Genomic DNA, 72,089 nt, shown 5'->3' with positions numbered 1-72,089 from the left:
TTCCTGGAAAAAGCACCACAGCCCATCAGTCACTCGCATCAAGACTCAGGAAATCTGGACAGTGATTGAGTGGCAGGGCTCCCCGCTGACTTGCTAATGCTTATGAATTATTTGTGCTGTTAATGTGAGCTCAAGAGGGGTTCCAGAACAGAGAAGGACGGGTAAGTGGTACTGATGGAGCTCGGGAAAAAGAATAAGCAGTCAAGCCTTGTGCATAGGATGGTCTCCACGGAGAACAAAATCACTGGGTTGAACCATAGAAGGTTGCCATTCTGTGGGTCAGAATGAACACAGGAAGCTTCGTGTGTTTCAACTCAGTGAGTGCACAGAGGGAAGCTAATGAGCAGCATAAATCTGTGAAGGGTGGCCGGGTCTCACTCTTGCCTTTAGGAACAGAGAAGCAGCCACAGACGGCATCTTACATGTGTGAAAATGTCCTTAGCATTCACAGGCTCTCATTTTACAACAAGTCTGGTTTCTTTTATTGTCAGGGGAAAAAAATGAAGCAAATGTTAAAGCTTTCAAGAGAAAAAATGCGGAAAGAGAGGGAAAAGTGTTACTTGGAGATTATAAAAAGTGAAAAGAAACTTTTCATGGAGGGTCAAGCAAGCCTCTCCCCATGTGGTGGCAGGTCCCTGGCCCAAGAATAAGAGAGAGGAGGAAGAGGTCAGTTATAAATTAAGAAGTATAAGTCCAGGACCCCTCAAACCTATAGCATTATTTCAACTATTTATTAGGCACCTACTGTGTGCTGGGCATTGCTCTACATGCTTAGGAAACACCAGTGGCAGTGGACAAAGCAAAAAACCCAACCTTGTCAGCGTTGTGGGTAATGAATCTGGATGCAGGGAGTTCAGAGGAATAATTGGCAACTCTTGGGGATGTGGCTCAGTTGATAGAGGGCTTGCTTAGCATGCATGAGCTCCGCAACAAAGTAGGCATGGTGACACCTAACATTGGCCTGTGATCCCAGCACTTGAAGATAGAGGTAGGAGGTTCAAAAGTCAAGGTTGCCTTGCATAGCAGATCCCTTTAATCCCCACACCCAGAAGGCAGAAGTATGTGAATATATGTGAGCTCAAAGTCATCCTGGTCTACATAGTGAGTTCCAGGCCAACCAGGAAAAACACAGTGGGACTCTGTCTCAAAAGACAAAACAAAAAACAAAAACCCCACAAAACAAAACAAAAACAAAAAGCCAAGCAAACAAAAAACCCACTAAAGTCATCCTCAGCTGCATAGGGTGTTTAAGGCCTTCACAGGCTACGGGATACAACCATCTTATATAAAACTAAGAAAATTATTTAAACAGACCTGAAGGAGAGGAGGGAGTTATTCGCACAGGGTCTGGGAAAAGAATCTTCTAACAGCCGAAGCAGCCACTCCTAATATCCTTGAGGGGGCAGATGTACAAGAAGGAAGCCCGAGGCCTTGAAGAAAGCAGCAGAGAACAAGGTGGAGAGCATTGAGGACAGAGACAAGGGCCTTTGCCACCAGCACGAGGAAGGACTCGGCCCTCCTGAGGTAGCCATTTTCCTGGCAGCTAAATGCACCTGCCAACACATCCCAGGTAAATGTTGTTCCTGGTCTACTTGACAGTGACCTCAGATTCAAATAAGGGGTTGAGAATCAGCTAACAGCTGTCCCTGATGAGGTCAGCCAGGTGTGAAGACTGTTCATACAGGGAAAGACAGCATTAACCATTTCTCTTAGGATGCTTGGACCTTCCAGTACCCCCCCCCCCGTGCAGGCCCCTAGGCATGTACCTGACAGAACCAGACCATAATAGACCCTATGAATTATCTGCTATTTGGGAAAACAAAAACATAAGTGGAAGGACTTGTGGGGTCCAGATGTGGAAACCCAATGCATTGAGGCTTTAGAAACAAAGACAATGAATAATCCAAGGACGGATGCTGTCATCCTGAGCTACAGCTGCCATTTCTAAGCACTGACCTAGAATGAAATGGGTACTATCACTTTCCAGAACCTAGAAGGGTTTCTCAAATGTCCCAGCCATGCTCTAATGTTCCTATCCTCACCAAACCAAAGAGCAGAAGAGAAAGGAAGAAGAGATGGAGAGAGGGCACGCCTTCCAGATGTCAGGCTCTGCCCGTGACCTTGGCTCCCTCTCCTGAGGCCAATAGCAGCTAATCATGTGACAGGAGAGGAGGGAGTGATCACAGCCGTGATGTTTGTTAAGGGGAATAGACCTTAAAATAAACATATTAGAGTACTTGAGTACGCAGGATACACAGAAAACTGAACCCAGAGAGGTCATCACATCCCAGGAGGAACCGAGTGAGTCAGTGAGAGGAGCGGTGCACATTTACCTTGTACCCTAAACATTTTGGTGTCTTCTGAATTTTTGTACCATGGGATATATCTAGCCAATTTAACAATAAAGGCGTTATATCTCAAGGGAAAAGAATCAAGAATTCATAATTTTTTATTTATTTATTTATTTTTGCTAAATATTTTGTTTTTTGTTTCTACTGCCCAAGAGCAAAGCCCTGGTTGTTTGACACATTGAGGCTCTGGCCACATCAGGACACAGTAATATAGAGGTTGCTGGAAGGCTGCCCTGCCTCAAGCACTCTTAACTCCCCTTGGAAATTCACATGATTGAAGGGTGGAACAGGAAACAGAACTTTGGATGAGGATAAAAGAGAAAGAAAAATGGCCACAGTCACCTTGGGGTCAGGAACGATGCTTTCCTGACATAGCTGTTCCAGCACTGTGGGGGGAGAAGCCAGTAAGAGAACGCTAATGCCCACGCCTCTGTGGGAACTCAAGTCCAGTCAAAGGCATCACCTGAGAACTCAGCTTGCTTGGCTCTCTAGTTCATCCCCGAGACACCAGAAACTTGATCTGTGCCCAGAACACTACACCCCACCTCCTGGTGACATTTCGAGAACAGAGTTGCTGCTGGGCCGCCCAGTGCTCTGGTGACCTTCTAGCATCACACAGATGACACATCACAGGATTTCCTCAACTGCGCCCTGGCGTCCTGCTGGGGTGACTTTTTCATTTTTTCCATGGGACACACATCCATTGCATCACGGTACAAACAGGCTGTCCGGCAATGCCTCTGTAAACATGAGTCACATGCGAAGTTAAAGGGCTTCGTGTTCAGTGGGGACAGCCAGGCTCCCAAGGCACATCATCTTCATGTGAGGGATGTGGCTTGATGGGAGGGTCCCAGAATCCTGCCAAGATGCCCAAGCGGAGCTCTATGGCGGAAGTCACGGAGGCCTGCCTGCACACACGTCGGTTTTCTTCATTCCTAACTTTGCCTCCTGTTGACACAGCTCTCCGGAAGTCACATCAGAAAATGCTGCCTTCCCATTTCTTCACCTTTGTCTTCCATCACTGTGACAGAACATTTGAGTCTGAATAATTTATAGAGGTTTATTTTGGCTCATGGTTGTCAAGGCTGGGAAAGCCTGGACTGGGCAGCCCCATCTGGCCATCTTGGGAAGGTGTTCTATTGCTCTGTGATGGGGTGAAAGTGAGAAGTGGAAAGAAATGAGCTAGCCTCACTCCATCACCGTCTACTGCTTTTGTTGTTGTTGTCTCCTTTGGTTTTTCCAGAGAAGTCTCAAACTAACCTGGCGCTGACTTTGTAGCCTAGGCTGATCTTGAATTTCTACATCAGCTTTCTGGGTGCCCTATTGATTACAGGCAGACAGTTCTACTGTGTAATCTCTTCTTGGTGGTGAGGGGGAACTAATCCAGTCTTTTGAGAAAGTGCCCGTCTTTAGACCCCATCACTTCTCAGCATCACTACACAGTGAGTCAAAGCTCAACACAGCTTTTGGAGGGAACAAACCAAACTCAAACCGTAGTAACCTTTTGAACTTCCCTCAGGTCCTTGGTGCCACCTTGGCCATCCCAACCCAAGCATCTTGCTTGCTTCCCCTTGAAGAATGAAAATCACCCATATCATCCTTCTAAAAGGACTCAGACCACCAAGTCTGCCCGCTGACATCCACACTGTGTTTAAACTTGTCTCCCTGTGGCTTCCCTCCCAGATGTCTCCACTTGCCAGGGTTCTGCCAACCTCCTGTCCCATAGGGTGCCTGGGCTGCTCTTTCCTGCTTCACATCACAATTTGATCTTCATTTTACTATTAGTGTGCATTTGCCCTTTGGGAGACTTCTGGAAATCCCCTAAAAGTTCTTCCCAATGCCAGGGACTGCAGCTGTTCTTCCCAAGCAGAGCCTGGGAAAGACTGCGCATCAGTCGCTTTTCTCATTGCTGGTTGTGAGCTGCCATGTGGGTGCTGGGAACTAAACCTCTGCAAAAGCAGTAAGTGCTCTTAACCACAAATCTATCTCTCCAGGCCCAAGGAAGGGAGGGTTTATTTTGGTACAGGCCATCACAGCAGTGAAGGCATGAAGGCACAGGCACAGCAAGGCGGCAGGAATATGGAGCTCACTTTGCATCCACAGTCAGGAAGCAGAGAGTGATGAATACTGGCTCAGCTTGCTTCCTCCTTTTGTTTCAATCTGAAACCTCAGACCATTGGATTGTGATGCCCACATTCAGGGCAAGTCTTCCTACTTAATTAATCCAGTCTAGAAATTCTCCTATAACATAGCCAAGGTTTGTTCCCTCAGTGACTACACAATCAAGATTAACTATCACAAAATATGAACCCTTTCTGGAAAAAAAACAGTTTGCCTGTCCCCTGTGAACAAAGAGTCAGTTGTGTCTAGTAGTTGTTGGTCAGAAATCTTTCTGGAACTTGGCTTGTTAGCTTGATAATTGATTGAAGAGATGTAGAGAGATGTGGTGAAATATATCTGATAGTGTCTTTTTTTTTTTCCGAGACAGGGTTTCTCTTTGTAGCTTTGGAGCCTATCCTGGCACTCGCTCTGTAGACCACGCTGGCCTCGAACTCACAGAGATCCGCCTGACACTACCAGGCTGGGCGTGCGCCACCATTGCCCGGCCTGGTAGTGTCTTGAATGGTAGAATAAATTTGGGATTGGGTGTCCTGACCACTCTCAATGTCTTGCCTATGTGAAGCAGCCAAAACAGTTAGGGCTTTACTGTCCCCCACCCCCTTCTCCACGAAAGAGTCACCTGCCTTCCTCCCCACTTCTGCACAACCAAGAGTCACCTGCAGGTGAAGACCACACCCTTTCATTGTCTCCCTGTACTGCTGAGTGAGCTGTTTCCAAACCAGCTCTGGGGCCAGTAATGTCCACATTTAGGCAGAAGGACAGACAATAGCACAGCCAGTAAAATCCCTCATTGAAATTACCAGGTAATAATGAGAGGGTGAAAATCCTTCTGTGTTTCATGGTTTCAATTTCACTGCAATCTAAAATCAAGTATAGTCTCAACCACAGGAAGCTGCCCCTGTGACAATGTTTCATCTTCACATTATTGGATAAACACACTCCGGTGGCCTTTAGGTCTCTTAGTGTTGTACAGTTTATTGTAACCAGCATAGGCAGGTGGAGGGACCCCTCCTCCTGCATTTATATTTCCTCAGGTTCACACATTAACAGATTATATTCATTTGTACAAATCTGCCATCCCAACTGTGAACTCTCTCACTTCTTTTCTTTTTATACTTGAGGCCAAGATAGAATCTGTTACTGAGAGTGACAAGTGAATGAATATGTTGAAATTGGTTGACCTTATTTTTCTAGGGATTTATTTTAAATGTGTGTGTGTGTGCGTGTGTGTGTGTGTGTGTGTGCGCGTACGTGCGTACATGTACATGTACATGTACATGAGTGCAGGCACACTTGAAGGCCAGAAGTATGGAGTTACTGTGGTTGTGAGCTACCTGACATGGGTGTTAGGAACCAAACTTGGTTTCTCTGAAAGAGCAGTCCTTGCTTTTAACCACTGAGCCATCTCTTCAACCCTCCTCGGTTACTTTATTTTTATTTACTTATTTTGTTTGATGCTGAAGATTGAACCCTTGATCTTGGCATGCTAAACAAGTTCTCTACCACTGAACTATGCTCACAGCCACCGAACTATGCCCACAGCCACTGAGCTATGCTCAAAGTCACTGAACTATGCCCACAGCCACTGAACTATGCTCAAAGTTACTGAACTATGCCCACAGCCACTGAGCTATGCTCAAAGTCACTAAACTATGCTCACAGTCAATGAACTATACCCACAGCTCCAGAGTACCTTATTAACACAGTCAAGTCAAACGGTGTGTGTGTGTGTGTGTGTGTGTGTGTGTGTGTGTGTGTGTGCGTGTTTGAGATAGAGCCTCATATCTTTCAGGCTGCCCTCAAACATATGATTTAGCCAAGAATGAACTTGGACTTCTGATCCTCCCACCTCCACTTTCCACATTCTGAGATCACAGGTATGAAACACCATGCTTGGTTTATGCAGTGTTAGGGAGCAAACCCGGAATCTGTATAAGCTAGGTCATTACTCTATCAACCGAGCTATATCCCCAGCCCTAAGCTAAGTCTGTTGGCTTATGAAAGCTAATGAAGTTTTTTTTTTTTCCCATCACACTAGCTCGAGTGCTCTAAAAAAATATACGCAAAACCAGTACATATTTCAAACGCCAGTTCATGCGAGGGAACAATTTCCTAACAGTGTTATCTAGATGTTTCTCAAGTTCCCTGGGTTGAGGTCACTCTTTGTAGTTTGTGTTGGGCTCCTGACCCAAACATAGCTCATGCCAGTTATGAGGAAAAGAAAAGGCTAGTTTTCCATAGTTTGGACAAAGGGGCGGCCGTGGGAACATGTACAGCTTTCTCCAGTTTGGTAAAATTAGGGAAAAGCCAACCCAGCCAGGCTAGACTGTGTACCGTGTGGGAAACAGGGACAGATGAGGACTGTCAACTGAGAGGAAACCAAACAAGAGGAAACGGACCCATTCTGAAAGGCTTGGCTCTGCAAAGCCAGCTTTTGCTCATGGAGCAGAGGGAGGCAGGCATGCGTCTCATGTGGGAGAAAACTGTCTCTTCAGCTATTTGCTGGGAAACACTGAAGCAATCTTGAACACCTCAGTGAGTAAGTTGAAAAAAGCACGGACTCAATCAATTCAAGGGGGGAAAAAAAAACCCAAGTGAAAACCAAGAGTACTTCTCTGAAATGAGCCATGATAGAATGGCTGGTAACAGAGATACAAACCAAGTGTCTAAAGGAAGATTAAAATAGCATGTCTCCTTGCTTATTGTGTAACTCGGTTATTGGCAGGGGTTGTAATGGCATGGGACGTTTCTAGTGGTACAGTTTAGGTCATGATACAACAAAGCTGTACTCACAACACTGCATAGTCAACAAAGATACTGTGCACGTACAAATGTGTAGAAGAGGATCAGCAAGGTGGCTCAGCAGGTAAAGGTGCGTCTTGTGGAGTCTGACTCCTGAGTTCCAGCCCCAGAACCCGCAGCACAAAGAGATCTCCATGAGGGCACCAGCATAGTTCCTATCCCTCCCCATCTCAGCAAAACAAACAAAAAAATTTTTTTAAAGAAAATCCCCCCATGAAACTTCAACTTTGTTCCCAGAAACAAACACACAAAAGATACAGGAGTATACCTTTAACTCAGGCTGACAATAGCACTGGCCCAGGACTTCCTGATGGTCCTTTGGGAGACTCAGTGACTCCTTGACAACAGCCCAGTGAGGATTCTTATATCCCTTGAGTGAGAAAGAATCCCCAGGACTCTAGGGTAAATCTTAGCATATCAACTGGATTCCTTCCTGTGGAATTTATACTGGATCCCAAAGAAAAGAGAGAGGACACACGAGAGAATCCATAGGTCAGGAGCCTGCCAGACTGATAACATGGCAGTGACACATGCAAAGAAGTGGCCCTCTGGTGTCCACACCACTGTGACTTCCCTGCCGTGTTGGGCCCAGCGTAGCTCCATCCTGATTTGACCAGTGTAGCTAGATGGATATCTGCTTGTTTGTGCTGGCCTGGCAGAACCCAAAGACCATTAACCAGACAAGAAGCCTAGGATGGGGCTAACAGGGCCTGCTTGACAGAGCATGTGCTTAGCATGTAGGAGGCCCTGGGCTCCATCCCCAGTACCAAGATTAACTTCTCTGTGGGGAGAGGTCTGGCCATGCCAGGTTTTAGCTGAACTTGAGGCAGATTACTAGAGCTGCCTGCCCCACATGCTGAATCATAAGAAAAGACATAAAAAAAGAAACCATTGCATCTTCCAGGCACTGTATTTGTTACCAGCCACATAGCTAAGGCAGTCAGAGAAAGGGACCCCTGTGGCTTTGCCTATTCCTTGAGTTCACCTAGCCTCAGCTCAACATTGTCTCCTATAGCCCTACAACATCCCCTTGTTGTTATTTTGATTTTTAAAATAGGCATACAGTGTCTTGGATACCATTATAAATTTTCAAACAAACTGGGTTTTGTGGTTCTCTTTTCTGTCAACTCCCCCATCCCTGCCACCCTTCTCCCATTCTGGTGACACCCCCCTCCCTTATTATTTTAAGTCAGTGGTTCTCAAACCCTACCTAAAAGAGCTGAGACAAAAACACGTTTCTTTAAGGGAGCTCCGTTATTGGTCTTACTCGCTAGTATATCCCCCAGCCTGGAATAGTATCCATCATGTAGCCAGGCCCAAATTAATGTTTGTGAATATATGAGCAAATGGACCTTGGAGGTTTGTTTAAAATATGGATCACAGAGTGTCTCTGGATACTCGTTTGGAAGGTTTAAGTGGGCCCAGGTAAGTGAGTCAGAGTGAAGACAGCTGAGTGATGCAGAGACAGACAGTGGAAGGACCATACCAAACCAATTTTCCATTAACTCTGCTTTTGAGCCGCCTAGAAAATCACTTCGAAGTAGCTCCTGGTCTTCACAAAGGGCAGAGAATCACAGACTAGATTATTAAGGAGATCCTGGTGAAACTGGTCCATCAGTTAGGACATCTGGAAACCACAGGCTCAGCCACCACAAACCTCTGAAAGGCATGTGGCAATCAGCCCTGCTCATCTTACTCCTGAGAGCAGAGTGCACACACCTGCTTAGTTAAACACCACCACACCAAACTCCCAGACTGTGGAAAATACTCTCTGTGCATCTTAATGGCTCGTTTGTCAAACAGATGTGAATAGTATCTGCCTCCGGTATGCTGTGAGGATGGAATACCTAAGGTATATGATCCTGTGTTAGAACTTCAAACACCATGCACAGAATTAGGAAGGCTTTCACTACATGAATGTTATGGAAGAGGGTTAAAACAGTTCGTCTAAATTATTTATTTACTTTTCATTATGTGGATGCATATGGATCTATGTGGGGTATATGATTGTGAACGCAATTGCCCTCAGAGGGTGGCAGATCCACTGGAACTGAGTTACAGGTAGGTGGTTATGAGCTACCCGAAGTGGGGTGCTGGAACTGAACTCAGGTCCTCTACAAGATCAGTACAAGCTCTTAACCTATTGAGCCATCTGTCCAGCCCCATTTTACCTAATTTAAGAAAACCAATTAGGATTCATTACAAGAGGCAAATCTTTGAGATCCCTGCCAAAAAATGCCTCAAGGAAGGGTATCCTTGAACACTTGTATGTTTTTGTTTGGTTGACTTTTGTTTTATTTTTTTTGAGATAGGGTTTCTCTGTGTAGCCCTGACTGTCCTAGAACTCACTATGTAGACCAGGCTGATCTTGAACTCCAAAAAGATCTACCTGCCTCTGCCTCCCAAGTGCTGGGATTAGAGATGTGTGAGACTACACCCGGTTCTGGACATGTCTGGATTGTTCCCGTGGTGAAAGTCACTTGGTGTCTCCTTTCCTTCAACATCTTTGCCCCGTCTTTGTGTCTTTGTGGGCCAGTCCTTCCCATATATCAGCATAATGTGTATTCACCTCTTCCCTTAGTCCTGGATCAGGCCAGGTACCATATCCAGAATGTTCTTTATTGCCACTCTACACACTCTTGGGTCTTGAACCTTTAGTACCTGCTAGTGTTAGCATACTCTGTCCACATTGTTTTCACCCCACACTGGATGTTTACCCGGGGTTCCTGAGCTTGGCTGTTCTTGGGGAAATTCTTTTTTCTTAAAAAAAATTTACTTAAATTTATTTTATGTGCATTGGTGTGAAGGTATCAGATCCCCAGGAACTGGAGTTACAGACAGTTGTAAGCTGCCATATGGGTGCTGAGAGTTGAACCCAGGCCCTCTGGAAGAGCAGCCAGTGCTCTTAACCACGGAGCCATCTTTCCAGCCCATCTTGGGGAAATTCTTAAAGTTCACTCCCTTCCCCACTGAGACCTAGCTGCTTGAGGGCAAGATCCCTTTCTTGTTTTCTTCCAAGTTTCTAACCCAAGCACACTGCCACTCAGAGCCAGAATTTACACACATTTGTTGGTTGAGCGTGGAGAAGCCAGGAGGCTGCATTTGGCCAGTGCAGATGTCTATAGACAGGACAGAAGCTCTCTCCTGAAGAAGTGGCAACTCATTTTGATTGTGTATGTGTGTGTGTGTGCTTCTTTTTAAATTTTATTTATTTTTAAATTTCATGTGCATTGATGTTTTGCCTGCATGTATGTCTGTGTCTGTGTGAGGATGTCAGATCCCCTGGGGCTGGAGTTACAATTATAAGCTGCCATGTGGGTGCTGGGAATCGAACCAGGGCCCTCTTATTTAATTCTTTTTTATATTTATTTATTTATTTATTTTGGTTTTTCGAGATAGAGCTTCTCTGTATATCCTTGGCTGTCCTGGAACTCTCTCTGGAGACCAGGCTGGCCTCAAACTCACCTGAGATCCTCCTGCCTCTGCCTCCCGAAAGCTGGGATTAAAGGCGTGCACCACCACCTCCTGGGAAATGGGGGTCCTCTTGAAGAGAAGTCAGTGTTCTTAATCACTGAGCCATCTCTCCAGTCCCAATTTTGTGCTTCTTGCACCCACAAGCTACTTGCCTGAGAGTTGACTGGTGGGGCCATCTAGCGACTGTAGGAGAGTTTGCCTACATGGGAATTATATGCCAGTGTCATGGAAACGAATGACTGAATTGACATATTAATGAAGAATTGTTTCTGAAGGACACTTCTGAAGTTTTGGTGTCTACTAGACCCTTTGGCTGAATGTGCCACGAACACCTCAAACTCAACAAGCCTCAAACTGACAGATAAGCTCTGTCCCACAAAAATGATTCCTTATCTGTTGGCTGTTTTCCCAGTCGCCCAGACTCCAAGCACCACATGCTAATACTCCACACCAGAAAATGACATGCTCTCTCCATTCAACTCACACAATTCTTTCCACTCCTTCCTAGGCCCTACTTCTGCTCCTAGGCCAACGTATCTCTTCCTTGTCCTTTTGAAAACAAACTCCCAGTTCATCTACCAGTCTCTACCCCCACTCCTCTTCAGATACAGGCAATGTGTTAAAGCACGCTTTTGAAATGGTGATACTTCTGCATGACACTGTGCAGTGGCCTCGCCACTGGACAGGGCCCAGACTGTCATATTTCACAGTCACAGAGCCACCTAATTTAAGATGTCATCTTTGGTAAGTGAGAACTTGAGGAAGAGGCAGCAAAAGATATTTCCTCATTTATTCATTCAATAATTACTGATTAACAATAACAATATGCCATGTGCTGTTCTGGGCCCCAGGGATCCATGGAAGACCTTGGTTTCTTGGAGTCTATAGAGGAGGAGAGGAGAAGAATGAAGTCATTGATATCTGCTCCCTGAGAAACGAGGGAGGTGGTCAGTTGTGTATGTCCTTGGCTCCTCTGTAACCATGCTTTTTGCAATGAGGCTTTGTAGTTTCTTCCATGAAAAGTAGAGGGACTTCCCTCTGCTAGATTTTGGAGTTGCATGGGCATGTTAGAAGACGGGATGTGATGGGGACTTGAGATGGGCTTGTGTGGTTGTGCTCACCCTGTGTACTTCCCCTTCTGCTGCAGAAAGATTGTCCCAGAGGAAGGAGGAAAATGTGCAAGCAAATGGTTGTTTCATGGTGTTGAATTCTGGGAGTGGCTTCTTATTCAGCATTGACATAAGAGGTGACCCATACAGAGGATATTAATTCCCTTCTCTGAGAGATCTACGCGATAGCCCTGTGTTGTGGAAATTACTTTAACTACATAAAGATGTGTTACATTTATTTATACTGCATTTGTTTAATGATGTAAGGATGCATGTTTAATTATGCAAAGGTGTGTTGCATCTGTTTCACCTTGCCTGCCTAAGGCACCTGATTGGTCTAATAAAAAGTTGAATGGACAATAGCTAGACAGAAGAGGGATAGGTGAGGCTGGTGGGCAGATAGAATAAACAGGTGAGATCTAAGCTCTGAAGAAGGAAGAATGAGAGAAGGAGGAGAGAACAAAGGAAATGCCCAGGTCCAGATGCCAGAGAGCAACCAGCCAGCAAACACCGAGTAAGACATACAGAAAGAAGGTAAAAAGCCTTGAGGCAAAAGGTTGATAAAGAGAATCAGGTTAAGTTAAAAGAGCTAGCCAAAAATGTACCTAAGTTGGGCTGAAAATGTCTCAAAACTATGTCTCTGTGTCATGATTTGGGAACTGGTTGATGAGCTAAAAGAAAAAGCCTGGTACAGCCCTGAATTGGAAGTACTGGTCCAGAGGGACTGACCTACACCAGGATGGTTCTCATAGTTCTTCTATATGAGAAAAAAATTCCATATAGCTTCATATAGCTGTTTCACTAGCACCTCAGAAATCAGAGACTCTTTGCCCTATAGTCTGAAAGAGGCCATTGGCATTAGAACTCCTGCAGCTGGAGGGGTTGCTCCATGGATGGATGGGAACTGAACTCTGGTCCTCTGCAAGAGAGTACTCATTCAACCATTGGCTCCTCTCTCCAGCCTCTAACACTGTTCTTGATTGATGTGTGGGCACAGAGGGGATGATCTGGTATACTGTTCTAGTGGTCAAATCTGACTTAACTCCTATTAAATTAGTGAGTCTAATGAGACAGTTTGCCCCACATCTTCTCCTGGATGATCCCTCCCCATACAAAAAACTACTACGACTAATTTGGTTTATCTGCCCTCTTGCCCACCTACTCTACCCATCGTGGCTAGAAGATGCTCTGTTTGCATCAGGATGTGGAGGCAAATTTGACATTGAGGGATCAGGGACTAACAGAAGGGGTGTGTCTTAGTTCTTTGTTGCTGTGATAAAATACCCTGACAAAATTAGCTTAAGGTATTTTTGGTTCATAGTTCCGGGGTGTAGTGCATTGAGATCATCACCTCATGCCTGCAATCAGGAATAGAGAGCAATGAATGCCTGCTGATGCTCGGCTCCCTTTATCTACCGATACAATCTAGGGTCCCAGCCAGGGAACTGTACCACCCACAGTGGGCAGATCTTCCTATCTCAACTAACATAGTCAAGATGATCCCTGTAGGTATGTCCAGAGGCCCATCTCCTAGGTGAAGTCTAGATTCTATTGCATTGACAGCACCAACTACCACAGGACCATAGACTATGATAAGGTGGCAGGGCATGGTGGTGCACTCCTTAACCCCAGCACTCAGTGGGCAGAGGCAGGTAAATCTCTGTGAGTTGGAGGCCAGTCCAACGACAACCAGGGCTCCATAGATAGACCCTGTTTCAAAACAAAACAAACAAAAAAATAGAAAAAGAGAAATTAACTTCTGAAGCAGTCTCAGGCCAATGCAAAGTGGAAGGTGTTTGGGGGAAAGCCACTTACTAGTGTTGGGCATCCCTCATTCACCTGTCCAGATGTGTTTTTGATTTTCATCGTTTTTTGCTTTGAGACCAGAGAAGTTGCCTTTGATGGCTTGTACCCTGGGCTACTTAGGCTTCTATGTGGATCCAACCACTGAGAGACAACATCAGCAGGGAAGGGAGAAGGTGGAATGGATCTTTACTTCACCCTGCCCACTAGTTGCCTTTTGGCAGGTGGCTGCATCCTGGCCTTAGCTGCTCTCAAAGTCTGCAGTCTGCCAAGTTCTTCCCAAGCTCTTCTTTTCCCCTCTAAATCTGGGAGAGGTACCGCTTTCCCTGCCTGCAGCTGCCCGCACACTTTCTCATCTTCGTTTTCTTTAACCTGTTTAGTCCTCTCTCAGGAATCTCTCACTGACACATTCTCCAATTACCTTTTTGAGTGTGCCGTGTGCTTCCTGCAAAGCTAGGAAAACAAAAACATTGCCTGGAAAGGTCAATAATTCTGGGCTCAGTGCAGCTCAGTTCAATTCAATTTAGCAAACATTGACTGAGTGAGGTCCTCTCCATCAGGCTTTGTGCCAGGATCTGGGGACAGAGAAAACACAGACACAGAACAGAGGACCATGTGGGTTGAGACTGCCAATAGGAATATTGCTTGATGGAATACCTGCTCCAAGCCAGGGACCGTTTGGAATAAGTTTACACTGATTTTCTCAACCTTGCTGCTGGCCTTGGAGGTATAGATGTGAACAGCTCCTGGTTTTACAGTCAGGTCCAAAGGCTTGAAGAAATGAGTCTATGACCATATCAAGAAGAGGAAGGGCTTCCATGCAAACTGAGACACCATGCTTTGAGTCACCAACTTCATTCATGGGCAGGAAGAAAGGGAAGATACCAGTTGTATTTTATTTGTAAGACATTTATACTTAAGTAAACACCCTGGCTCATTTTCCCTTCACCATCTCAAAGAAACAGAGAAAAGGAAATTTTAAAAGAGATGCATGAAATATCTGGATTTTAAGAATTGAGTTTTGCCAGGAGTTGGTGGCGCACGGCTTTAATCCCAGCACTCGGGAGGCAGAGGCAGGCAGATGTCTGTGAGTTCGAGGTCAGCCTGGTCTCCCGAGTGAGTGCCAGGACAGGCTTCAAAGCTACACAGAGAAACAGTCTCGAAAAACAAAAAAAAAAACCAAACAAACAAACAAAAAATTGAAAGTGGACCAGGCTCCCCCTGCTATTGAGATGTGCGACTCTGACCATACCCTGGGCTTCATCTGCTTCCTTATCTCTTTTCAGAGAACTTTCATGAAATGGCTGAGGGGGTGGAGAGAGGCGCTAGTGTTTGTATGGGGGTGTGCATAATTTTAGCACCAAGCACAAGTCTTTGGTGCCCTCTACTGTTCAGCTGAAGCATTGTTGTCTGGTTTGTTGTTTTCTTGAAAGCAAGGGCTGCATGTTTTTTCTCCTACAAGAAGCCATGAGCTATCAAGTTCATCCACAGAAGTCCATAATGTAACAAAGATAAAGCCAGTTGCCTGCCATCCTATCAGACTCGGAGGTCCTGTTGATCTCTCCCATACAATTTCAGTTTTTTTTCCCTAAGTGCTGCCTCCTGACTGTGCAAGCACAGACCCTCTCCACCAGGCCCAGCGCCACTCCATTTTTATGGTCACCACACTGGATGCCAATTGCCCATGGGCATACCTGTCTTTTTAGCTCAAAGCCTGGTGTCACTGGCCTTCATAGTCCCTCCCTACCCCCTTGTACAGCATAGGACACATGAGCGCTCCAAGCAAGTTAAACCAAAGGATGACGATCCGATGGACAAGCAGGTAGAAGACATGGTGAGCTGAGGAAGGGATGAGGATGGGCAGTGAGGGGTGAGCGTGAGGGGAAGAGTTCGTTTCTGAGTTGGGAAACCTCTATGCATTAAGTTCCCTGGTTCCAAACTTTTGGGGTTCAGGATGCCAGCAGATGGAGGGCTTTGAGGATGCTGCCGCTTGTACACGAGTGCTCACCTTGTGAAGATGCGGCACTCAGAAGTGTACTTAGGGTTTGTGTGTTACTCGCCAGTGAACATTATGTACTTGAATGGCACTTGAAAGGGACTTAGCCATTTTGAGCTTGGTCAAGTGTTTTTCTTGGAGTCCCCGAATTCTATCTAGGCTAACTGCACTGTGGAAGAAGTGATTTTCCTGAATTCTAGATCCATCCTCATTCCCTGAAGCCTAGTTACAAGGGTGGACAGGTTGCTGAGTTTCTTTGAAGGTGTTTTCCACATTTGCTGTCTTTGGTATGGTCACAGTCCTGTGGGCTCTCCTGTAGCTGGAGTTACAGATGGTTATAAGGTGTCCGACCTGGGAATCAAACTTAGATCATCTAGAAGAGTATTAAGTGCTCTTAACTGCTGAGCCATGTCTCCAGCCCCTATCTTTTGTTGTCTTACAGTCTAGATTTGTCACAGTGTGCTGGGCAACACCACTGAGCTGCATACACTCTCAGGCAGAAAGCTAGTCTTTGACAGCCCCCACGCCTCTGAAATTGATCTCTGGTTGTTACAACCATCAAACTTTGTTTCAGTGCTTGAAATTCTTGACTGCTTTCTCAAAACATACTCCATCCTTAGTTCCTAGAAACAATATTACTAGTCTCTGTTGCAGGTATTTTCCCCAAGAACTTTATGTTGAAATTCCAACTGTGCTATGCTAAGCCTATTCTGCCAATTCTCCCAGGATGATCTCATCCCCTCTCCTAACCAACCGCCTGCTGATGACTCATCAAGACTATCTCAACCCATCATTACTGAGCCCTGCTGACCATCTATCTTGATGCCTTTTTAAATACCTCTACAGAACCTCTCATTGGTAATATGCTCAACATGCCCTAGATGGCTGTCTTCATTTTCTCACCCTTCCTAGAGAGGCTTTTTTCTTTAGCAGGTGCCTCCCAGGAGCTGGCTTGGCTTCTTGTTCTAGAATATACTATTGTTATGTAGTATTCACAGTCCCTCACCATTTTGACTTACAGAGTATATTTCTGTCTGCATCACTTGGACTTGGCTCCTCTATGGGTCTTGTTTTGAACAAGGGAATGGCCATGTGATGTTTTCTAACAGGCTCTCATGGTACTGTGCTGAGGTCTCATGGCATCTCCCCTGGCACTCCTGCCATCTGTGGTGAGAAGAGCAAGCTGGAGATGCTACAGGTGGCTTTTAGCCTTCCTCCTGGATCCCTGGATGGGTGATGCTTGGAGCAGACCTGAACTTGCCCAGCTGAGTGAGCTTGAGCCTTTGGACCCACAGACACATAAACAGGACTTAAGTGCATGTGATGTAAGCCACTAGGACTTCTGTTGGCTTTGGCTCCTCGCTTGCCTCATCCAGTCTGCCCATTTCACCTCCCACATCTGTCCTGATTCTTCTTTAAGTTATCTCCTTTCCCATCACCGCCATCATTGACCAGGCTTTTTACCATCAGACTCTTACAAGGCTTGTTTCTGATGTCCTCGTGTTCAGTCTTGTGCTCTCCAGTCTAGTCTCTGCACACCAGCAGAAGTGATGTGCCTAAGCCCCAATCCCATCCCAGCCACAAGAAACACCCACACTCATGGCACACGAGGCCCTCGGTGCTTTGGGAGGCTCTAGATCTCTGTGTATTTTTTCACCACTGCTCTTCTGTGTTCTTGAGCCACCTTTGGTCCTTTCTGATCTCCATGCCTCTTTCTTGCTCAGGTCCTTCCACCATGTCTTTTTCCCTCGCCTTGGCCAGTGTCACCTCTCGCCCATCTCATCTCTCGGGTGTCAACCTGCAAACAGTTCCCTGGAGGAAATCCCGATCACTCCCAATGGCCTGGGTGACATTCATATTCCATTCACTTACATAGTAACCTTGGCTTTCCTATCAGAACTTTTATCAGACTCTCAGCTTCAGTTTGCTTGTCTTTTCCACTAGACTTCCACAAAAGGAGGGATGATGTCTAGTGTGTTAAGTGGTTAAATGGGGGCTGAGGTCATTCTCTGAACTCAAGAACTACTTGTTGAAGTGAATGTTCTATAGAAATGATATGAATGGGTTAGATAATTTCAAGATGGAAATGAAAATCGAGGAACTCAGATGGAGAAAGTGAGGCACAGAGAGAGTTGAGATTGCAGTCCTGGAGGTTGTCTGTGGCAGATCTGGAAATAGGGGGTTCTAATGGGAATCCTGGGGCATTATTTGCTGCCTGGCTTATCGAAGACTAGAGAGTGGATGTCTTTGCCTTCAGCAGCTCCCTGAAGGGAGTTATTAGATTGTTGGATCCTTCCGTTGGTCCTCCTGAAGCAGCTGATTCAGAGTTTTCAGTCTAATGAGGTTTCCAGGGACTTTGTAGACAAAATAAAGTTATGGAAGTCTCTCTCAGTGAGCAAGAAGATAGCTAGCCTGGCTTTAAAATCCCTCTGACTTTATGAAAACAGAAAAACAAAACAAAACAACACCCATAGCCAGCATCTTGTGCGTTTAGTGCACACTGTGGAGAGAGTTAAAAGCATGGGCCCCTCACCCCCAGCATTCCAGATAGACTGGAAGCCCAGGATCTAGAATGATGGAGGGGGAAAGTTCAACTACAGCTAAACTGATGTGGTGAACAAAAAGGCCCTGAATAAGAAGAGACTTTCAGAACCCTAGCTGAAAGCCTATTGACCATGTCAGATACCACAAATTGCCAACCAGCTATGTGTCTATTACATTTAAACACTGTAGAATTGGGTGTTTAATCCTACAGATGAGTCTTCATTTGCTCCTTATGGTAGTGGTGAAAGTGGCGAAGTCATACTCTACGCTGTAAACTGGTTCCACCTGTTTGACAAGCACAATGTGTAGCAATGACTGTAGCGTGCTTTATCGCCTGGGACGGAGTCATGCCACTTACAGGAGGTGATTCAACAGGAGAGAAAAATTGCATGCACAGGAGTGTCTATTACAGCCAAGAGTAATTGGGTTGTAAGTAGAAATGGTGATATGGTGTCTTTGTGAAGACTTCCCAACACTCATAGGCCCTAGTTCACCTGCTTTGGGTCCAGGGGTTAAGAACATGGTCTCTGTGACATAGTTCTTTATAATTGACTGTGTGACTCTGGGAAAGCTGACTTAGCTGCTGTATGCCTCCATTTCCTCACCTGGAGAAAGGGGATGATAACAGTATCTACTCCAGGGGGCTACTGGGAAGATCAAAAGACTTTATTACATTCATTAAAGGGCTTGTAATAGTGCCTCTCCATAGATGTATATCGCCATTTTAATATGCAAATAGAAAGACCTGCTACGCCCACCTTATCTGTTATAAGGCTGTCTTTCTTCCCACCTCAGGGCTTCATATCCTGAGATAAATCCAAGAAGATTCTTAGGACTTTTCCCCAGCCCTATTTGTAGTCAGTAAAGTTTTTTTTCCTTCCCCCTTTTCTTTCCAGGCTAAGGAGAGAGAATAAACGAGTGAGCTCAACTAGCTCGCACAGTCCATTCTGTATGGCTTCTGTTGGTATTGAGACAGGTGATCCAGGGACTTTGTTTCTTTTTCTTTCTTTCTTCCTTCTTTTCTTTCTTTCTTTTGTTTTTTGTTTTTGTTTTTACTGTGTGTGTGTGTGTGTGTGTGTGTGTGTGTGTGTGTGTGTGTGTGTGTTGGGGTGATGTTGGGGTAGGGGGTGCATGTGGTCACAGTGCTTTTGTGGAGGTCCTTCCATCATATGATGTTCTGAGGACTGAACTCAGTTTGTCAGACTTGGCAGCAAGCACCTTTACCTGCTTAGCCATCTTGTTAGTGCTCAGGGTCATTTTTCAATCCCCACTATCATCACTAACTTTTGCTCTTTTATGATAACTTTACCATACATAAGCCTGGACTGACAGCGTATAGTATACACATGAATACATACACATATACACACACACATGCCAGCTGCCTTCAGCAAGTCACTCTTTCATGGTGCCTGAGTGTGTCGCTAAGTACCAGGGAGTCCCCTTTGTCCCTCTCCACTCCAAATTCCCTGCCTTACAGAGTCATTCTTTCAGGAAACAACCCTACTGTTCTAATGACAACAGACAGATTCCTTGAAAGCCTGATGCTTGCCTGGTGTTTCACTACCGTGGCTTTCCAGCAGTTCTTACGATGTACCTTTGACGTAGGAACACTATCCTATTGCAGCTGGAGCCTGTAAAAGTCTTACATGTTAAGGAGTCTGTTTGTCACACATCCCCCATGCATCAGAACAAGCTGATATTTTAGCCTCCAAGGCCACACTTGGAACTGTGGCTCTCACTTGCCTTCCCAGCAAAATGCTTATACTGAATGGTGGCTACAAAGTCAAAAGCAAGCTTGCGTTGCCTTAGTGAGAATCCTTGTGCAAGATTATGTCTGCAAGTGGCAGAACCTTGAGGCTATTTGCTGTGCACAGTGAGGAAAAAGACATAGTTTAGTCTTAAATAGTTGCCTCTAGTCATGGTTGTTGCATGGGTCCCACCGTTTTAGTTCTAAAAAAAAAATTACCCTCTGCTGGAGAAATGGCTCAGTGGTTATGAACATGTGCCTATCTTCCAGAGGACTTGAGTTTGATTTCCAGCATCCACATCAGGCAGCTCACAACCACCTGTAACTGCAAAAATTCTGGCTCAGTTTTAGTGAACCCTGGGGAGTTTAGTCCAAAATTTGTATGACTGCAAAAGAGCTAGGACAGCAAAGGCTAAAGGTGGTTAGAGTTAAGAGGACCACCAGTGATAAACCTGAATTAGAAACAAACTAAACCTGTATGTAGAGGCACATGCTTTTAAACCCAGAAGGCAGATCTCTGTGGGTTCAAGGCCAGCCTGGTCTACAAAGAGAGTTCCAGGACATCCAGGCCACACAGTGAGGCTCTGTCTCAAACAAAACAGAACAAAACAAAACAACAAAGCAAGATAACTGATGGGCATGGTGCCTGCCTTCCAGCACTTGGGAGGCAGAGGCAGGTGGATCTCTGTGGGTTTGGGGACAATCTGGTCTACATAGTGAGTTCCAGGACAGCCAGAGTTACAAACAGAGACCCTGCCTAAAAAACCACCATCACCACCAGAAACACCCTGTCCCCTCTCCACAAAAGATCCCTAAAGTAATTAAGGCAGATAGACCATTGAAATGGGTTGGAGAGTCCAGACACTTTCTCACTCATGTGCATGGTTTTGGATGAGTGTTCTAATAGCAAGTCAGTGGAAGTACTGATCAGTTAGATATCAGTAAATGAAATTGAGTCAATTGGGGTTCTAGGAAAGGAAAGAGGTGGGAAGGAGAAAGGAAGGAAGGAAGAAGGGAGAACTGAGTCCTTCACAACACACACAGATTACATGTTGGATTATAGGTATACAGACAAAAGCAATTGCTACAATAAAGATTCTAAAAGGAGGGCCTGGAGAGTTAGATCATCAGTTAAGAGAACTTGCCACTCCTGCAGAGGCTCTGAGTTCCATTCCAAGCACCCCCACACCTTTTGGGCCACAAAATTTCAACTCCAGGGTCAGGGGCTTTCTTCTGACCTCTGAGGGTACCAGAAGTCAAGGTCACATACCCTGCCCTCCACCACTAAAGATAAAATAAACCTTTAAAAGAGATTCTAGAACAAAACATAGCAGAATATCTTCATGTACTTGAGGGTAAACATCAATTTTCACAATATAATACAAAGACACACAGAAGTACAAACTAACAAAAAACTTGATAAGCCACTTCATTAAAGCAAACACCTTCTAATAACCAAAGGACATCATAAGATCAAGAAGGGAAACCAGCTTGGTAGAGAGTAACTGAATATACACATAGCTTTGTTAAAGGACTTGAACACATCATATGTAAAGACCTTCTACAAATCAATAAAAAACAATCCCATAACAAAATAGTCTAAAGACTGAAAGATATTCAAATAAGTATATAAAAAGTGCTTATCATTACTCATTAGGATTATGCAAATTAAAACTACTTGTGCCTCCTCCCTCATCATTTACAGTAATTCAAACAATTGATACTGTGTGGTGTTGGCAAATATATGGAACAACTGGAATTCTCAGACAATTCAAGTCAAGTAAATCTTTATGTTCAAGCAATGCCAGTCAGCATAGACACAAGACAGATACCCTTCGGCATGTATGTATATGAAGTAGTTTTTCCATGCCTATAAGAGCTATGTGGAAACAACCCGAATGTCTATCAACAGCAGTGTACGAGTGTGACACTCATCTGTGGGATACTACACCAGTGACAAAAGACAAACTGCTGCTATTCACAACAAGGAGGATGCATGTCACAGACAAAAGCCTGCATGAGAGATCAGACATGAAGAGAACATAGTCTTTGGTTCCATTATATGAGGCATTGAGCTAGGATGGAGCAAGAATTATGGGGGTTACTGGCTGGGAAAGGAGCCTTCTGCAGGATTGGATCTGATCTATTCATTAATCTATTCTAAAATTCTTTTTATTTCTGCCTCTCTGTGTAGGGAGAAGACTCAAACTCATGACTTCTTGCTTTAGCCTCTAGTGATGAATTGACAGGTGTGGGCCACCATGTCTGACCCTGGATGTAGTCTTCATTTGGATGCAGATGGTGGTTTCAAGAGTGCCTACAGTCTAAAAATGATCTCCATATGTTAGAATGAATTCCAGTTGTAACTTAGCTCAATACTGGTGCATTTTGTGTACGTTTTCTTCCAGTCTTTTTCTTCTCTTTGTTTGTCTCTAGAGTGTGAGAATATAACATATATATTTGCATATATATGTTATATGTGTATATATATCCTATTGGGTTGATTGATTCTACTTCTACTTTCTCATGTATCAATTCTTAGACATTTTTGGCTGAGGCTCTTTAGGACTTTAGGAGTCTGTTAAGCTTACAATAATTGGTAACACAGTTTCAGTAGCTGCCTCTCTTCACTATGGGGAGGGCCTGTTCGTAGGTCCTGGTAGATGTCTATTAGTGTGCAGACTCCTAGTTGCTTGAGTGCCCTTGTGCCTGTACCATGCGCTCTCCTTGGGATGGATGCTGCATCTCTGGACAAGAGAAGGAGGAAGGAGGGCAGACAGGTGCAGCTGGGCATCTCCCGGTTCCTGAACTTGCACTTATAAGAAATTCAACGTCCTCACTCCACCCAGATCATTAGAATCAGAAAGTCTGGGCGGGCCAGCAGTCTGCTTTTGCCCATCTTCTAGTTCCTCATTGTTTGAGACTGACAGTGACTATACTAGAGAATGCCCTGGTTAACTTCCTGAACAATCACAGATTTCTTCATCCCTGTTGGTTGCCACTTGGCATGTCCCCTGTTTCAGTAGGCTGTTAGCACATTATTTTATTTATTTATTTATTTATTTATTTATTTATTTATTTATTTATTTATTTTGTGTAGCCCAGTCTGGTTTGGAACTAGGGTCCTCTTGCCTCAGTCAAGTGTTGGGTTTATAGGCAGGTACCACTACGTCCAGCCTTGTCATGGATGGATACACTTAAAAGTTTTAATTGTAAACTACACAGCATAAATTTGTCACTCTAACCATTCATGAGTGTCCAAGTCTACCTGCCTCAGTCATAGTCATTGTACTACAGGTATGTACCACCATGCCTGGTTTTAATGGATATTTTTGTTTAAATTAATTACCATGTGTGCATAGGTGTGCATGTAGAGGTCAGAGGGCAACAGTGAGAAGTTACTTTTCTCTTTCCACCTTTTATATAAGTTCTGGGCATTGTACTGAAGTTGCCAGGCTTGTGGGGCAAGTACCACAGCAGGTAACCTACAGAGCCATCTTACCACCCCTTCATTGGATTTTTTTTTTTAATGGCTTTTCAAGACAGGGTTTCTTTTTGTAACAACAGCTCTGGCTGTCCTGGAATTTGCTTTGTAGACCAGGCTGGCCTTGAACTCGTAGCGTTCTGCCTCCCTTTGCCTCTTGAGTGCTGGGATTAAAGGCGTGCACCTTCACTTCTTGGCCCTTTAATGGATTTTTAAAAGCACTTTTTTTTGGTGGGGGGCTTATCAAAAGCAATTTTTGGGGAATTTGAGATCAGTAGACATGTGTTTGTATGGCATTTTTTATTTTTACTTTGCTGTGATAGAATCTATGAAACGACATAAACATATATGAAATGTACTGTTCCAAGCATTTGTGGGCATAGTTTGTAGGCACAGTTATATGCATGCACTCAAGGTGCTGTGTTACCTTCAACATAAGCCACTTTCACCCCCAGAATGCATCTCTCCTCCTCAGACTGAATTGTGAGATTCTGTGCTCATCTAACACACCTCCCACCCCTACCCTAGATACCCCGTCACCTTTTTCCTCCTTGTCTCTGTGAACTTGACTTGTGGATGCATACAGCTCTGTCTTTGTGTAACTGGATGGTTTCACTGGGTGTAGTGTTTTCGAAGTTCATTGGGGTTACGTGTGTGTGTGTGTGTGTGTGTGTGTGTGTGTGTGTGTGTGTGTGTATCCCCTTCCTTTGAAAGTCTGAAGATTATTCTGTTGTATAAAGTGATGGCATGACAGTTCCATGGTATTGGTATGGTATGGTGTGGTGAGAATAACAGGGTTATAAGGAGCATGCATAGCTGTGACGGCGTGGGAGAAGCTGGAGGGAGTTTGGGGTAGGGGACAAGGTGAGAAAGGATCGGATGCTAGCATGGACTTTGAAATGTGTAAGAGGTACTTATAATAGTGAATGAACCACAGGTAGTCATAAGGCCCGTCCACCAGAGGTAAGGGAACTGACTTCTTTTGGTAGAGGGGAACCAACTTCACAAGTTCCCGAGGTGTGTTGGCGTTTATCTAACCACCAGAAGTCCTCCTACAGTCCAGGTTGAACTCTTTTCTGGATATTTGAACTGCCTTTGGAGTTGGAGTTTGGGGAATTGGAGTTTCCTTTGGACTTATCTAACAGTTATATGTACCCAGCATGCTTTTTTAGGTCAACTGCCAAAGAACACTTGGGTGCAAATGTGTTTTCACATCTCACTAGGTTATTTGGTGATTGCAGTTTTAGTGATTTTTTTTTTTTTTTTTTTTTTTTGCTTTTCAAGCAGTTTTTTTCTGTGTAGCCCCAGCTGTCCTGAAAGTCACTCTGTAGACTAGGTTAGTCTCAAACTCAGAGATTGACCTGCCTCTGCCTCCTGAGTGCTTGGATTAAAGGCATGCACCAATACTTCTGGCTACACAGTTTTAACTTTTTGAGGAATTACTTACTGTGCTGTGTTTTATTGACGCTGCATCATTTTATATTCCCTACTGTGGTGCGCAAAGGTTCTAACTTCTTTCTTGCTTTTGGCACCAGTTGTTATTTTCTGTTTTATTTATTTATTTATTTAATTTACTGGTTTTTCGAGACAGGGTTTCTCTGTGTAGCTTTGGAGCCTATCCTGGCACTCACTCTGGAGACCAGGCTGGCCTCGAACTCACAGAGATCCACCTGCCTCTGCCTCCTGAGTGCTGCATATGTATGTGTACTTCTTTGTTGTGAGAGGGTGTGACTGGAGGACACAGGTTAATATTAAGTCTTTCTTAATTGGACTCCATCTTCTTTTTAACATTTACCTCTATTTTGATTTAAGTGTATGGGTCTCTCTGGGTATATGCTATGTGAGTATGGGTACCCATAGAGGACAGGAGAGGGTGTCAGATCCGCTGGAGCTAGAGTTATGGCATTCATGAACCTCCCAAGGTGGGCACTAGGGATGGAATTTGGATCTTCTGGAAAAGTAGCAAGAGCTTTTAACTGCTCAGTCATTTTTTTCAAACAGGGTCTCTCAGTCAATCTGGAGCTAACCTATCTAGCTAGACTGGCTGGCTAGCAAACTCCAGGAATTCTGTGTCTGTCACCCCAATGCTGGGATTACCCATGTGCATCAGAACTCAGTACCTCATGCTTGTATAGCAAATACCCTAGCAAATACCTTAGCAACTGAGCCATTCCCCACCACTAGCTCTTTCAGTGAGTGAAGTGGTGTGCCCTCTTGACTATGGGATTCACTCTTTACTATGTTGTGGTATTCGTTCATGCACACATAAATGTTTTTCACTTTGATGAGGTTCAGTGAGCATTTTCCTTCCTTTTGTTTGTTATGGATTTGGTGTCGTACTGCAGAAAGCATTGCCAGGGGCTAGAGAGATGGCCCAATGGTTAAGAGCACTGGCTGCTCTTCCAGAGGACCTGGGTTTAATTCCCAGTACCCACAACTGTCTGTAACTCCAGTTCCAGGGGACCTGGCACCCCCACACAGATATACATGCAGGCAAAACATCAATGCACATAAAAATAAATAATTTGAAAAAAGAAGGCAATTGTCAAAATCAAACTCATGAAACTTCCTGGTATTTTCCATTTTGTATAATTTTCTATACAACCTCCAATGGTAGTTTTCAAGTATCTGCTACTAATAAGTATCTAATTACCCCAGTTCCCTGCCCTGCCTTTTAGCATGAATGTTTAAAACCTTGCTATTTTGCTATGAATCCAGAGTATAGATACTGCTGTCTGATAAAAGGCTAAGACACACATGTCCAATGGCTCACAAATACCCATAACTCCAGCTCTGAGGGATCCAACACCCTCTTCTGGACTCTCAGCTACTTGCACTCATGTGTGCATACCTCTCCACACCTATACATAATTAAAAATAAACTAAACCTTAAAAAAAGGAAGAAAGCAATGACCATGACCTTAACTCTGGTCATACTGAAAGGGGCCCTAGGACCAACGGAAAGGCAGAGCCACTGGAGCTGAGCGACCTTGTTCAAAGCCTTGGTTTGCATTTTGTTCTGCTAGTACTAGCTGGGTGGCCTTGGCTAAATCCCATAATTTCCTTATGCTTAGGTTTTACTTTTCCTTATCTTTAAAATGGGGATAATAATAATCTCCTTGAGGTTTTTCTTGCAAGAATAAGAGATAATGTATGCAAGCCTCTCACTCTTAGAAGTTGGGACCTGTAATTATTAGTTCCATTGTGTGAGCCAGGTTATCTTTCACTACATCCTCTGCTCAGCCTGGAGCACATGAGCATCCTTAGAGACCTGCCTGGACCATCTTCCTTTTTGTACCCCAAACACTAGCACATGGAGGACTTAGTAAGATTTGTTTCCTGAATGGTTGTGAAAAAAAAAAAAGGAAAAAATTCTCCTGCAGCCTGCTTGGAAACCACAGTGTGGTCAGGATACACATTTGCAGCTGGGAGTCTGAGCTCTCACTTGAATTCTTGCTCTTTGAAAACACAGGCAGCCTTCCATATTGGTAGGGATTGGTTCCAGGACCTTTCCAGACACAGGACTCCTAGATGCTCAAGTCCCTCATGTAAAATGCTGTAGTATATGCATGTAACTTGTACAGTGCTCTTGTATACTCCAACCACATACTTAGAACACCTAATACAAAGTCAGTGCTGGATGAGTACCCCGTGGTGTTACTTCAACAAGGGAAAAGTCTGTTAGTGATCGGTATATTTGCATATTTTTCCTGAAGGTTTTTGACTAGTTCTTGAATCTGCAGACATGGATGGAGCCTTAGGATCCTGCTAATGGGAAACCTTTGGCCAGCAAGCTGTGGATGTGGAGGCCCACTGAGATTTCTCTACATTATGGATGGTAGATGTTCTTCTCTTCATGGCTCTGTTATTTTTTGCTTTCCAAATGAAACCAACTCAGTGTCTGAGGAGTTGTTATTGGTGGCAGTGGAAGCTGAGTACCCAGAAGTTCTAGTTTTATCACTGAGTGTTCAGAAAACCCCTTGGGCCTTGGCAGACAAAAATCACCCATTACAAGAGTAAGGTATGAATTCCACCAGTAGTTTGACTTGGTTGGCTCTATTAGGATGTATTGACATTAGGACTTACACAAATATGGGGGAGATCAAAGTTTTATTCTGTCTTCATTCAAAAAAATTATAAAAAAGATACATATATATATATATGTGTGTGTGTGTGTGTGTGTGTGTGTTTGTGTGTGTGTGTGTGTGTGTGTGTGTGTGTGTGTCTCACATTCTGTGTATGTGCACATGTGTGTGCAGGTACCCGTGGAGGTCAGAAGAGGGCATCGTATTCCCTACAGATAGAGTTACAGGCAGTTGTGAGTTGCTCCATGTGGGTGCTAGGAACCCAGTCCTCCGAAAGAGGAGCAAGGCTCCTAACAGCTGAGCCATCTCTGCAGCCTCTTGCTCAGATTTGACACTATATATATATATGTGATGTAGCTGGTGATTGTAATAGAAACAGTGTGCATTGTTTTCAGCATGCTAATGTGACTGGACCTTGACCCAAGCTGATGTTAATTCTACATTTCGGGTCCCCTTCAAGCCTGCTTTCTGGCTGCAGTTTGTTCTCACCAGAAGTAGGCTTGCTGCTTTGGTGAGGTGTTTGTGCTGGGATAAGTTTGTATGAGTAATCTCCATTGGAAAAGGTAGTAGGTTAACTTGGATGCCAAAGCTGGTGGGATGTGCAAACCCATAGGCTTATATTGTTTTAAAAATAAGTTTGAAAGGTATTTCTTTCTCACCCTAGCTAGTATTTCTGATTTTGAACTTGGCAGAGAGTATTTCTAGTGACTTAGCTGAAACATGATCTGGCAGGTGTTTTATACCTGGAATGTTCTTTATGATCTCACTGAGTCAGTAGTCTTCACATATTGCTTCCAAGAATCCATCTTCTTAATGTTAGCCCTCTACTCAAATGCTCAGTGCAGACCACAGATCTGATCACACCCTCCTACCTGAAGGCTTCTATTGACAGTTCCACTCTCTCAGGACCAAAACCAAAGTCATCTCTTCTGATGCTACCAGCAAGTGTCCATGCTCCTAGTTTCTTTAGAGCCCCCTTTGCCTATCTTTTTTTTTCTCTGTTTACAATTGGGGTAAAATTCACATATTTTAGAACCAACCATATTCTTAGGGTTCTTCTTGATGTTATGAAACACCATGACCAAAAAACACCATGGGAGGGAAGGGTTTGTTTGGCTTATGCTTCCACATCACTGTTCATCATTAAAGGAAGTCAGGACAGGCACTTAAACAGGGCAGGAATTTGAGGGGAGAGCTGATGTAGAGGCCTCAAAGGGGTGCTGTTTACTGGCTTGCTCATCATGGCTTGCTGAGCCTGCTTTCTTATAGAATCCAGGACCACCAGCCCAGAAGTGTCTCCACCCAAATCACTAAGAAAATGCCCCATAGGCTTGCCTACAACCTGATCTTCTGGAGGCATTTTCTTAATGAAAGCTCTCTCTTCTCTAATGACTCTAGGTTGTGTTAAGTTGATGTAAAACTAGCCAGTGTTGTGTCAAATAAATTGATTCTCTGGCATTTAGCTCATTTACAGTGCTCTGCAAGAATAGACCGTCGGGGCTGGAGAGATGGCTCAGCGGTTAAGAGCATTGACTGCTCTTCCAGAGGTCCTGAGTTCAATTCCCAGCAACCACATGGTGGCTCACAACCATCTGTTATGAGATCTGGTGCCCTCTTCTGGTATGCAGATATACATGGAAGCAGAATGTTGTATACATAATAAATAAATAAAATCTTAAAAAAAAAAAAGACCGTCATCCTGACAGGATCTACATTCATTTAGTGGACGAACCTCTATATGTTTGTGAGAAAGTTTCAGTTTGGGTTAATTGAGGTGTGGAGACCCCTTCTAAATGTGGGTTAGGGCCTAGGACCAAATAAAAAGGAGAAGTTGAGCTAATCATCAGAATTCATGCTCTCTGTTTCCTGAGAGGAAACAGAGAGCATGAGGCTGCCAACACAACTGCCTCACACTCCTGCTGCCATGCCCTTCAAGCCATGATACACTAGACCCTAGAACTGTATGCCAAAGTAAACCCTTTCTTCCCTAGATTGCTATTTTCTCACAGCAAAAAGAAAAATGTTAATAGAAGTGTAATGGAATTTCTGGAGATTTTCGTCACCCCCAAAGGAAATCCTGTTCTAAGACATGCCTCATTCTGGCTTCAACAGTAACTAACCTACATTCCGTCTATGACTTTACCTATCCTGGATACTGTATATAAATGGAACCATACAGTTTCAGACTTGATCCTGGCTTCTCTTGCTTAGCTTAATGTTTCCAAATTTCATCCACTTGGTCTCAGAGTCTTGGTCTATTTAATGGCTGAGTGATATTCCTCTACATGGACACTTAACATTTATTTTATCTGTTGACCCACAAATGGGCATAGGGTGACTCCTATCTTTTGGCTAGTGTGACTAATATATGCATGTCCACATATATGTTTGAGCACCTGTTTTATATTCTTTGAGACATAATGTATATCTATCCCTAACCTTGTTGGCTCACAGGCTAATTCTGTAGTCAACACATGGAAGACCCACCAACCTGTTTGCTTCTCTTCTCTGTTCCTATAACATATATATTCAAAAGAATATATGTCATAGTAAAATTATGATATATCTTTAGTAATAATAAATTGTATAGATATTTGGGGGCATGAGTTGTGTCTGGAATTCATGTGTCAACCTTTATTTAGTACCTGGCACTGGGGCTGCACAAAAAAGATGTCCAATAAATGCTTGTGGGATTGGATTGTCTTTAGAAGAGTTGTGTTCTCTCTCTCTCTCTCTCTGTCTGTCTCTGTCCTCTCTCTCTCTCTCTCTCTCTCTCTCTCTCTCTCTCTCTGTGTGTGTGTGTGTGTGAGTGTGTGTGTGTGTGTATGTAAGCCATAGGTCAGCTTCAGGAGCCATCCACCTTGTTTTAGAGACATGGTCTCTCACTGGCAGGAATTAGGCTAGACTGCCTACTCACTGAGCCCAGCCTTGCCAGCCCTGGGATTACAAACACGAATTACCATGACAACTTATTATTATTGTTAGTGTGTGTTCTGGAGATCTAAGTCTGTTCTTCATTGTTGGCATGGCAAGCACTTCAGTGATGGAGCTGCCTTCCCAGCCCACAAACAGTTTTATCTTTAAGGAGGAGCTGGTATATCTGTGGTGAAGAATTAGTTTACATGCTCCCAGGAAGCCGGGGGTGGGGGGTGGGGGGTGGGGGGTGGTGAACTATTGGTTTGCCTTTAACTAATAATTTGCCGGGGAATCACATTCTTCCACCAAACGAGAAGACTAAGTATTTCGGTGATACCCAGTTCTTTTTGTTGCTTTACACAGTAGACGCATGATTTAAAAACTACAAACTGAGGCTGGAAAGATAACTCAGAGATTAGGAGCACTGTTGCCCTTGCTGAGAGGTTCTGGGTCCGGGTTGGTGCCCTCTTCTGACCTCTGAGGGCACCAGGCATGCATGTGATGCACACATGCAGGAAAAACCCTCAGACACATAAAATAGAATTAATGAATACAAATTTAAAGAAAATTTGAAGGCATAGGTGAAAACCTTGTAGAGTTGGAAGTGTGCTTGATAAGGAGAGTGGTGGGAGCATAGAGTAGTGAAGGCAGGGCCCGGGCTTGGCCTGACTCTTTGCATCCCAAGAAACCAAGCAAACCTCCACAACTCCAATTCCGAGGTCTCTGCTTATTCTGAGCCTCTCAAAGACAAAGAAAGCTAATAGACACAGGTTTTTTTTTTTTTTTTTGAGAAGAGGGGACTTAGGATTTAAATAGTAAGGCTGGAGAGATGGCTCAGCTCTCTTCCAGAGAACCTGGTTCAATTCCCAGCACCCACATGGTAACTCACAAGCATCTGTAACTCCATTTACAGGGGATCTGACACCCTCTTCTGATCTCTTCAAGCACCAGGCACACAGATTCACATAGATACATGCAGGCAAAACACTCATGCACATAAAATAAATAAATCTTAAAAAAATGGCTCAGTGGTATCAGTAGCGTTTGTCTTAAGTGCACAAAGCCCTGAGTTCCATTCCAACACTGAGAGGTAAATAAATAAAAGCTTTTTTTTTTTTTTTTTTTTTTTTTTTTTTTTTGGTTAAAGTAACTTAAGTTAGGAATAATCAGAAACTCTTTTTTTTTTTTTTTTTGAAATATAGTGAGTAATGCTCTTGGCTAAGAAGGGAGCTCTTCTTTTATATCAAACTTTTTATAATATATACACACACATATATATTAAAAATGAAAAGATGTCGAGGGTAGATTTCATGACCAGAACATTTTTTTTTTTTACTTTGAACTGAATGGATTCCTGTCCTATGAGAGCATTTCCTGTTGAAATGCCTGACTCTGTACCGAGGCTCCGCACAGGAGTGGGCAGGCCTTGTCTTGTCCTGTGCCTGGTTCCTTAGCTTTCTCTGTCCCTCTCTTTTAACAAAATGTCTTGAGAGCATGACATTAACACTCTGCCCTAGCATTTCTGAATCAGGAGAGACTCCCCAATACTTCCTGTCCCTCAGCAGGGCCCACCTCTGAGCTTTCACTTCCCCAGGCCTCATCTTGCCGCCCACTGATGCTCATGTGTGGGCCACTTCCGAAGCAATCCTGCCTGAACTTCAAACTGTCTTCTGTTTATTCAGCTTGAGAGACGGTGAGCTGGGAAGACGGCTTACACAGATGCCTGAAATTACCGCGAACATCGCGCTTGCTGTTACAGAATGTACACGATTCCTAGCCCACTGTTAACCTTCTCCTTTTATTTTTGTGGGGCTCTTCCTGGGTGGAGTCATGCAACTTTATTTTTAAAAGACAGTTCTTGAGCCCCAGATCTACTTTTTCACAGGAGAGCCTCGAGGATGAAAACAGAAAGACGTTTCTGGCTCAATATCCCTTTGGATTTTACTTCCACAGCGATGGCTTTCGCTTCAAAAACGGGAGCAATCTTAAGGACACACACACACTACCCCATTCCCTCCATGTCTCAAGGGAACTCACGGTTGTCCTCAGGTGGCCCACGTGGCGGTAACCCCTCTTGCTCCACCATGCTGCAGCTGGCCCGATGGTGACTGGAGAGCTGTAATCCTTTAACTAGAGCTTCACAAAGGCGCAGGTTTGTCTTGCAGACCTGGGGACCTGTCTCAGAAGTCTCGCCTCCATCGGCTTCCAAGCACTAATGTTACAGGATTATTTTCTTCTGGGTAGACCTGCGAAACAGGTCTTCGGGCTCCAGTTCGTGTGTCAGAGTTTTTAATTGATTCTTCACCAGGTCTATCCACCCCATAATAGTAGTGCTGTGCTCAGGACATGTTTTACAGGAATAGTCACCCGAGCTTAATTTGTTGTCGCATAGCAGACGGACTGTTTCACAATGCAAATAAATTTGTTTTGCGCCCTGATGATTGTGCTTGAGGAAGAGCAGTTTACTGAGGCTGAGTGCAACCTGTGAAGTCTCAGTCAGTGCTCGTGTGCTTCTGGGGATCATGTAAGCACTGCTTCTTACCAGTCCCGAAGAAAGAAGAGTGTACGGTGGAGCCATCGCCACCCCACAGAGGCGATCCAACATAAAGCACCTTCATAGATGTTCTCTTGTTTCCTCTTCCTGATGACATTTACAGAGGGCAGAATGGGCCACCATTATGCCCATTTTAGGAGTAAGAATACTGAGGCCCAAAGAGGCTTGTGCCCTGTTCAAGGAAACACAGGCAGTACATGGCCAAGGTAGGCTAAATAGCAGATGCTCTGGTTAGCAATTATCGTCTTCCTTGCCTAGTAGCCAAGATCGTGCCACGAGCCAGCACCTGGCTTTTCAAACGCGTGCTAGAGACGGGACTGTGGTCCCTTTACTTGCTTTTTTCCACAGCTGAAGGTCCATTATAACTTTCCCAGTTTCCTGTGTACTTCCTCTAGCAATCACAGAGAAAGAAACACCGATTGTGCACTTACCTATTTCTCATGTTTCATAAATTTTAAAGACTTTTAAATCTTATGTGCTTTTGTCTGTGTTCATGCACCACATGCAATGTAGTGTCTTAGGAGGCCAGAAGACGGAATCAGATAGATGTGAGCCACTGTGCTGGTACTTGGGGAAAATAACTGGAGGTTCTTTGGGATGCTGAGTTAGTAATGCGAACTAACTTTAAAATGGACAGCTGAAGAAGCTTCACACCAAAACAACTGCAATTTTGTATCTAGGATCTCACTGGACCTTCTCTAACCACCTCTGTGGGTTATCCCCATACGGCCTATAAAACCAGTCTGACTCATGGCTGTGCCTAGGCATTATTGTGTACTGGGCAATGCAAAATAATCTGAATTTTTATTCCTACCACTCAAAAAGTCCTGAAGGAAGTTTGTCTGTGGCAGAGTGGATCCTTCTATTGTTATGTCCTGTCCCCTTCCCTCCCGATATGTTCTATCTTTCTATCCATCCATCCATCTATCCATCTATCTATCTATCTATCTATCTATCTATCATCTTTCATCACCATCTTTCTGTCAATCATCTATCATCTAATCTAGCTGTCATCCATTATTATGTTTGTCCATCTATCTGTCACCCATTCAATCACCTGCCTGCCTCTCATCTGTCTTCTTTTTCCTTAGTCAAACTCAAATCCCAAATCTCTCAAACTGAGATAGTGTATGTTTAAAAAATTCTCAATTTCTTCCCATTTCATATTTTCTTTTTCCTTTTTTCCTGTTTGCCCCCTCTTTCTCTCCTCTTCTTCCTTCCTGTTCCTTCTCTTCTAACATTTTCAAAACCAGCGACACTCCATTTCATCATGAGTAGAAATATTCCTTACTCTGCATAGCACAGCTGGGGAGAGAATGCACCAAAAGCAGAGTCATCAGGGGTGTTGGGGTAGCAATGATGGGTGATGGATAGGAAAAAAGGGAGAACCAGGAATGCAGACAGCAGTTTTCTTAGTAAAGAAGGTAAAGGCTTATCACTATTTGTTAATATTTTTTTTTGTCCCTTGTCAAGCCATTTTACAAATGAGAGAAACAGAGAAGCCTCTGTTTCCTTCCTGAGGTCACACAGCTAGTAGCAGAACTGTCTTAAGTCTGTATTAGCGACGTGAGACCTGTGTTTGTTTTTATTTTTATTTTATTTTATTTTGAGACAGGGTTTTTCTATATAGCTCTGACTGTCTTGAAACTCACTATGTAGACTAGGCTGGTCTCAAACTCAGAGATCTGTCTGCCTCTGCCTCTGCCTCTGCCTCCTGAGAGCTGAGACTAAAGGCTGTGCTACCCCACTCAGTCCTACAAGGGCAGGGGATGCTTTCAACTGTGGAGCCATCTTCTCTAACCTCCTGCCTCATTTCTTGAGGCAGAGTCTCTGCACTGAGGCCCAGGGTCTTACTGATTAGCCTAGACTGGTCAGCCAGTGAGACCCAGGGATCTACATACTTGTCTCTTGTGTCCCCAGTGCCAGCATTAAAGAGCATGCCAGCCTGACTGGCTTTTTTATAAGGGTTCTGGGGACAAAATTCAAGCTTTCATGGCAAGTACTTTACTGGCAGCTTTCTCCACAGCACAAGGTTTATTATATCTTTCCCAATTTTCTGTGTACTTCCTCTGCCAATTACTGAGAAGACTGAATTCTCCAACTATGATTGTGTGTTTATCTACTTCTCTTTTTTGTTTCATATATTTTAAAGACTTGTTTTTAAGTACATATACTTTTATAACTCCAATGTCTTCTTGGTATAGTGATAGAAATGAAATTTTTTTTTCTTTTATTAGTTCTAGTTAGGGAACAAGCTTATTTCAAGTCCCTTCTCCCTCTCCCTCCCCTCACCCCCAAACTTCCTCCCCCACCCCCAGCCCACCCCCACCCCATCCACCCACCACTCCCCAGGCAGGGTAGGGCCCTCAACGGGGGCTCTGCAAAGTCCACCAAGTCTTCCTATGCTGATCCTGGGCCCTTCCCCATGTGTCCAGGGCCAGAGTGTAACCCTTCACGTGGGATGGGCTCTCAAAGTCCCTTCTTGCACCAGGGAAAAATACTAATCCACTACCAGAGGCTCCCTGAAGTACAGAGGCCTCCTTATTGACATCCATGTTCAGGGGTCTGGATCAGTCTTGTACAGGCCTCCTGGACAGCATCTGGGGTCGATGTGCTCTCCCTTGTTCAGGCCAACTGTTCCTGTGGGTTTCTCCAACCTAGTACAGGCCCCTTCGTTCTTCATTCCTCCCTCTCTTCAACTAAATTCCCGATTTCGGCTCATTGTATATCTGTGGATGTCTGTCTCTGTTTCCATCAGCCACTGGGTGAGGGCTCTAGGATGGCATAAAGAGAAGTCATCAATCTCATTTTAGGGGGAGGGTTTTTAGGTTATCCTCTCCACCATTGCCTGGATTGTCAGATCATGTCATCCTTGTAGGTCTCTGGAGATCTCCCTGGTTCCTGATCCCTTCTCGGGCCTACAGTAGCTCCCTCTGATATCGTATCTCTCATCTTGCTCTCTTTCCTCTATTCTTCCCCCAACTCACTGTTTCTGCCCCTCAGTTTCCTCTCCTCTTCTCCTCTTCTCTTGCTCTTATTGTAGCAGCTCCTTACCCCCCCCACCCTCTTGCCCCCAATTAGTTCGGGAGTTCATGCCACTTCCATTCCTGGGGACCATTTATCCCTTAGAGTCCTTCATGTTTCCTAGTTTCTTTGGTGAAGAGCATTATATACTGGTAATCTTTTGTTCTATGTCTAAAATTCATATATCAGTGAGTACATACCTTGTTTGTCTTTTTGTGACTGGGTTACCTCACTCAGGATGGTTTCCTCTAGTTCCATCCATTTGCCTGCGAATTTCAAGATTCCGTTGCTTTTTTCTGCTGAGTAGTACTCCATTGTATAGATGTGCCACATTTTCTCAATCCATTCTTCAGTAGAGGGGCATCTAGGTTGTTTCCAGGTTCTGGCTATTACAAACAATGCTGCTATGAACATGGTTGAACAAATGTCCTTGTTGTAAGTACATGCCCTATTTGGGTATATACCCAAGAGAGGAATGGCTGGATCTTGAGGTAGACTGATTCCCATTTTTCTGAGCAACTGCCATACTGATTTCCAGAGTGGTCTTACAAGTTCGCACTCCCACCAGCAATGGAGGAGTGTTCCTTTTTCTCCACATCCTCTCCAGCATAGATTGTCATTGGTATTTTTTATTTTAGCCATTCTGACAGGCGTGAGATGGTATCTCAGAGTTGTTTTGAGTTGCATTTCTCTGATGGCCAATGATTTTGAGCACTTTGTTAAGTGTCTTTCAGCCATTTCAGATTCCTCTGTTGAGAATTCCCTATTTAGTTCTGCACCCCACTTTTTAATTTCGTTGTTTGATGCTTTGGTGGCTAGCTTCTTGAGCTCCTTATATATTTTGGAAATCAGTCCTCTGTCAGATGTGGGATCGGTGAAGATCTAGAAATGAAATTTTGTTGCTATGTAATATATACTTCTTGATACCTGGTAATAAATATTCCTTGTCACAGTATCTTTGTCTACTGTTACGATAAATCTTTCTGCCAAAAGCCGCCTGAGCCCTACCACCACGTGGGTGGTCTCAGCCAGCTGCCCGGGTTCTGCCCGCTGCGTGGATGAACAAAATAATAGAGACATATTAGGTACAAAGCTGCTTGGCCAATGACTAGGATTTCTCATCTGTTAGTTCAGTCTTAATTATCATAAACCTATATATTTTATAAGACTTATCTTATAGAGGATGTCTTTCGCTGGCACCCTCTCTTGCCAGTGGCTCTCATGGCACCGCTGGAGGAGGAAGGGGAAAAGGGACCCTTCCTGTTTCTCCTTCGCTTAAATGAGTCCCCTTGCTATGTCACTTCCTGCCTGGATCACCACTTCTCTACTACATTTCCCAGAATCCTCTTTGACTCCTAGTCCTAATCTAACTTGCTGTCTCATTGGCCAAACAGTACTTTATTTAACAATCAATAAGATAAACATACACAATACATTCCCCATCAGTCTACTTTTAATTTGTGGTTTTTGTGGCACGTCTTTCCCTATTTTAGTTTTATTATATCTATTTAATGTGAGGATTGTGTGTGTGTGTGTGTGTGTGTGTGTGTGTGTGTGTGTGTGTGTATGTGCATGTTCTTGCATGTAGATAGACATGTAAGTATGATGGTGATTGTCTTAGTGTTCTATTGCTCTGATGAAACATCATGACCAAAAGCAAGTTGGAGGAGGAAAGGGTTTCATTTGGCTTGTACTTTCACATTGGTAGTTCATCAGAATAGGAACTCAAACAGGCCAGGTACCTGGAGTTAGGAGCTGATGCAGAGACCACAGAGGGATACTGTTCACTGGCTTGCTCCTCATGGCTTGCTCAGCCTGCTTGCCTTATATAACCCAGGACCACCAGGCACGGCACCACCCACAATGGGCTGGACCATCTCCCATCAATGACTAATTAAGGAAATGCTCTACAAGCTTGCTTACAGCCCCATCTTATAGAGGTGTTTTCTTAATTGAGGCTCCCTCGTCTCAGATGACTTTAGCTTGTGTCAAGTTGACACAAAACTATCCAGCTCAGTGCTTGGATAGAGGTCAGAGGACAACAGTTGGGTGTTGGTCCTCACCTTTCCTGAGACAGTCTCTCTCTGCTGCTTTCTGAGCCAGGCTTCCTGGCCTTCAAGCTCCTATCTATTCTGTCTCCATCTCCCATGTGTCCATAGGGAGTTCGGGGACTGCACAAGTTGCATTACTATTTCTGGCCTTTATCTGGGTTCTGGCCATCTGACTTAGGTCACTAGGCTTGCACCTGTTCAAACACCTGGTCCCCTGTTGGTGTTTGCTTGTGGAGCCTTTGAGGAATGTAGCCTTGTTACAGGAAGTACACCAGTGGGAGCCAGCTTTGAAGGCTTGTATAGCCTTGTCCCACCCCCCATTCTTGCTCTCTTTCTGTGTGATAAAATGTGATCAGCCAGGGGCTGGTGGGATGGCTCAGATCATTGGCTGCTCTTCAAGAGTATGCAGGTTCAATTCCCAGCACCCACATGGCTGCTCACAACCATCTGTGACTCCTGTTGTAGGGATCAGATGTCTTCTTCTAGCCTCCAAGGGCACGGAGCACACATGTGTACAAACATTCACACAGGCAAAACCCTCACACACACATTTTTAAAATTTGTGTCCGACCAGCTTCCTGCTTTGGCTGCCTGCTGCCATGCCTCCCCTGCCACTATGGACTCTCTCTCTGGAACCATCAGCCAGAATAAACACTTTCTTCTGAAAATTGCTTTTGGTGATGTTATTTTTATCACAACAGAAAAGTAACTAATACACCACAGCAGGCACCTGTATTCAGTGAGCTGACTCCCAGCCTCAAAGTGTGCTTCTTATAACAAGTAGTAGGGCCTTAAAAAAAACAAAACAAAATAAAATACATGGGGGGGCGGCAAGGGGGAGAAAAACCCAAATACGTTATGACAGCCTAAGTATTTCAATATTTATTGATCACTTATACATAACTTGAAAAAACTTTCTTCGAATGCTTAGATATGAATATACAGGTGCACATGTTCCATGGTGCTTATGGCAGGCAAGGGACAACTTTTGGGGCTTGATTCTCACTTTCCACCTTCTGTTGTTATTGCTAAGCAGTGTATTCCTGGCCAGCTGGCCCACAGGCTTCTGCATGTCTCTCCTGATTCTGCTTCTTATCTCATCAGAGTAGTGCTGGAATTCCAGATGCCCACCACTGCATCCCTCATTCTAGGGCCTTTTATGGGTTTCAGGGATTGAATGCCTGTCATCAGGTTTTCTTGGCAAGCACTTTTCCCTTTGAGCTCTCTCCTCAGACCTTGACTGCTTGTACTTAATGCAATTGTTGATCTATTTGGATTAATTCCACCATTCTATCATTTTCTGTTGATTTTGTCCTTCCTTTCCTGTCTTCTTTGGATTAAGATAAAAAATATTCTGTTTTAATCAGCTTTTGTCTATGAAGCTGTAATTTTAATTAATTTAATTTAATTTTATGTGCATTGGTGTGAGGGTGTTAGGTCCAGAATTACAGACAGTTGTGAGCTGCCATGTAGGTGCTGGGAATTGAACCTGGAACCTCTGAAAGAGTAGCCAGTATTCTTAACCTTTGAGCCATTTCTCCAGCTCTGACTCTGTAATTTTTATACATGGATTTAAAATTTTTTTTCCCTCAGTACAGCATACATACCTAACATTATAGTTTACTCTTTTGCAGAGCTGGGGTCCAAATATTGAATGTCATACATATGAGGCAAGTGTTTTACCTCGGAGCTACACCCTTGATTCCACACCTAAAATTTTATAAGACTACTTAGGGTTAATATTTCACAAAGGCAGGTAAAATGTAGAAACCTTAGAACAATATATGTTTCCTCCCCTCTATAGCAAGGTTGCATTTATAACATCCATATAGGTGCAAAATCCCACCGATAATGCTAAATGTTTTTGCTTCCAGCAGTCAGAGGTTAAATGATAATATGCATTGTACTTTGGGGGAGTCAGTTCTCTCCTCCCACCACATGGGTTCCAGAAGTTGAACCCAGGTTGTTAGGCTTGGCAGCAGGTGACTTTATTTGCTTAGCCAATCTCACTGGTCCCACCCTTTCATTTTAGATCTTTGATATTTTCATAGTTTATTGCTGCTATTGTGTTGTTATTGTTACAGAGAACACTTGGAAGGAGAATACATCAGGAATATTAATGGGAAAAAACATGGGATTTATTGTTCAGTTTAAGTGACTTCACTGTTTGCAAGGTTATGACCTTGAACGTAACCTCCCTTAATCTCAGTTTCCTCCCTGGGACAGTGGGGATAATGATAGTATTTGCCACAGAGAATTACTGTATTAAGGAAGACAATGCTAATAAAATTTCATTTTGCAGTGTTTGAAACATAGTAGGGGCTTTACATATGGCAGTTTCCGATGTGGTGATAGTGGTAATTATTGTTATGACACATAATGGGACCAAGTCACCGCACTTGTGAGTCAAGTGCAAGAGGCCTGGGGAGCTGTCACTTAGCCACAGTCTACCCCTTACAAATGGACACCTTCTCTGTATCTCAGAATGTGTGTGAGGTTTGAAATGACAAGACTGAGTTTTTAGGATCAAGAACTTTGGGAAACGGAGAATGTTGGCTACAACACCACTCACATCTTTTTCAGTTCATGTCGGTGTCAAGAATGATGAAAGACACATACATCTTCTAAGGCAATGATTTTCAAGGTAGCATGAACATACCCACTACTCTTAATGATACAGATTCTTGCAACCCACTCTTGATCTAAGAAATGAGATCTGTGAATGGGTCCTAAGAAGGCAGTAAACAGAGTTTCCTGGTAATTCATCCATGCATCCAAATTTGAGAAACACATTCTTAGAAAGAAATGAATAATATATATATATATATGTATATATATACATATACATATATATATGCAGTAGGAGGAAGAAAAAGAAGACAAAATAGCATGAGAAAAAGGAGTTGGGCTACTGCTGTGGATTAGAGTACCATCAACACCCTCCATTTCTTTGTGTGTGTTTATGTGTGGGCATATGTATATGTAGGTATGCATGTACACATCTGTGTGCAGGGAAGCCAGAGATTGATGTTGTCTTCCTCAGTTGCTCTCCACTTTTCAGACAGGTTCTCTCATTGAACTTGGAGTTCACTGAGTTTGCAAGAGTAGCTGTCCAGGAACAGCTAGAAAGGAAGCAGAAGATAAATTTCTAGGTTTTGCATGTGTGTGTGTGTGTGTGTGTGTGTGTGTGTGTGTGTGTGTGTGTACGTACATACACATGTATATAACCTTGGGTGGCATTCCATAGGTTCAACCACTTTTTTTAAAATTGAGTCCTCTTTCTGGTCTGGAACTTGCAAAGTAGGTGAGGCTGTCTGTTTTGCAAACTCCAGGGATCTTCCTGTCTCTGCATCACCAGCCCTGGGATTATAAACATGTGCCACCATGCATGACTTGCTTACCCTGGTTCTGAGGATTGAATTCAGGTCCCTGTTCTTGAGAGGCAAGCATTTTATAACTGAGCTGTCTCATCAGCTCTTATTTAGATTTTTTTCAAAATAGCTTTGCAGATTTTTTCTGATTATGAAGATTGGGCATGCCAACTGAAGGATAACAAGATAGTACAGAAGGACATATAGAATAAAGTAAAAGTTACCTGGAATCCCAATACTGGGGAAGATTTATCTTCAGCTTATCTTCACTTTCCTTCTTGACGTCTCTATGTGTGTGGACAGCCATGCACATACACACACAGCTCATTTAAAATGCCATTTCATAGTTACTGTGAAATAGTGCCTCTCAATCCTTTTTTCACTTGATGTTGTGTGATATTTTGTTCACATTCTGACAATAAAGTTTGCTTTGAATCAGAAGGCAGAGCTAGCTACTAGCTGACCAAAATTGACCATAGAGGTTTTGAAGGATTGAAGATAGATGGACAAGAAGTAGTAGGGTGGGGCTTAGAGTCTCTGCCCTTTTTGGATGGAGGAATACAAAGATAAGAGATGTCACTGGTTGCTTCTCTGCCGCAGATATCCGACTCCCAAGTTTTTATTGACAAAGAGTAATTAGATAAATGCATCAACTTGACAATTTTTTTTTTGTCTATGTGTCTCTGGCTGTCCTGGAACTCACTATATAGGCCAGACTGGTCTGAAACTCACTATATAGGCCAGAATGGTTTTAAGTTTATAGAGATCCTCCTGCCTCTGTATCTTGAGTGTTTAAAGGTATGTGCCACCACCGTCAAGTTCACTTGACAATTTTATAGAAATATTTTTATTTTATGTGTAAGAGTGTTTCCCTTCATGTACGTATATGTACTATGTGTGTGTGTGTGTGCAGTTCCCAAGAAGGTAAGAAGAGGACATAAGATCCTTGGGACTAGAGTTATAGAAGGAGTTGTGAGCTGCCATGTGGGTGCTGAGAACCAGGTCCTCTGTAAGAGCAGTGCATGCTCCTAACTACTGAGCCATCTCTACAGTTCCTTATTTGACCATTTTTAGTGGACTTAAATTAAAATTTTATTTAGTTATATGTATATGGCTGTTTTTGTCTGCATGTATACCTGTGTACCATAGAGGCCATAAAAGGGTCCTGGATTCCTTGGGACTGGAATTACAGATAGCTGCAAGCTGATACATAGGTTCTGGGAACCGTACTTGGGTCTGCTTGAATAACAGTAAGCGCTCCCCCCACCCCAGTGATTTCTCTAGCCCCTGGTGAACATTTTTCCATCCATAAATATGGATTTATACTCATCATGATTTTTAAACTTATTTTAGGAATGTTTGGCCTGCATGTATGTCTGTGCACCACACGTGTGCCTGGTGCTCACAAGGACAGAAGAGGGCACTGGATCCTCTGGAATTGGAGCTAAGCATGGTTATGAGGCACCGTGTAGGTGCTGGGATCTGAACCCAGGTTCTCCTTAAGAGCAGCAAGCACTTTTAACTGGTGACCCACCTTTCAGGCCCTAGTCATGGTTTCTAATAGTACTGTTGCTCCTTCCCACTTCCTTCCTGATCCCCTCCCCCCCACCAGGCTGAATCTTCCTTCTATTTTGCTTATTCCAAGTTTCAGTTTCCTGCTTAGTTACTCTTCTTCTACATTCTGATCTGCCACTTCCTTGGTGCCCATTCCTTTGTTTTGTCTCAGTAGTCATGGCAACTTCACAGTTAAATGCATTTCCTGATCTACCACTCATCTGTGAAACACTCCAATGGCTCTGTTTGGCCTTCAGGATGAAGTCCTTGTTCTAGGCTTCCCAGTAGCTCTCTGTAAACCTCTCCACGCTCCTCTCCATCTGCAGTCAACCGTCTCCCTCATCCCTGATTGGCAGCCCAGAAATACGCAACTGCTTATTCTTCCAGCTGCTCGAGCCCTTGCCATTGATCATGATGAGCCAGCTGCATGGCCCATGCCACACTCCGTAGAGCATCTGGCTTACCTAGCTGAGACTGATTCAGCCTTTAATACTCCACTCAGTGTTGCCTTCATTGGGATTGCCTCTGTTATGTGGCCTGGTTAGCTGCTCTCCTGGCCATTCCAGGAACTCTGAATTTCCCTCCACTATTGCTCTCATTACACTACATAAAAGTTATATTGTATTTTCCTGTCTTCACTGGTTTCTTATCTTCCTCAGGCTGGAATCCCCAGACTTCAAATAAATGTGGTACTCCACTTAACGTTTGTTGAAGGAGCAGACCTTTGTAGAATTCTTCATTCCCAGCTGTCAGATTCTCCCCTGGCCTCCTACCCTGGAAGTCTGACCAGTGTTTTTAACTTGGACCTCTGGTTGCCTCTTTCTTTTGCCTTTATGGGCACCAGGCTGGTCTTGAACTCACAGAGAATCTGCCTACTTCGGCTTCCCAAGTGGTGAGATTAAAGGTGTGTGCCACCACACTTGGCTAACTCTGATTTCTTTGATTACAATCCCTTTGGAGCACTTGTTCCAACCAGAGTTGTCTTTCTGACTCCCAACCTCAGTCTTATCACTCCCTTTAGCAATACCTAAGAGCTACCTTTCTCTAAAAGACAATGATGCCATGCCTTGATACTCCTTGACCTAACCTCCTCACCAACACCTGTCTTCTCAGCACTTCCTACATAGCGCAGGTGGTTCCTCTACTTTGGAAGTTTTTTTTTTTTTTTTTTTTTTTTTTTAATGAGCCACACCCTCACTCTGGCACTATGTTTATGAGATCACTGAGTGAGTCACACATCTGTTCTAACCCTTTTAACACTTCATGGTATTGTTTTATCTGTTTATCTCTTTTTAAACCTCTATTCAATGAGGTCAAGGCCTAAGTCCTTCTGCATTAGATTCCTTAGCACAGAAGCTAGTAAATGTTTACTGAATGGATGGCCTATTGAATAGTTACATGCATAAATGGATGGATCTGTGGTAGGCTGGGTGGCTGACTAGTCAAATGGATTAATGGATGAGAATGGGTAAGGTATCCCACCATAGGGATTGGGCTCCAAAAAGCCAGTTCATGTACCCAGGGTAACTCCTGGTCCTACTGCCAGCTCCCTGTCCCCACAAACAGATCAAGCCACATAACTGTCACCCATGTGCAGAGGGCTTAGTTTGGTTCCATGCAGGATCCCCAGCTGTCATTTCAGATCCCCTGAGTTACAGATAGCTCTGGTCAGCTGTTTCTGTGGTTTTCCTCATCACGATCTTGACCCCCTTTGCTCATATGATCTCTCTTCCCTCTCTCCAACTGGATTCCAGGAGCTATGCCCAGTGCTTGGCTGTGGATCACTGCATCTCCATCAGTTACTGGATTCTATGATGGGAGTTGGGGGGGTCACTAATCTGATTACAGGGGAAGGCCAGTTCAGGCATTCTCTCCACTGTTGCTAGCAGTCTACGCCCCCTCCCTCGAGGGTTTCTCTGTGTTGCCCTGGCTATGCTGGAACTCTCTCTGTAGACCAGACTGACCTCCGTCTCAGACATCCACCCGCCTCTGCCTCCCAAGTGCTGGGATTAAAGATGTGTGCCCCAGCCACCACTACCTGGCTATTGCTAGAAATCTTAGCTGGGGTCATCCTGGTGGATTCCCAGGAGTCTCCCAGACACTAGGTTTCTTCCCAACCCCATAATGACTCCCTCTATCATGCTATCTCATTTCTCTCCCTTCTCAGTCCCTCCCCCAACTTGATTATCTTGATCCCTCATGTTCCCATTCCTCATCTCCCCCTTTCTCCCTCCCTCCCAGTTTACCCAGGAGATTTTAACTCTTTCCCCTTCCTGTGGCCCTCTCTGTGTGTCCCTCTTAGGGTCCTCCTTTTTACCTAGCTTCTCTGGGGCTCCGGATTGTAGCTTGGTTATCTTTTGCTTTACGTCTAGCATCCACTTATGAGTACATACCATATTTGTCTTTTTGGGTTTGGGTTACCTCACTCAGGATGGTTTTCCCTAGATCCATCCATGTGCCTGCAATTCAAGATGTCATTATTTTTACTGCTGTATAATACTTCATTGTGTAAAAGTACCACATTTTCTCTATCCATTCTTCAGTGAGGGGCATCTAGGTTGTTTCTGGGTTCTGGCTATTATTATGAATAATGCTGCCATGAACATAGTTGAGCAAATTCCCTTGTGGTAAGAGAGTGCATCCTTTGGATATATGCCCAAGAGTGGTATTGCTAGGTCTTGAGGTGGGTTGATTCCCAATTTCCTGAGAAACCACCATACTGACTTCCAAAATGGCTGTACAAGTTTGCACTCCCACCAGCAACGGAGGGTGTTTCCCTTACTCCACATCCTCTCCAACATAAGCTGTCGTCAGTGTTTTTGATCTTAGCCATTCTGACTGGTGTAAAATGGAATCTCAGAGTTGTTTTGGTTTGCATTTCCCTGAATGCTAAGGATGTTGTCTTCCAGCCAATTGAAATTCTGTTGAGAATTCTCTATTTAGGTCTGTACCCCATTGTAAAATTAGATTATTTGGTGTTTTGGAAATCAGCCCTCTGTTAGACATGGGGTTGGTGAATCTTTTCCCATTCTGTGGGCTGTCGTTTTGTTGATTGTGTCCTTTGCCTTACAGAAGCTTCTCAGTTTCAGGAGTTTCCCATTTATTGTCGATCTCATGTGCTACTGGTGTTATATTTAGAAAGTGGTCTCCAGTGTCAATTCATTCAAGGTTACTTCCCACTTTTCTATCAGTTTCAGTGCAGCTGGATTTATGTTGAGGTCTTTGATCCACTTCAACTTGAATTTTGTACTTGTATTTCCCATCTTTAACATGGCTTTTCCCCTTTATATTACTTTACTCTTTCTTTAAAAGACATTACTTTTTAATTACATTTTCTATGACTTTCTATACCCCTTTTCTTTTCTCTTTAAAACTGCTAAGTGGCAGTGGCTAGGCTCTCCACTAGTAGCTCTGGTGGCTGGCTCTGCCCCCTTCTTGGATCTGTGAAAGTCAAGCAAGCCTAAGCCCATGATCCCGGTCCAGTGCTGGAGCATAGTTTGACTGGGAACTGCATTCAACTGCCTCAGCTCTAGGAAGCTGGTGCCCCATACTGTGGCAGGCGTTTTTACTTAGCTTGCTGTTCTGCTTAGTGTACCAGCTTCCCCCCACCCCCAGCTATCTCAGGCCCTGTGTGGAAATATGGGCCCCATGTTGGAATACTGAATGTATCAGCCTTTCTTTTAGACCACCAACCACCTCCCCAAATCATGACATGGAGACTTATTAGTTATGAATGCTTGGTCTTAGCTTAGGCTCATTTCTTGCTAGCTCTTATAACTTGTTTCTCTTCATCTACATTTTGCCTCGGGGCTTTTAAACTTTTCTTTCTGTCTGTCCTACTTTCTTGCCTCTTGTGTGTGTCTGTCTGTCTGGCAGCTGCCTGGCTTCTGGGCCTGGGTGTGTCCTTCTCTTTCTCCCTTGTTCTCATTTCTCTTCCCTTCTCTGAACCTGGATTTTTCCTCCTGCTTTTCTATCTGCCTGCCAGTCCTGCCTATCCTTTATCTGCTTAGCTACTGGGCATTCAGCTCTTCATTAGACCAATCTGATGCCTTAAGCATGCAAGGTCAAACAGCAACACATCTTTACATCATTAACAAAGGCAGCATAAACAAATGTTACACACCATTACACAGTTAAAGTAATATCCCACAGCATAAACAAATGTAACACATCTTTACAGTTAATTTCCACACCATGCGAGGCAGAAGTAGGCAGATCTCTAAGAGTTCAATGCTAGTCTTTTTTTTTTTCCGTTCTTTTGAAATAACATGAAGTTGGGTTATTTCAAAGTTGGGCATGGTAGTTTGAATGAGAATGCCCCCCATAGGCTCATATGAATGCTTGATCCCCAGTTAGTGGAACTGTTTGGGCAGGATCAGGAGGTGTGAGCTTGTTGGAGTAGGTGTGGCCTTGTTGGAGGTGTGTCACTGGGGATGGGCTTTGAGGCTTCAAAAGCCCACACCAGGCCCTTTGTCTCTCTCTGCCTGCTGTTGCCATAGGGATGTAAAGTGCTCAGCTACTCCTCTAGTGCCATGCTTGTCTGCTTTCCACAGTGATAATTGTGGACCAACCCTCTGAAACTGTAAGCAAGCCCTCAGTTAAATGGTTTCTGTTATAAGAGTTGTCTTGGTCATGGTTTTCTTCACAGCAATAGAACACTAACTAAGATAGATGGGTAGGGAAATGGATAGGATCAGGGAGAAGTTGAGGGAAGGGAGAGAATACAATAAAAGTATACAGTATGAAAAAAATAGAAATATACAAATATATATAAATATATAAAAATGAGAAAAAGGCTGCTTACCATACATTCCTTATGAATATTATTTTGTTTTGTCTTCAAATATTTTATTATTTTAAAACTTTTAAAATTATAATAGTAAAAACAGGAAAAACACAAAGGCAGACACAGAGGTCAGTGAAATAGAACAGAAAGCCCAGAAATAAATCTAAACACACATGGGTCAACTAATCAATAAATGAGTCACAAATACACAAATAGGGGGAGAGTTTGATAAATGACAAAGGAAAAGTTCCCAGCATGCAATCAGACCCTGTCTTATACTAAGCACACATGCATGCATACACTCGTGTGCACACACACACACTAATGCACACACACACACACACACACACACACACACACACACACACTGGCATCAACACCTGATACTCAGAATGGATTAAGCAAGGATAAAACTTGAAGCCATAAGAGCACTACTGGAAGAAGACAGGGAAAGTGCTGTGACATTGGTCTCACAAGGGATTTTGGATTTGACACCAACATAACAAGCAACAAAAGTAAAAAATAGATCTAATGGGAAAAATCTGTAAAGGAAACAGCATAAATACACTATGAAATGGGGGAAATATTTGCATCCAGTACATCTGTAATGCCAACACTTGGGAAGCAGAGGCAGGAGGATCAGGAGTTCTAGATCATCCTTGGCTGCAGAGTCTAGGAGTTCAAACTAGGCTACAGGAGACCTTATCTCAAGAATAAAAAAAATGTAACGCCCTTAAGTCACCTAATAAAAATGACTAAAAGATCTGAAGACATTTTTGTTTCCAAAGACACCACACTGTTGCTTAATCAGTATCACTAATTACTGGGCACAGAGAATGCCTTTGTTTTCTGGGACTCTGTTATACCTCTTAGTAACAAACTTTTCTCTTGAATCCATACAAGGAGCCCCCCAACAATAATCCGGACCCCTAAGTGTCTTCACACATGTGGTCTGTTATGCCCTTGCAGTAAACTCTTTACTATTGTTTCAAATAAAATTTCCTGCTCCTTTTGTAGATCTGTGTAAGTTTTTATTTCTGTTCCTTGAACAGGAGCCCAAGAACCTGGAAATACCTGGCCTTGCCAAGCAGAGTAACATTCACAATGAGATAGAACCTTACTATTGATTGGTTGGTGATATGGCTTTCATATGGTTTGTGCATCTCTGGAGGCTTTGTGTGTTGAAGCTAAGCTACTGTTGTGAGGTGTCTAAGGGCACAGGGCCTTTTGAGAAGAACAGGGCCACAGACCTTAGCACAACTGACTCTGTGATGGAAGTGACATTCTGGCTGTAAAACACAACATGTAGACAGAACCACACCCACGTCAGTAACAACAACAAAACCCTTTCTCCCTAAGTTGGTTTTTGTAAGGATATTTTGTCACAGTGACTGGAAACCAGAACACCCAGTTATATGTGTACTCTAAAGGAGTTCAACTCATAGGAAGACACAGTAGAAGGATACAGACTGTCTATCAATCACGGTGTGTGAGAAATGGAGAGATCTTGGTAACAGGGAACAAATATCAGTCACAAGTGGAATTAATTCTGGACACTTGATAGCACAACCAGAGTGACTACAGCTAGTGATAACTACTGGACACTTTAAACATACAAAGACAAGAATCTTGGATGTTAACCCCAACACACACAAGGTAAGCCGAGGCTATTCTGGTATCAACGAGCTTGATTTCTGGAATCATCTCACAGTGCATATATCAAAACATCACACTCTGTCTTCAATACAGGGAAGCTTTTATTTGTCAATTGTGCTCTACACGGTTGGGGAAAAGAATTCTTCAAGTTCCACAAGAGCTGACTCTCAAATTAGTAGCAATAACAGCAGTGAGCTACAGAGTTAACACTTCCTCTATATCAGACACTAATGAAGTCTTTAAAAGCATTGCTTCCGTAGGATAGTTGAAACTATTCCTTATTTTGGAGACAGTGTTCCAGAGGGGTCAAGGTCACAGGATAGCAAAGCAGGAGCTGAGCCTGGAACATGCCTCTCCAGATTGCACACTCTTCACTTAACACTCCTTACACTGACCAGAACAGTGCTGCTGGTCCATGTAATAAACAGCTGGTGTGTGTCCAGGGAAGAAAGGGTAGATGGTAGCCACATCTCTGCTCTGTGGTGCTTGGACATTGTACTCCCAAGCCCAGAGGAAATAAACAAGAATTAGGATTTCTCCAGGATCTCCCTGGGGAGAGAGAGCTGGCTGGGTACTAGAACCTTGCATCTGGCAGGGTTCTCTGAGTGGCACACTTCTTGTGTGTGTCTCTGTGCACATATAAAAGCTGACACAGGCCGGCGGTGGAGGCGGCATTGCACGCCTTTAATCCCAGCACTCAGGAGGCAGAGGCAGGCAGATCTCTGTGAGTTCGAGACCAGCCTGGTCTACAAGAACTGGTTCCAGGACAGTATCCAAAGCCACAGAGAAACCCTGTCTCGAAACTTCCCCCTGTCCCGCAAAAAAAAAAAAAAAAACAAAACAAAAAAAAAAAACCAAAAAAAACCAAAAAAACAAAAAACAAAAATAAAACAAAACAAAAAAACAAAAAAACCTGATACAACACTACAGGGCATTGCAGGAGAAAAATCAAAGCCTTTCTCTTTGTTTTGTCCAAACTGTAAATAAATCCATTTTTCTTTACTAAATTGTTTCCATATATATATATATATGGAAATGAAGAGGAACTAGGGTGTCAGATTATGGGCCCAGGTGTCTTCTTACACTAGATCATCCAGAAAACGTTAGGGCTGGGTTTGGTGTGTTATGAACCAGAGTCCCCGGAGAGAGAACAGAAATGAATCACACAATGGTGTTTGCTAGGAAAGTGCTTGATTGGCACCTCTTTGAGTCTGTGCCTCCTAGAGAGAAGCCTTCCCTCATCACCCCATTCAAAATAGTAGCCCTGTCTCTGGGACACCCGATTTATTCACCAAAGCATTTCTGCCTCCTGATGTTGTGTCTGACTGTAATGCCTCAGCCCTACTACTGGAGAGCAATTTCTATGGTTCTGAGGCTCGCACCCAGCACAATAATCTTTGGGAAGAAGTCAGTGCTTGGCACAGAGTAGACACTCAATATATTTGTTGCGTGAATAAATCTGAGTCCCTAAGAGAATACTTCCATTTGTCCCCACAAGGACAGCCCAGCCCTTATCTAGGAGCGGGTGCAGTTTGTTCCTAAAAACAAACTCATGGCATTCTGTATTTCCATTGATACTTAGCTAGACATGCATACTTTTCTTGGTGGCTACATTTAAACTTTTCTCGTCACGTCTTCCCTGTGCTAGGAGTTGTAGTAGATTCCCTGAAAAGACCACATGCACATGGGCAATTCTGTAGCAAATGACCAATCACAAACCCAGGCCAGGAGAAGGAAGTGTTGTAGATCAAGTTCCAAAATCATCTCTGACTAACTTTTCAGTTCTATGACCTGCCCCTCAAAAAAAAAAAATAATGACCAATTTCTGTATCTGACCTATTGCTATTGGTACTGTCAGGCAAAACTGTTGGCATGTGTTCTCTGAGTTGGACCACTAACTCCCACCAGCCCCAAACCCAAACCTGGGTCCTTTGGAAGAGATTTCTTTTCTCTTTAGTGACTGTGTACCTGATGTCACCACCAATGTATTGGGTAAATGCATTAATATATGACTTTTTGTTCTGTATTATGAACATTCATGTAGTGTCTTCCATGGAGGAGAGTGCGATCACATTTAAGGTAACCTCCATGTGAGTTTCTGGGCATTGGCCACTTATATCTGGCTCAGAATAAATTCTCTTATTCCTTTTGGATCAAGAGCTGTGTTTTGCAGTTTTCACTCTAAGTAGACAATGAGAAGTATTCCAGATCAGGGTATAGAAGGCCATTTAAAAACAACCTAGCACAATACTTCATGTAGTAACTCATGGGCTTAGGTCTGCAGTCACAACTGTTCTCTCAGCTCCATTATTGGACACATTCTCAAAGGAAAGCTGCAAGACCAACAGTGACACATAGGGGAACAGAAACAACAACAACAAAAACAAAACAAAACAAAAAACAAACCAAAACCCCGAAAAACTGTCATTTACTCTGTTTCCAGCTTTACAACTCACAGAAAAAAAAAATGGAGTAGTAAGCTAGGAAATACCGGTTGTAGTCTTCACGGGGCTGTGGGTGGGGGGATGGAGGAGTTGGGGAGTGAGGGGGTGGAGGGGGACGAGACAGGGTATCCCTTCCACCTCAGACAGACAGGGCATTTACATCCTCACCTACAGAGGCCTGTCACTCTAGCTCTGGGACTTCTGCAGCATTGCTTCCTTTGCATTTTGTTTTCAGGTCTGTCAATCTCAATCATTCTGTACTGGAAGCCTCTTGACTTCTTTCATCTTTGTCACCATTCCACAAAGTGGAATTTCTGGAGTCAAAGTCGTGTGGTCAGAGCCGACTTTCCTGGGTTTCTTCCTCTCCATGAAGAATCATAAGGTTGTGCACTTCCATCTGCAAAACCCAAACTACCTTCTCTGCAACTTAGTGAAAGCCGAGGTTCTAAGCCTGGTCCTCTGCTTATATACATGGTAGCTTTCAGGCTCCCGTGTGGGAACCGGTGGGTCTCTGATTCTGGTTCCTTCTCTTGAGCCCTTTTCCTTCTGTTAGTTTGCCCTGTTCGATTTGTTTTCTCTTATATTTTGTTAAAGGAAAATGTCTTTCCTAGTGTCTTAATACTCCTGGGACAGGACCACTGTGTGGCCAGCAGATGTCGGTTTGCCTGGGCTTCCCTAGAACTCAGATTGGTTTTTTCACCCTATTCATTTTTTTTTCAATTTCTCTGATCCATAAGGATAATACAGCTTTTCAGTTAACGTCTTAATAATTAAAGCCAAGACTAATATCTCAGGTGAAATTCTTAAGAATTTCAGGACAAAGGGACTGCTACTTCCCCACCGCCCCAGGCATTTACATTCCACACCTTGGAGACTTCTCTATGGCTCCAAAGGCCTGAGACAAATTAGGGCTCTTGGAGAGAGGCTTCTTATATTCCAAAAGGCTGGGGTGAGAATCCAGGATCCTCCCGCAAGGAACGAAGGCTTTTGGCAGCGGCGGTTGGGGGTTGGGGTTGGGGTGGAGCTGTACGGCTTCTCTTCTCGCTTGGATACAGAGAACTATGTTTTCTCTGTCATGGCTGTGGAGTGACTGCTGCTTGTGGCCTTTGGGACTCGATGGGTAGAAGCAGTACAAGCTGTGTTCCTGCGTCTGTTTTTATCTCACAGAAGCCCTCATCCATGACCCCCGCATCTCATATTTTTGCAACATGCATGCATGCATGCATATAAAACGTGTCAAATTGTGCCAGGGGAGGGAACGTCCCCATGCCCTTCAAATCTTGACAAAGCAGTCTTCCACTACTGGATGTGACTATCGTTTTAGATTCCTTCCCGTGTACTAGGTGTGAACCTCCCAGAGCGACAGGTTTCATTTCCTTGGCTGTCTGTGAAATTTAATACAGGTCCATTTTAGACACTTCCGTTTTCTTGCTTGGCTCTATCCGTGAGCATTGCCTTTAACGCCCCCTTTTAAACCATTTAACATGGGCTGTTTATTAAACAAACCATTAATAGATGTGGAGAGGCATTTAGAAAAAGCCTTGCAAAGTCTCTTTCTCCCCATCTACTTTTCTCCCACATTTTTTTTTTTTTAATTATTCTGTTCTTCTTCCCACAAGGTCTTAGTCTGTTTCCTGTTACCAAACAACAGGAAGGTCCTTGGTACCCACTCTTTGCAGATCCAATGGGAAAGATTGCAGCAACTTCCCAGTTGGTGGAAAAGGGCCTCCAGCCCCATCCCCTCCCAGGGAGTCGGGCTCCTTTCCTGAAGGAAGGATGTGCCCATTAGAAACATCCTGTCTGACATGGAGGAGGCAAACCTACAAAAAAGGGACCCCGTTTCTCGTGTGGACTCCATGCAAGGGAAAAAGAAGGTATCGGTTTTGACTCTCAGGTGGCTGGTTTCTGCAGCCTGGAACTTGGAATGCATGCTTGATAGGAAGGGCTATGATATTTTGACTCTCACTTCATCATGGGTCAGCTATGGCAAAAGCAGCCCAGAAAAGGACGAGAGGGATCCCTGTCCCCTTGGGTTGTAGGTCACGGAAGCAGCAGCTGAGCGGGACCTACCCACAGCCAGAAGGAAGAATGTGGTGCCTGGAAGCTGTGTGTGGATGACACACGAGCCAGTGCCTCAGCAAGGAGACAGCGACCAAGGCAATGGGGTACAGCCTCAGGGCTGAGGACCGAAGGCACGAGGAGGTTGGAGGACAGCCTTGTGGGTATGGCTCTGAAGGTCAAGGTGGCCCCGCCTTGGTGCCTCTGTGGAAGACCAGTTAGTAGGCTACGATGGGCAGACTGCTTTAGCAGAGTGTAACCAGATCACTGGAGATCGTGAGAAAATGAGCAGTCTCCTAATGTAAGTTCTGAGCGTAGAGAAGCCAGAGGAATCCAGGACTTTGAGCAAACTTGACCTTCCCTGGTCTCTGAAATGCCAGAAACTACTAGAGACCTGTGTCTGGTGAGAGGTTGGTGAGGACATGGCTTGGAAGTGACAGGGGGGGGACATTCTGGTTCCAATCAGTAATGTCTCTTGCTGGGTATCCAGTACAGGTTGGCTGGGGAACTCAAGGCCAATTGACCACATTCTTAGTACTTATGTCTTTACTTGCATCTCAGTGGCAAGGGTTCCAAGCATTCTGGGGACTGGAACAAGCTGGTGGCAGAAAATGAAAGACAAGTCAGGGTCAGAGTGACCTATAGGGAAGACAGTGTTTTGACTCCTTACCTAGGTACAGTGGGTGACAATCAGCCAACTTCAAGGCTCTTTGGGAGGTGTTGTTGGAGGTCGCTGTTTGAGCTCCCTGACAGGGTATCTGCTAGTTGTATATTATCTACTGAGGATTTAAAATAGGTCCATTGCAATTGCTAAGTGTAGGGTAAAAGAACCAACCAAAGTGGGTCAGTCCACTTTGACCAACTGACACCAGAGCCAACGCTGGCCCTGACCAAGTGAAACACAGAGCCAACCAATCCCTGAGCAGGAAACCAACTAATCCCTGAGCACCCTGAGCAGGAAACCAACCAATCCCTGAGCACGCTGACTCTGAACCCAGAGCCAGAGAAAGAAACACACCCAGGATTTGAAACCTGAGCCAGTGAAAGGAACCCAGAACCAAAGAAAAACACCCTGACTTTGAAACTAATGCCAAAGAAACACACTTTGTCCCTAGACTCAAAGCCAGTGAAAGAGATATGCTCTGGCCCTAAAATTAGAGCCAAAAGGTCAGTGAAAGAAACACAGATTGCCCTGACACTAGAGCCATATCTGCCCCACTAAACTAACAAATCTCTGAGCAAAAAAAACTCTTCCTGGGAAAACTCCACCCTCAAGAAGCCTTATATAAGCCCATCTGCCTGTTCAGTTGTTGGTTGTCCTTTATCACCCTGGTAGAAGTAGCCATTCTCCTGGACCCTCTTTCCCAAATAAAGCTCTTTCTCAAAAGAGTCTTGGGTGAAGATCTTCATTTGCCAGCACAGAATAGAAGAAACTGGCTGGGAGGTTCCCCTAGGGAGCTGAGCAAGTCTATAGCAGAAAAATAACTTTTCTACAGAGTGGAAGGAGATTGCTACGTTTCTGCAGGGGTTTCCCTTTGAGCAGCAGACTGTAGCAGAAGGGCCAAAGAAGAAGCTGTTAACTCTGCTAGGATGTTCTTTTAGGGGAAGAGAGCATAGCTGAGCTCTCTGACCCACTTTGGTTGGGTAAGGGCACTCTCCAGGAGAGGAGCAGGGTTGCTATATCTTTTGGGGAACACTATCCCCTACTGCACCCCAGTTTCTGGTAGCTTGCCTGCTGGATAAGCCAGGGCACCTTTCTCCCCAGGGTTGAGCTGTCCTGGTGTAGCTCTAGCCTCCAGAACTGTCCTAGGTAGCCTGGCTTTCCGACAAGTCAGGACACCTTTGCAGCTCCAGAGCTGTAACATTCAACACTTGCTTACATTTTGGTGCCAAAAAAATTTAAATTGTAGACTCTAAGTTGTAATCTCCCCCCTCTGTGTGTGTGTGCGCGCGCGCGTGCGCGTGCGCACGCCTGGAGTTTATATGCATCACACATATGGAGATGATTTCAAAGGTCAAAAGAAGATGTTAGATTCCCCAGAATTGGAGTCATAGTCAGTTCTGAGCTGTTATGAATTCTGGGAACCAAACCTAGCTAACACAAATGACAGGTGGCTGTCCATCGGACAGCAAGGCAAATGGTCCCTGTGTGATCAACTAAGCAACTACACTGCCTCTGTGCTTTATTCTTTTCTTATCTAAACTGGGAAGGGGACATCAACCTGTTGGTTTTCACCCTGCAGGTGGCCGTGTCCACTAGAAGACCAGCTTTTTCCCCCAGAGACTCATCCGAGTGTGGCGACACCAAGCAAACAGTCCACATGATTCTGTTGTCACCCTAGGAATCTGCAGCGGTAGACCAGGTGGAGATGCCAGGACTCTTCTATGTTACCTACAAAGCCCTTGGAACTCAAGATGGGAGGGGTAAAGGTGACATCAGAATAAGGGGCTGCTGCTGGGAACCAGCTAAGATAAAGGGTATGTGACTTTGGGATGGTGGGATGAGAAGTCCGGGTTCCTGCAGGCAATGAGTTTGGTATGCTCAGTTCTTAGGTGTCTGTAAGGTCAAGGTGTGGGCTCCATATAAACCTTGGGGAACCGGAGAGTTGCATTCCACACCCTCAAGTCTTTCTTAAAGCAAGGACATGCTACAGCACAGGCTGGGGTGAAGGGCTCTCTGTTTCTCAGTACCGGGGCCATGGTACTGATGCCTAACTTGCCTAGTGAGTGCTCAGGTAGGAGGCCTGTGCTCTGCTGGCTGCTAGCAATGGTCCGAGCACATAGACTGAGAAACCAAAGACTAAGGTTGGGTCCATTGTCCTGCCTCTGTTGATGAACTGGAAAAGTCTTACCAATGTGAGATTGCTCAGCTGTGTTTTCTGAAACTCCTCAACTCCAGCCCTGTGTTGCCTGCCTGTGTCTGCCCACATGTTCTTCAGTGGCTGGCAGCTGTTTTTGACTTGGGTTGGGTCTCAGGGATGTCCCAGCCCCAGCTGCTCTATACAGTATTCCCTGGGAGCCATTTCCCTGGTCACCCTGCCTGGCTGCCTGCTTTTTCTCTCCTTCCCTGTCCACTGTTCTGACACGTGTTCCCTGTGAGGACTGGTCTGTCTCACGCCTCAGCCTTGCTTCTTTGGTGATTGTCATACAGCATTCTCCATGTGCTAAGGGGGCGGGGGCTCCACACTCTGATGTGTTTACAGTGTCTTTGTGGCCTTTTCCACCACCCTAGCCATATCACCCTCTCTGCCTGCGTTTGACCCTGGCATGCCATCACAAGGGCATTTGCTTCCAAACAAGAAGTGCCTGTTAGTCTTACTGTCTTAAAATTGTCCCTCACCCTCACTGACTCCACCTTGTCCCAGGAACACTGGGAGGGTGACAGTTCCATTGCAGGCTCTTCTCAGGCTTGAAGGTCTCTCTAAACAGCTCCGATAAACTGCCGGGTGAGGGCCCCACCACCCATTCCACAGGAGCAGGGGAATCAGAATACCTGCAGGAATCGCAAAGCATTGTTGCCAGGGCAGTGAGTCCAGGTGACGCCAGGAGGATCCAAGTCCAGTCCACTGCGAAGTCTTGCCGCAGAGTCATGTCCTACATTACAAGAGCAAAGACAGAGATTTGCAAAAGTGATGACTGTGGTGTCACCTGAATGACTCTTCCCTCTTTGACCTGATAGTACTGCCAGGGTCTGCTGTGTCTGGAGACCAGTCCTGGAAAGAAGGGCTCAGCATAAGTACACAAAATGGACTTGGGGGACTTTTGTCAAGTTCCAGCTCCCTCATGACTTTAGCAGTGGAGGTAGCCAGGAACACTGCAGCATCTAAAGGCTGTTGGTGAAGCTGGTTCCAGTGGGCTGGCTACCCGAGTTTGGAGTTGCCTTTCCCAGTTACCTTTTATTTTATGTAGATGAGTGTTGGCCTGCCTGTGTGTAAGTGTGTGCTGTGCCTGAGAAGCCCAGAAGAGAGCACTGGATCCCCTGCAGCTGGAATTCAGAAGTTTGGACTCCATCATGTGGATTCAAGGAGTTGAACTTGTGCAAGACTAGCCAGTTTCCTTCCTTCCTTCCTTCCTTCCTTCCTTCCTTCCTTCCTTCCTTCCTTCCTTCCTTTCTTCCTTCTTTCTCTTTCTTTCTTCCTTTTTTTTTTATAAAAGATTTTATTATGTATACAGTGCTCTGCCTGCACGTTTGCCTGCACGCCAGAAGAGGGCACCAGATCTCATTATGGATGGTTGTGAGCCACCATGTGTTGGCTGGGAATTGAACTCAGGACCTCTGGAAGAGCAGCCACTGCTGCTCTCAATCACTGAGCCATCTTTCCACCCCACCACCTGAGCCAGTGTTCTTAAGTGATGAGCCACCTCTCCAGCTCACTCAAGCTGCTTTTTAGTTCAAGGCCAAATGTAGAAGAAGTAAATTGTAATCAGACATCGCTCCATCTTGCTCATGGACACTAACTACCCTGGGGAGGCAAATTGAAATGGTGATGGAAGGGCCAGGTAATGAGGTCACGTGGTGAAGAATGAACATCTGGGATAAAACCTCTGACTCAGAGTCCATCCTGCATGTGACTCTGTCCCACCTGTCCTCAGTCCTGTCCTCTACGTCTGGCTGGGACCTGGGAAAATAATCTCCATCCCTTCATCTTTCCTGTTTGCCATGCTATATAGTAGGGAGACTCTGGGCTGGGAAGTGGTGGCAGTCATGGCTCTAGTGTCATTAGTGGGTGTTGGTTGTGGAAAGAGTTGCAGTCTGTTGCCCTGTGTTCCTGCTATTTATTTGTGACTTCTGAAGAGTGTGGTACAGAGGCTGGGGAAATAGCTCAGCTGGTGAAGGGCTTGCTGTGCAAACACAAGGACCAGAGTTCAATCCCCAGAGCCTATGTTAAAACAAAACAAAGCAAACAAAAGCCAGGCGTAGTGGTATATATACACTTGCAATCCCAGTGCTGGGAATGCAGAGATGGGCAGGTTCCTAGCTCACTTAGTGAGGTCCAGGACGGAAAGACACCCTGTCTCAAACCAACAAATACAATGCTGATGCTGAGGCCACTTTCCCAATCTTCTGTGGCCATTGGAAAATGCGCAGGAGAGAAAAGGGCCAGAGATAGGGACTGTAGGGTCTGTCTTCTCCAGTCCATTGGTTCCCTCAGGAAGGACACCAAACCCAGAAACTTCTCCTATGCCGGCCTTTTTCTCCCCAGCAGCACAGAGAATCTTTCCCTAAGAGGCTGTGTACTTACCAATCACCTCTGCCTACCACGGGGACTGCTCTTCATCTTCCTTGCAGGTAGGCACACCTAGCTTTTCTAAGGGCCAGAAAGAGCCCCAAACAAAACAGTCAACCACAGCCTCCTTCTCCCCAGATGCTCAGGGACAGGTCCCCTGAACCAGCAACCCCAGAGGCACTGCTCTATGCCTTATCACTAGAATGACTGTTCAGGATTCAAACTGTCACCAGAGTCCAGCTAACAGGCTTCTCTGACATCACGGATGACATCAGAACATTCTGTGGTTCAGTGCCAACTGACGGCAACTCTAAGACCCTCCAGGGGAAATTTTTATTTTTAATTAAAAATCCCTTTTGGATGAAATCAATAAATAATTGAAGTATAACATATATGAAAACATGTAAATTTGCACACGCATTTGGTGGTTTTTGATATACTTATGTATCTTCTATCTTTATGTAATCTATATGATGAATTTAAGGACTGTTTTCAGCATCCTAAAATATTCTCTGTGTCCTTAATTACTTTTCTTTCCTACCCACTTTTAGTCTTAGGGATCCACACATGTGACTTCTAATATACACCTGCATGAACATACAAACACACACACTTTTAAAGGGGAACACAATTAGCATGAATAATCTCACCACTCCTCTTATCTAGTCCCCAGAAGCATAAAGACCTGGCCTCTCTCTGACCTTGTACTTGTGCCTTTGGTGCTCAGGGTGTGACTAAAATCACTGTTCGATCTGTTGCAGGAGTTACTGGGTGATCTATCCTTGGACACTTGCCCCATAGACCCCAGCCACTCCTTTCTACCTGGTTCTTGAGGTTGTTGAACCCCTGCTCAGAAGACCTGCTCTTGGGAGCCCTATGTGCAAGCCCCTGCCATTTCCTGCTAGCCTGTGGGGCGTGTCAATTTTAATAAAGGCCTCTGTCTATCCCAGGAGAAATGACAGCTGTGACACGGCTGGGTTTGTCCCAAACATTGCGATTGGTCATAGACTGTCAGGGAAGAAAGTTACTCTGGGTTCCAGTTTGGGCCATAGCAGCTGTGTTGTAGCAGCTGGGGTAGACACTAGGTTTATTTTGGCTGTTATACTTCATAAAATAGACGTAAAAATAGCCTTGCCTCCTGCTAAGTATTTTACTGGAGGTTTTTTTGCTTTGTTTTGTTTGTTTGTTTGTTTGTTTTTTTGTCACAGCAATGGGAAAACTGACTCAAGCTGAGCTAATCTCAGATGTCAAAAGATTTAATCCAAATATTTAAATACTGTAGACAATGGTGGGATTAAGTTAGAAATCAATAACAATAATAATACTATACAAGAATCAGAACTTTCTAAATACCTAAAAAATGAAACGACATATTTTTAACCCAATCATGAGTCCAAGGAGAACAACGAAAAGTATAAAATAGATTTTTAAAAAGCGAACGGAAGTCAAAGCACAGAATATTGAAATATGAAGAGCACAAAGGGTTGGGATCCCGATATCTTCCAATGGCCTAGTGTTCTTCTGCTAGGCCCTGTCTCCTAAAGGGACCACAATTTTTTAGTAGCAAAATGGGCTGGGGAACCAAGGCTTTGGGGCACAAACCACTGGGGACATTCAGCATGTTGTATGTTGTTGAACATACCAAGCACACTTGAAGAAAATGTATGTTTGCTATTACCATATTAAGTGTTCTAGAAAGACAAGGTCAAATTGGCTGAATTTGCACTTTTACAGTTTATTTAGTGTGTGTGCACGCATGCTCATATGTGGCAAGCATGAGTTAGTTGGCTTTCTCTTTCCAACATGTGAGTCCCAGGGATTGAATTCAAGTTCTTTGGCTTGGTGCCTTAACCCACTGACCCAGCTGGCCTACCCAAGTTGGTTGATAATATTATCCAGTCTTCTATGTCCTCACTAGTTTTATTTACACATTATAACAATTCCTGAAAGAGGAACTTTGAAATTCATAAATATTCAACTATTTGTCCTCTCCTTAAAATTTATTTACTATTATTATTTGTGTGTGTGTATTTGTGTGTGTGTGTGTGTGTGTGTGTGTGTGTGTGTGTGTGTACACCATGGCACACATTGAAGGTCAGAGGACAGTTGTTTTGAGAGTCAGTTGTCATTTGCCATTCCCCTCCCCCCACCTCCTCTCTTTCTTTAGGCAGGGGCTCACTATGTAGCCCAGGTTGGCCTTGAGCTTCAGATGTCTCTCTTCAGCCTACTGACTGCTGGGATCACAGACAGTCCATGGCATTTTTCTACTGGATTTAGAGCAGTGGTTTATGATTCTTAACTTTGGTTTTTAAAAATTGAGATATAATTCACTTACTATAAAGTCAAACTTTTATTTTTTAAATCAGCACAAAAACAATTTTTTTTATTAAAAACCTTGGAGGCCAGCATTGAAAGCAGAGTTTGGACATGTTTTTGGAAGGATATATAAAGCGAATCCAATGAAATATATGAAAATGGTTTCAATTACCAGCATCAGAACAAAAGTTGTGCCAGAAAATCCAAATACAATCGTGCAGAGAGTGGTTCTGGGATCTTGGAGGTGAGCTAGATTCATGGCCTCTTCCATTAGCGTTGAAAAATGAGCCCAAGATTGTTGTCTCTTGGTCACTATGACGTCTTTCTGTCCATCGAAGAGCAAACTCATACCACGGCCACAGCAGAAACACCCATTTTAGCAAAGCAGATAATCACAGTGTAAGGAACCTAAAACAAATCTCTTAAAAGTGAGAAATTCATTGTAGTTATTATAAAGTTTTAAGTAAACAACTCTTTTTGGAAAGGTTGGTATTTAGAGCAGGGTTTCAAGTTCCCAGGACAGACACTCAAGAAATGGCTCTGGCATCACACATGGCATGTGCCCCAGGGGCTCTCATGAAGCATTTCTCAGATTTAGCACACATACACCGGGGAACAGATTCCACAGATTCTGATTAGCGGGTGGAACTCAATGTCTCAGTTTCTAAAACGGCTTATTGTGCTGCGACTCAGGCTGGCACCTTGACCTGTAATGTCCGGTACTGGCAGAGCAGAAGCAGTTACGGCAAGCGACCACGAGAGGGTGCCATGAGCAAACAGTTGTGCCCCGACTTGGTGTAAGTTTTTCTGCTGCTTTTGTATCACCTACCTGCTTCATGGAGGAGGCACAGCAGACATCTTAGTATTCTAAAGGTAGACTTCCTTTCGAGCCATATCTTCTAAGTTCTTTAAGGTTATCTTCACAAAAACAAGAGACATTCAGTGTCTTTCTACTATGATTATCAAATAAGAAACCTATTGAAATGAATGGATAGGAAAATAATAACAATAATAAAAAAGAATGGTAGTATCGGTTGGCTAATGGGACCTATTAAAAGTTTGGAACATTGGTAGCACACTAGCTTGATTTTAGGGTTTCATTTAATCCCTGAACAGTCCCATAACTTAGACCATGCTCTCATGTTACAGGAAAACAAGACAATTTTTAGAAACATTAATATAAGATATTCACATCCTAGAAGTAATAGGTTGGAGAGCAGGATTTGAATATGTCTCACTCTTTGGTGTGGTTATTACATTCTGGAAGTTTCCACCAGGTTTGAAAATGGCCATTTGTGATTCTCAATTTGTCATACTCTTTTTTGTTTTCTTTTGTTTTGTTTCTTTCTTTCTTTTTTTTTCCCCCGAGTTTGTCTATGTAGTCCTGGCTGTCCTGGAAATCACTCTGTAGACCAGGCTGGCCTTGAACTCAGATCTACCTCCCTCTGCCTTTGGAGTGCTGGGATTAAAGATGTGCCAACTAATTTGTCACACTCTTAGAATTTGTTTTAGAAGGAGATTTATTTACGTTATTTGATGTGTCCGAGTGTTGTGCTTGCACTTGCGAGGGAAGCACTTTACCGAAAGCTGAGAGCTCTCCCTAGATTACATCCTAGTTCGTAAATATCTAAGAAAGAATGGTAATAACTCTGCTGCATGTGACCATTGTGACTGGAATGCTGGTAGCTGAGGTGATTGCCGGAGAAGGCTTGTTTGTTGGGCACAGCACGGCTTTGCCTCAGAACTGCTAAAGCCTGAATGCTTCACTATGCTGTGGGCATGGGATGGAAAAAGACCTTTCACCTGAACCTTGCTGGAGGGGAACAAGGACACTCTCTGTGTGTATCGTTCAGCTCCAGGAAAGGGGAGGGCCTTGTCCCGGAGTGAAAGAAAGAGCACGTTTTATCTGAAACTTCAAGAATGATGTCTTTTCATGTCTCCTCCACGGGGCCCTGAAGCCTTGCCAAGATTCATGGGAAACCAGACACCAGATACCCTGTGCAGCCTATAGCATCCCTGCTGAGTGTGAGGCTCACTCTGGTGTATGTTGCCCTGCACTTGAGGTGCCATGGCTTGTGTTTATTTTTGCATCACCTACACATTACAGGTGGTGTCCTGTATCCATGGAGCAGCTCAAAGAGCACTATTTAAGGATGCACATGGAAAAGTAAAGTCAACACTTTGAAAGAAATGAAAGAACTCTTCTTGGGTCGGAGAATTAATACATAAAAATAGGGTAATGTGTCCTATGGATTACTAGAAGTTTAAAAAGTAACTTCCAGGGGCTGGAGAGAGGGTCTAGTGGTTAAAAGCACCCACCGCTCTTCCAGAGTTCAAGAGTCAGATTCCCAGCACCCTCACGGTGGCTCACAGTTATCTGACTCCAAGAATCTGATGGCGCCTTTGGCCTCCTAGAGCACCACATGTACATGGTGCAGCCATACAGGCAGGCAAAGCATCCATATGCATAAGATAAAAATGAAGGAAAAATTTTAAGTGACTTCATTTGTTTTAATCAACTTATAGAGCCCAAAGGAGAGAAAACTGTTTTAGCTGAACAGCCTGGTGACATACCTGTCATCCTCTGCTGAGTGACTAAGCAAATCCCGCCTTTCAAAAGATAAAGGAAAGTTCTGTGGGAACAGCACATTGCAAAGCAGCATGGATGGCATGGCATGTGACTAAATAGAAAGCTCCCGAGTAGACAAGACTTCCTGTGGGTAAAGGTCGCAGGTGTGTGTGGTACGAGAGATGCCAGTTCTGTGACTGTGGTTACGAAAGTGCTAGAGGTGGTGACCATGGAGACATTGGGACCAGCGGAGTGGTACTATGGCAAGGTCTGAACCAACTCTTTGGAGTGTGCTTATAGGATCCTGGGAGGTTTCCACAGCCTTCCTTAGAGGATGTTCTCGTTTACAACTATTTTCATGATACAGTGTGTTAGTGTGTTGAGTTGAGGCTGCTGTAGTTTGGGTGGCTTCACACCATGTACATTTATTTCTGACAATTCTAGGTGCTGGAAGTCTGGGTTCACAGATGGCTTCTTGGTGTATGCTAATGCAGTGCAACAGGGAGACAGTTTTCTGAGGCCTCTTTTCCTGCCTATTTAATGAATGCATTAATTTCACTTATGGAGTCCCGGCCCTCATAATCAGATGACCCTGCCAAGGTATTAACTCCTAACATCATCCTATTGGAGATTCAGTTTGCAACATCTGAATTTTGAGCAGACCCAAATATTTAGTCCACAGCAAACACTAGGGTGTTACTTGATTTTTTACTGAACCAACATGTGTGCAGATGGTACAAAACCAGTGTCGTATAAGCCTGTAGAACTCTAATACAAATCAAGACCAAGACTCTACACTGTGTTCATCACTCATGCATCCTGTACTTCCACAAAGTCAATGTGGAAAGAAAATGAACTGGTTTCACTCAAGGATTACCTTAAGGGGACTACAGAGATGGATTAATGGTTAAGAGTACATACTGCTCTTGCAAAAGACCTAAAATCAGTTCCTGGCACCCATACTGGACAGCTCACTACTGCTTGGAACTCCAGCTCCAGGAGATCTGACACCCTTTTCTGAACTCTACAGGCATCTGGACTCTCTCTCTCTCTCTCTCTCTCTCTCTCTCTCTCTCACACACACACACACACACACAAATAAATCTTACTGAGCAGTGGTAGCATACACCTTTAGAACCAACACTCAGGAGGCAGAGCGGGTGGATCTATGTGAGTCTGAGGCCAGCCTGGTCTACAGAGATAGTTCCAGGACAGATAGGGCCACACAGAGAAACCCTGTCTCAAAAAACAAAACAAAATCTTAAAAAAAAGAATATCCTGGAAGAAGTGGCAGAAACTAAATCTGGCTCTTGTAGACTTAATTAAAAAACATGTTCAGCATCTGGTTGGTAGTGGCACACACCTTTAATTCCCAGCACTTCGGAAGCAGAGGCAAGTGGATCTCTGTGAGTTCAAGGCCAGCCTGGTCTACAGAGTGAGTTCCAGGACATTCAGAGCTGTTACTTAGAGAAACCCCGTCTCCCAAAATCAAACCAAACCAAACTGAACTAAACGAGTTTAGTAACCCAATGCCTCTGCTGTACCCCAGAGGCAGTTACTGTCTTACGCTGTTCTTGTGGAACCCATATCTGATTGAAAAAGTGGCTGACAGGCCAACCGTGGTTGCTTGAATAAGGGGAATTGGCAAATATTTTTCTTAAAATGAACAGGACGAGCCCACTATTTGAAGGAAAACAACCAACAGTATTTGTTACCAATGATCAATTCCATGTTTTCAAGCATGAGTGAGAATTTTGGAAAACTTGTCTCTGTCACCACAAGCTTGACAACGACAATGTTGAAATCCGTGCAGACTCTCCCAATGAGTGTGGCCGTGGGATGAACAAATGGGATTCTTGATGCTGTGTAATCAACCAAATGCCACAGCATTTGGAGGAGCTGCAAAGCTGGAGGACCAGAGTTATCCAAAATATACCCATCTTGTTACAGCACCATTTTAGTCCTTTTATTTTTCTGCATTTTAGACTCTACAATTTTTTTGGTTGTGAACCTAGCCTTTAACAGCTGAGCCATCATCTCTTCAGCCCCATTTTTTTACTTGATGTAAAGTTGATGTTATGGACTGGGCTGTAGATCCTTCCAGAGTCATACTTGAAACTACTAAACCAGAGATCTGCCTTTTCAGGAGGTGAGTTAGTTAAGGCAAGTGGGCTGTCAACTGGGCACAACTAGAGTCATCTGGGAAGAGGGACCCTCAATTGAGAAAATGCCTCCATCAGGTTGGTTTGTAGGAATGCTGTGGCCTTTCCTTCTTTATTCATTCATTGATTGATCCTTTTTAATAATGATAGTTTATTTATTTTTTATTTTATTTGCATTGATGTTTTGCCTGCATGTATGTCTGTGTGTGGGTGTCAGATCTTGGAGTTACAGATAGTTGTTAGCTGTCATGTAGGTGCTCAGAATTAAACTTGGGTCTTCTGGAAGAGCAGTCAATGCTCTTAACTGTTACGATAAATCTTTCTGCCAAAAGCTGCGGATCCCCACTGACACGTGTGTGCTTTATGCCAGCCGCCCACCCGAGTTAGGGCCCAAATGAATACACAGAAACTTGTATTAGGTTCAAAGCTGTTTGGCCAATGACTAGGATTCCTCATCTGTTAGCTCAGTCTTAATTATTGTAAATCTATATATTTCATAAGACTTATCTTATCGGATGCCTTATTGGCTTCCCTCCTTGCCGGTGAATCACATTGTGCTGCTGGAGGAGCAAGGGGAAAAAGGACCCTTCCTGTTTGTCTTTCGCTTAAATATGAGTCTCCTTGCTATGCCACTTCCTGCCTGGATCACCACTTCTCTACTACATTTCCCAGAATCCTCTTTGACTCCTAGTCCCGTCTAACTTGCTGTTTCATTGGCCAAACAGTATTTTATTTAACAACCAATAAGATAAACATACACAGTACATTCTCCATCACTTAACAGCTGAGTCATGTCTCCAGCCCCCATTCATTCTTTCTTTTTGGAGACCACATTTCACTATGTAGCTATGGCTGTCCAGGAACTCCCTAAGTAGACCTAGCCTGGATAAACTTACAGAGATTCACCTTTGTCTCCCGAATGCTTTGATTCAAGGCATGGGTCACCAAGCCTAGGCTGTGGGACATTTTTTTGATGAATAATGTGGGAAGGTCCAGATTACTGTGTGTGGTACTATCTCTGGGCATTTCCTGGGTTGTATACTAAAATAAGCTGTGCAAGTCACAGAGAGTGAGCCAGTCAGCCTTGCTTCCATGGTTCCTGCCTCGGTCGGTGCCTGCCCTGACTCCCGTCAATGAAGGGCTGAAGCTGGAAGAGGCAATGAACCCTTTCCTCTAAATTGATTTTGGTCAGTGTTTTATTACACAAAGAAAACTGAGACAGAAAGGTGGTTAGAGGGGGCTGCAATCAAACATGCCTATGGTCCTTATGGAAAGTGGAAGGCCGTGTACATGTTGGAAAAGGCCACACAGGGACAGAATGGAAACTCACCCATCTGCAGCTAAGGAGAGAGATGGCAGAAGAAACTGACCACACCCAAATCTTCAGTTCAGACTTTAAACCTCCAGAAAACTGTTCTTGTTATTTGAACTACTCAGGTTGGGCATCTTAAGATGGCATCCCCAGAAGGTTAATGTAGTCCTTTACCTTCTTTGTTTTTTTTTTAATTCAAAATTTTTATTAGAAGCAAGATTCTTTTACATGTCAATCCCAGTTCCCTCTCCCTCCCCTCCTCCCCTGCCTTCCCACCCCCATCCCAACCTCTTTCTGCTCTCCAGGGAGAGTGAGGCCTTCCATGGGAGATCTTAAAAGTCTGTCATCCTTTGGAGCAGGGCCTAGACCTTCCTCCCATGTGTCTAAGCTGAGAGAGTATGCCTCTATATGGAATGGGCTCCCAAAGTCCATTCATGTATTAGGGATAAATACTGATCCACTACCAGAGGCCCCATAGATTAACCAGACCTCCAAAACTGACATACTCCTTCAGGGGTCTGGAATTGTCCTATGCTGGTTTCCTAGCTATCACTCTGAGGTCCATGAGCTCCCCCTTGTTCAGGTCAGCTGTTTCTGTGGGTTTCTCCAGTCTGGTCCTGACCCCTCTGCTCATCACTCTTCCCTCTCGGCAACTGTATTCCAGAGTTCAGGTCAGTATTTTGCTGTGGGTGTTTGCCTCTGCTTCCAGCAGCTACTGGATGAAGGCTCTAGGATAGCATATAAGGTAGTCATCAATCTCATTATTGGAGAAGGGCATTTAAGGTAGTCTCTCAACCACTGCTTAGATTGTTAGTTGGGGTCAAACTTGTAGATGTCTGGGCATTTCCCCAGTGCCAGAATTCTCTTTAAACCTATAATGGCTCCCTCTATTGTGGTATCTCTTTTCTTGCTCTCCTCAATTCTTCCACTGACTAAATCTTCCTGCTCTCTCATGTCCTCCTCTCCCCTCTTCCTCTCTCCCTCTCTTTCTTATAGCTCCCTCTCCCCTCCTCCATGCTCCCAATTAGCTCAGGAGATCTTGTCCCTTTCCCCATCTCTGGGGACCATGAATGTCTCTCTTAGAGTCCTCCTTGTTTCCTAGCTTCTTGGGTGGTGTGGATTGTAGGCTGGTAATCCTTTGCTCTATGTCTAAAATCCATATATGAGTGAGTACATACCATTTTTATCTTTTTGTGACTGGGTTACCTCACTCAGGATGGTTTCTTCTAGTTCCATCCATTTTCCTGTGAATTTCAAGATTCCATTGTTTTTTTTCCACTGAGTAGTACTCCATTGTGTAAATGTACCACATTTTCTCATCCATTCTTCAGTTGAGGGGTATCTAAGTTGCTTTCAGGTTCTGGCTATTACAAATAATGCTACTCTGAACATGATTGAGCAGATGTCCTTGTATGAATGTGCATCTTTTGGTTACATGCCTAAGAGTGGAATTGCTGGATCTTATGGTAGACTGATTCCCATTTTCCTGAGGAACCACCATACTGATTTACAAAATGGCTGCATGAGTTTGCACTCCCACCAGCAGTGGAGGAGTGTTCCCCTTTCTCCACATCCTCTCCAGCATAAACTGTCATTGATGTTTTTGATTTTAGCCATTCTGACAGGAGTAAGAAGGTATCTCAGAGTTGTTTTAATTTGCATTTCCCTGATGGCTAAGGATGTTGAGCACTTTCTAATGTCTTTCAGCCATTTTAGATTCTTCCATTGAGAATTCTCTATTTAGTTCTGTACCCTACTTTTTAATTGGATTAGTTGGTATTTTGGTGACTAGCTTCTTGAGTTCTTTGTATATCTTGGAAACCAGCCCATTCTGTGGGCTGCCAGTTTGTTTTGTTGACTATGTCCTTTGCCTTACAAAAGCCTCTCAGTTTCAGGTGGTCCCATTTATTAATTGTCGATTTCAGTGTCTGTGCTACTGGTGTGATGTTCAGGAAGTGGTCTCTTGTATCAATTCATTCAAGGGTAGCACCTACTTTCTCTTCTAATAGGTTCAGTGTAGCTGGATTTATGATGAGGTCTTTGATCCATTTGGACCTAAGTTTTGTGCATGGCTGTAGATAGGGATCTATCTGCAGTCTTCTACATGTCTGCATCCAGGTATGCCAGCACCATTGTTGAAGATGCTTTCCTTTTTCCATTGTATAATTTTAGCTTCTTTGCCAAAAATCAGATGTTCGTAGGTGTCTGAGTTAGTATCAGGGTTTTCAATTCGATTCCATTGGTCTGCTGTCCTTACCTTCTAAGGACAGTAGATTCTTGGAACTGAAGCTGTCTGGGCGTGTGGCAAGGATGAACCATCTTAAGATCAGCAGCCATTTTTTTATATTTTATTTTTTATTCATGTTTTTATTCATTATTACATACCAACCACAGTTCTCCCTCCCTCCCCTCCTTCAACTTACTCCATGTACTCCTCAGAAAGGGTAAGGCATCCCATGGGGAGTTAACAAAGCCTGGCACATTCAGTTGAGGCAGGACCAAGCCACCCCAACCCCATCAAGGTTGAGCAGGGCATCCCACCATATGGAATGGGCTTCAAAAAGCCAGCTCATGCCCTAGGGATAGATCCTGGTCCCACTGCCAGGGGGCCCACAAACAGACCAGACTACAAAACTGTTGCCCGCATGCACTGGTTTGGTCCCATGTAGACTCCTCAGCAGCGATTTTGTTACAAGGTCAAAATGAGTTTGTTTCTGTTTGCTGTAAAATGCGTTTACCCTGTCTTGACCCACTTTCTGGAATTTGACATGTTCTATACTCTATACCCTGACCTCTGTCTTCAGAAGATAAGATGTTTTGGCAATCAAAATTCCCCTGGAAATCCCCAACACTTGGAAGGCTCCCTAGCCTTACAGTTGAGGCTATAAAAACCCCACTTCTCCTATGTTCAGGGCTGATTCTCAAATCCTACATTTAGGAAGAGGCAGTAGCTGAACCAGCTATATTATTTACATATAATAAAGCTCGCTTAATTCAACCACAAATATTTGGGTCAGTGTTCTTCACTCTCTTTTGGTGGAGTTAACAGCAGCATATCTGGACACTCACCTTCCTCTCCTGTTCCCCAGCTGTCCCTCCCATTCCTTTTCCCTCCCCTCCCATTTCCTGCTTCTTTTTCACATCCAAAAGCCCAGCATGTAAATTTTGCTGAGAGCTGGTGCTGTTGTTACTGTTGCTGTGTCTGTGCACAAACACAACACTGTTGTTACTGTTGCTGTGTCTGTGTGTGTGCGCACAAACACAACCCTGTTGTGTCTCTGTGTGTGTACAAACATAACACTGTTGTCACTGTTGCTGTGTCTGTGTATGTGTACAAACACAACACTGTTGTTACTGTTGCTGTGTGTATGTACAAACACAACACTGTTGTTACTGTTTCTGTGTCTGTGTGTTTGCACAAACACAACCCTGTTGTTGTGTCTGTGTGTGTGTGTACAAACACAACACTGTTGTCACTGTTGCTGTGTCTGTGTGAGAGCTGAGAGCTGGTGCTGTGCACACACAGACACAGCAACAGTGACAACAGCACCAGCTCTCAGCAAACACAACACTGTTGTCACTGTTAGTGTGGTCTGTGTGTATGTACAAACACAACACTGTTGTCACTGTTGGTGTGGTTTGTGTGTGTGCACAAACACAACACTGTTGTTTCTGTTGCTGTGTCTCTCTGTGTGCACAAACACAACACTGTTGTTACTGTTGCTGTGTCTGTGTGCACAAACACAGTGCTGTTATCACTGTCGGTGTGGTCCATGTGTGTCCACAAACACACGGAGAAGGTGGCACTGCAGCATCAGGGAACAGCTTTCTCCTCCTCATGTTGGCATAACTATAAGCCCCTTTCTCTGTGCTCGTAAGACAGAATCTTAAAGTTCAGAGAAGAGGAATTTGATCATGAAGTCTGCCTCAAATATCTTAGGCAGAGGCAAGTAGGGTTAGCACAAAGACTTTTTTTTTTCTCCTAATTTTTAAGATTATAATTTAATTACACCATTTCTCCCTTCCCCTTTCTCCTTTCAAATCTTCCCATATGCTCCTCCTTCTCTCCTTCAGATTGATGGCTTCTTCCCCCCTTTTTTTAATTAGAAAGAAAATTATTTTACATGTCAATCCCAGGTCCCTCCCCCTCCCCTCCTCCCCTGACCCCCCCAACTAACACCCTACCTATCCCATACCCTTTCTGCTCCCCAGGGAGGGTGAGGCCTTCCATAGGGGGTCTTCAAAGTCTGTCATATACTTTGGGATAGGGCTTAGGCTAACCCCCTTGTGTCTAGGCTCAGGGAGTATCCCTCCATGTGGGATGGGCTTCTAAAGTCCATTCCTATGGTAGTGATAAGTACTGATCCACTACAAGAGGCCCCATAGATCTTCAAGGTCTCCTCACTGACACCCACATTCAGGGGGTCTGGATCAGTCCTCATGGCCTCTTTTTTCACTAACTGTTATTATACACATATATTTACATATATACATATTTGCTAAATACAACCTGCTCAGTTATGTAATGCTAACATGGAGACCTTTTAAATAAAATAAAGACGAGCCTGA

The sequence above is a fragment of the Cricetulus griseus genome, chromosome 2 (assembly GCF_003668045.3).
Source record: "Cricetulus griseus strain 17A/GY chromosome 2, alternate assembly CriGri-PICRH-1.0, whole genome shotgun sequence".
Classification (NCBI taxonomy): domain Eukaryota; kingdom Metazoa; phylum Chordata; class Mammalia; order Rodentia; family Cricetidae; genus Cricetulus; species Cricetulus griseus.
Note: the sequence above shows the minus strand (reverse complement) of the source record.